Raw genomic sequence first — 72,089 nt, 5'->3', positions numbered from 1 at the left:
GTGTCTGTTACAGCGCATCCACAACCTCTTGATGTTATCTGGGTTGCAGCACGCACACGTCTATTTTAGTTCTGGGTCAATTTTCAGCTTGTTTGCCAGATAATCAGATCTCGCTCTGAATCTTCTCCCTCCCTCTGAAGGTGCGTTACCGTTCGCCGGCACGATGCCAGAGGAAAAAGCTGGAAGGTGCCAGAACAACTCGTCCTGTTCTGACAGCTTGTTGGTGACTTTTTAACCCCGCGCTGCATCATTAATGTGGAACGGCTGTTTGTGGAGAATTCAAAAGAATTTGTGGTGTTTTCTTTAAAATTAAGATCAGATTCAGGAATCATCAGCCGACTTCTTCTGAAGCAAATGGCTCAGAGTTTATGATGTATCTCCTCTTAGATCAGGACACAGTTTTTGACTTTGTCCTTTTAGAATTGTAAATGTTTTAAATGGTGTAAATGACCAAAGGTTTCAATGTGAATGTAAACCTTCAGACGGCAGGCTGAAGGGTAATAAAATGGATTCCTTCTAAAGAAGGCTCTTTTCTAAACTACTGCAGCTTAACTGTACCGTCCAAACTGAGGTTGTTCATGCAGATAAGATACTGACTGCTCACACTGTCTAATTGGAACCACTGTTCAAGAAAACAGACACATCATAAACTGTGCCTGAATGTGAGCATGTTGACGTATGCAGGCAGGTTATTTTTGCATAAAATCTTCTCAAACTCTGATAAATTTTAAACCATTCATAGGCTGGACTACACCGGATCAAAAATATTTATGGGCTGCTGTTTATAGAATTACAAAAATTAACAGAAATAATTTGGGTTAATTTGGGTTTCAAAATCATGTTTTTACCATGTTATTCATACATTCATAAATGTCACAGTTTTAAGCTAAATTCTTAGTAAGCTAAATATTGAGCTCCAAACTAAATATCTAGTAAGAAAACTAACTTTAATTTGGAGCTCAATATTTATCTAGCAAGCTGAATACTTAGGTTTAAACTAAGGATTTTGTTAGCAAACTATTCAGCTAACTATAATTTGGACCCCAATATTTAGTTAGCAAACGATTTCAGTTTAGTTAGCAAACTAAGTAATTAGCTCCATGCTACGTCTCTAGGTGGAAAACTATTGAACTAACATTAGTTTGGAGCTAAATGTTTAGTTAGCAAGCTAGATGTTTTAGTTAGCAAATTATTTAACTAAAGTTCAATAATTAGCTTTTTTACACTTGAGGTGAGAAATGTAGATCTTTGTACTCTAGAACCTGATTATGTAATAAATCCTAAACTGTCAGGATTATTATATATTATTGGTGATTTCAGAGGAGAACGCCATCACGTTAAACGGCGTCGTCACAGTGACATCACCGCCGCCACATGCCGTCCTTCCAAACATTTTGTCTCTCCCAGACTCCGGCTGTCTTTATTTTTAATTTCCTTCCATCTGGTTCGAGTTTCCCTCAAAGCCCGGTGTGATAAAAACAGGCTTTGCTCTGAAACGTGCAGGGACGCAGGACATGGATAAATTCACGGGAAGCGGCGTTCCTCGACGCTTGTGGGGCAAAGCATTCTGGGATCAGGCTGGACGGCACTGATGGCGGGAGGAAGAGCGACTCACGTCTTGTTTTCTGAACTGGATTCAACAGGAAGTTCTGACATGTGGCTGACATCCTTATTATGACCTGGAGGCCTGCTTTACTGGCATGGCCGTTCATAAATGTTACGTTGGATTACAGCCTGTTTCATATGTTTTGATGACAGATGAAGCTGTTAGATAATTGAAGTCAGAGGAAGAAATTCCTCTGGGGATGCTTTAATCTTTACTACACTAACTTCAAACACACTTTTAATTTTAAAATCCACTCTTGTTGACTGGAATTAAAATATAAATCCTCTTTCCATATACAGTACACGACTGTTTGAAAATTACATTTGAAATTCTGTAAAATATGGTGCAACTCAGTGGGGCAGCAGCCTGAACTCTTTATTTTCAGTTTCCTGAAGTTATTTACTGAAAGCCGAACTCCAGTCATCTGATAGAGGGTTTCTGTGGAAGGTGACTTTAAATTATTACTGGGGAATTTAATCTAAAGTATTTTAAAGAAAATGCAGCTTTGGAAGCTGAAGTACATAGAGGCAACGCTGCTGGGCACATTACTGACTGGTTTCTGCAAAGCAGCCAATCCAGAAGCGCCATTCAGTTTCCTTGGCACTGATTGGCTGAACTCTCAGGAGCGGAGCTAAGGAGGATGTGCATTCACTCCGGTCTGGTTTAATCCACTTCAGCTAAACTCCAGTCCGTTTGTGTAGAAAGTCTGGTCCGTTTGTGAAGGAGTGAATGAACCATAAAAAGTGAACTCTGGAGTGGGTTGAATGTGAACGCCAAGGAGACCAAAGAAGCAGGAAGTGGATTATGGCGGAGGGAATTCTGGGTAAATACACCCGAAACAAAAGTGCAACTCTAGTGATAGTGGGAGAAAAGACAGTTGGTTTTTTACCAAAGACAAAAGAGAAATCCTACAGCCACTAAAATCTGATGCCACTTCATTTTTGTTCACATTTGGTGATGAAGGAAGTTCCGCTCAGTGTCTTCTTCAGATATTGTTTTCTTCAGTGGTTCTTGGTGCAGCGCCGCCACAGGCGAGGAGGGGAACGGGTTTTGGGTTTGTTTGACTAAGTGCAGCGTGAAAGAGAACCACAGCAGCTGAAATTTAACTAGTGTTGCAACTTTTGTTCCCAAATCAAACCAAATCTACCGGATTATCAGGTGGAAAGACACCCATAGAGTCTGGAAACTAAGATATTTTATTTTTGAGGAACAGAAACTTCTACCATCCCAGCACAGTGACTCCAACTAACTTTCAAAGTTGTGGTGCTCAGAGAGTTTTTGGTATCTGGTAAGATGATGACTCCCTATATCTTCATGATGGAACATTTCTTTAACTATTCTGTGTTTTATTAGTTTTAAAACAAGCGGGCTTGGAAGAAAACCTTCCATCTGACTCAGATGATTGCTTTTCCTCCTCAGCCGGCCATCAAGAGCTGGAGAAAACTTTTAATTCCCCATTTTACTGAAGACCAGAACTGACAAACACTGGTTTAGATTTACTAGGCCATTCTAACGCATGACTAAGCAGTCATGCGTTAGAATGGCCTAGTAAAAGTTTGGATCTATCTATATCCACTGGAGAGAAGACTTAAAATCAAATTGTCACCGACCTTTTCTGTCTGAGCGGCTCCGTAATGAAGAATGAGGAAATATTCCTGTCATCCACTTTGTGTGGGCTGTCACACAAAATTCCAACAAAATTTAATACATTATGTGGTTGCAAAATGTGAAAAAAGTTCAAGGCTTATAAAAACTGAAGGTCATTTTGACATAGACTTCACAACGTTGGAAACAAACAAATTTAATTCGCTGGAATTTCTGTCTTTTCAAAAACCACAAAAAATGCACCATGTTTGTTTGCAACATCATGCGTCGTTTTCCTTGTATTTCTCAGCTGCTTGGTTTTTCTATCACATAAACCCAGTAAAGTACACTCAGAGAAAATGTTTTATGTTGTTTAAATTCGTTTCTACAGGCACTCTAAGAGTAAAAGTCATGCTAAAAATGTCAGTTTGTTGAGATTTATAAGGAGATTCTGACCCAGCGTCTCATTCTTCTGGTTTCTTGAGCATTAAGTTTGGACCGGACTCAGTCCAGAACCTTGTGAATACCTGAGATTGGCTTCCAGGTGCATTTCTTCACAAACAAACAAGGCGACGTGCTCTCGGCCAATCTCATGTTCCCCCAGGTCTTCAGATGTTCTGCTACCCGATGCCACGATCGTATTTGTCTTGGACATTGTTCCAGCTTTGATCACAGATTGGGGTAATTACTCCGGGCCTTATCCTTCCCTCTGGAAACAATGAGTGCAACAGAAGAAGCAGGAGCATTAGCATCAGCTGCAGAGGCCAACAGCCTGTGGGAACGAGGGAGAGAGGACATACATGCACTGAGATTGAAAAATTACATTTTCAAAAATCAGAAGCAGGTACTTTTTTTGTTTTGGTTCCATCTGAGTCAGCTGATTCTAAAATCCCGGCTGAAACCAGGCCTGATTTCCTCAACTTCAAAAATGTTGTTAAATCCCCGGCCAGCAGGGAAAAAAAAAAATGGCGTCCACATACCGTGATAACATTTTCCAATTAGGATTCCTGTCCAACATCACGGTAACTTCCTGGAAGCACTTGGGCCTCCGACTCCTGGAATCACACATCCGGTCGTGATGGAATCTCAGTGCGGTTTTCCAGAGATACGGCGCCAAAAATTCCAAAAATAATTATCCTCTTATCATCATCATAAAAAAAACCTTGAATGTTGTGAGATCTAATCCTTCCTGTGGCCGGCTGCAGCTCCTGGGAATGTGTCACCAGGAAACACCAGTTTACAGTCTAATTAAATCAAACTGATTTACTGTTTTTATTTTAGCTTTTACAACTGAGGCTTTTACTTTAATTTAGTTTCTGCATTTTGGTCAATTCCAAAACCAGAAACATAATAATACCAAAGTGCTGATATCGATTATAAATCAGTCTGAATGACTGAAAAACCATTGATTGATTCACTTCCTCTTTATTTGTGACCCTAAAATCTACAAACATGTTTTTAAAGGGATTATTTTATGTTTTTTACCGTTTGAGATGCTCTCAGATAATCAAAATTAACTCCTGAAACCGAATCGCATCTGGAAGTTAAGACTGAAAATTTTCAAAAACCACAAATCTCTGAGTATTTAATAGGATTTTATATGATGAATACTAAAGCAAGGCATGATTGTGAAGTGGATGGAAAATTATGCATGCTTTTCAAAATGCTATAAAAATCTGCAAACTGTTGTGTGGTTTGTATTAAGGCCCCTCTGTCAATAGAGGAATGTAATTTAAAGAGCTTTACATTATTAAAAAGAAAACAAAAATAAGAAAAGTAATAAAAGTTTTAATCCACATTAGAATTAACTGAGCTTCCAGTTATTATTAATTAAAGATTTTAAACAAATGGGTTTTTAGTCTTTGTTTACAGCAGCTCAGTGTCAGTGTTTCAGCAGTTTTGCAGTTTTCTGCAGTTCGCATGGATGAGTTTAGTCCTTTAATCCTGGAAATGTTCTTCAGGTGACAGAAGGCTGACTTTGTAACTGTCTTTATGTGGCTCTGAAGGTTCAGACTCCCAAATTTCAGCTGATCAGATGACAGTTGATTGCAGTTTTATTGCACACTGCACGTCTCATATTTGTTTATGAAAAGCAAACACTTTGTTCTGCTATTTTACGTTTATATATCCCTTATAAAATATGGTGAAATTTGTGGTTGTAACGCATCAAAATGGGAAATCTGGGAATACTTTTCCAAGAGGTTCTGCTTTTTGAGATAAATTACCTGTAAGATTTGCTTTCTTGGACTGATGGCATGCCAAATGACGCTTTGCCAAAAGGAGAAGTTCCAAATAAAACGACTGTCAAGAGTAAATCTCTACCGGTGGAAGCGTGAGCAGCGCCGCAGACCGAAGCCAGCCTCGCCGTTCTTGTGCAACACTTGGAATCTGTTGACATCTTTTATTGGGGAAAAAAACCTCCTAGGAGCAGCGAGAGGAAAGGGAGCGCACACCAACAGTATCGAATGTGTGTCCTGGGGGAGATTCTGGCGTTATGATGCTCTATGTTCAGATGCCAACATGCGATGATCCGCAGCACGATGGCTTGCTCACAGTCTCCTGTAAGTAAACACCATCGTCTCGGCCCAAGCACTTCAAATGCATCCAGGGTCCAAAATGAACCTTTTTACACGCAGATCAGTTTTATCTTCACTGGTTGTTAGAAGAAAATTCAGTTTGTTTACCTCAACCCAAACTTTGATCTTAATTTTTTCTGAAAGTAGGCGACTCCAGGTCTGGTTTCAATGCAGTGTAGCTCCTTGAAGCCTTGAAAAGTTACAAATTAATAGTTTGTCTTGTTGCTTTTAAGTCTTTAAGTAAGACATTCTCTTAACGACAGCCTACTCAGTTCTTCTTCTTCAGTTTTTCTGCTGATTTCATGCTAGTATATTTTTATTCATCTCTCCTCTGTGATGTAAACATCAAATTTAAACAGTTTACAGTCTAATCAGAGGGGTAGCGTTGTTCAGACAGAATATCGCCTGCTGGAAACAACGCTGTGCTGCACACTGCAGCAGCTGGTAGTGAGAAGGTCCTAGGTTCAAATCCCAGCCGGATTTTTCTGCCTGGAGGTGGCATGTGCCTGACTCTCTCTGGGTACTCCAGCTTCCTCCCACCACCCAAAACAGAACCAGGTTTATGAACGATGGGAATACCATCGCTTAAAAGTGCAAGAAAATTACATTTATTCATCAAATAATCAACAGAGTCACAATTAGATAAAATATGTGACTTTAGTTTCTATTACTTGCAGAAAAGCCAGAAGTGAAAACAAAAATATAGCAACTTTTACAGATAGAAAAAACTTTATTTAAAATCTGTCCGTCCGTCCATGGACTTTGACTGGACCTTTGTGACTCATGACCAGTATTTCATCTAAACCAGTAGTGGTTTAGATGAAATAAACCATCTAATTAATTTCACATTTTGCCATTTCCTTCAATCTCTTTTGATCCATCAAACATTGCGAATCATAAAAGTTGATAGAAACACGGCTCTTACATCTCGTAAAATAAACTTGTTTTCACCACAGCTTCCTTCTGTTTATGCGAGAAGCGGCCATGTTGAAACTCAAAGTCAGCCTGACACGTCGTAACTGGGAGTAGTGGTGTTGCTCCCACTTTCCCAGTGGGAAATCCGACTTTCAGAGGGCGTTCCACTGGATTTTTCTGACTGTAGCTGGAAGAAAGTTTTCCTTCACATGTGGTATTCTTGACGTAGTTGTGAAAGTTTAATATTGGTCTCATTTGACCAGAGCCTTCGTCTGGATCTGGGCTTGACTTTAAGCAGGACTTCTTATAGCTTTTCTTCGTTAAAGGCTCCTACTAACCATCAGACTTTGGATCCGGGAGGGCCAGCGTGACTTTCACTGGAATGGCAGAACAGATCTTCACCTCCGCAGCTTTTACTGGAAGCCGGTTATCTGCTTCACATGTGTTTTATGGGTCTGGAGAAAGCTGAAGACGGAGTCCCTCAGGGTATTTGTGAGGAGTGTGTTGGAAAGAAGATGAAGGGTCATGAGGAAGCGCTGTTATATGTTTACTCTCTACCTGCTGTGAGTAAAAGGTCAAGCGTACGATGGCAGGAGGATGTAAACATTTTGCATAATCCCAGACGAGCTGAAACCTGCATCACAGCGTATATTCATGCTTTCACTTTCAGTGTCTACACGTTAAAATCACCCACAGTAATTGGAAAAGAGTTTGTGATTATTGTGAGTATTTAGTATTAAATCAGATACTTTTCACAGATCACTGTTTTGCATGACACCTACAAAATGCACATTTTATCTGTGGGATTCAATGAGATCTGTCGAAGGTTTCTAGTTTCACATTGCCTAAAGCCACTATGTTATGAAAAAATTTCTGGGAAATGATTTGAGTGTCATTTACGTGCAACGACACGGGATATTTTCATTTACATGCAACCAGAAGAGATATTTTGTTCCTTGGTGTTGCCTGAGGAATGGCTCGTCTCTTTGTGCCTGACCACAGACACTTTATTCACTTTCTAAAAGCCACATTCCAGCCAGAGCTATGTGTGCAGTGACTGAAGAACAAAATGCATCCAATATGCATCACATATGCCGTCAACAACTGTCGAAGACAAGAACTGGTCAAAATGTCTCCCAGAAATCCAAGAGCCCTTCAACATTCAAGTGATGTCAAAACCACCGTGACAAATGTGGCTTTGCACGTCAATTATGGCCGAAAGAAATTCGGCCAAATGCTGCAGCGTATTGAAGCGCGATCGGGACGTTTTCTGAGAGTTTCAGCTGATTCTCCACTGAATCAGTCTCACACTCGCTGCCAACTCAACCACTGCCATTTAATTTGGTTTGACTCAGACTTTAGTGTCTTTTCAAGTAGCAGACCTCCGTGAAGAAAACATCTGTTATGTAAATAGTCTGGCTTGACACGAGGGCGCGTCGCATCACTCATCAGGCTGCGTCGTTGTCTCACGGAGACGCTGAGCTGCTTCAGTGTGTTTTACACCAAACTCATATCACTGTCATGTTTCATCGCAGCTGAAGCATCAGGAGGGAAGTTAAGCCCCTCCTGATGGAGCAGCCCAGAGGCCTGTGGAGGAGCTGCAGAGATCTCTGGCTCAGGTGAAAGAATCTGCTGAGATGACGACCATAAATCTGCCCTTTATGGAAGAACGGTTTTGGTTTAACTTGAAGTTTCACCTGCTGCTTTGAAAAGTTCTTAAAGTTGATTTAAAAAGAGACACGATACCCAAACACTTTTTCATTTCTGCTCATAAATCTTGACTTGCAAGTTTTTTTAAAGCTGCAGTTTGTAACTTGTAATAGAAATATGTTTTTTACAACCAATCAGAGCCAGGAGGCGGATCTTAGTGCTGACAATCATCCTCAGCTCACCCTGAACTCTCACTGACCGTTACAGGAATAACGTTTATCTGCTGTCATTGGTGGCTATGTTAACTAGCCTTAGCATTCCTGCTATCAGAAAGAAGCTGTAGCGTAGCAGAGAGCACGCAGGATGCAGGGAGGTGGGATGAGCAACGCGTAGATAAGCTTGATTGACAGCAATAAGACCCTCCTCCTGGATCTGATTGGTTAAGTCTAATTAGCACTAGGAAAGCTAGAATAACAGGACTATTTCAGATTATTTGTCTCATATCACACTGTCACAATATGGTGACAATTTTTATAAAAATATAATTTTTATAAAAGTTAAATACTGCGACTTTAATTTTAAGCTATAATTTTATCTCTATTTTATCTTCTCTGGCTGCCTGGTTCTTTCAGAGTAACTTAAGATTTTACTTCTGGTTTTTAAATCTTTAATGGCCTGGCACCGTCGCCCCTCACTGATCCTCCACATAAACTCAGTCCTTGCAGGTTATTGGGATCTGAAGACCAAATGCTTTTAGCTGTTCCAGGAACTAAACTGGTGAGTAAAACAGATCGAGCTCTTTGGTTGTTGCTCCTAAATTGTGGAGCAATTTCCCACTTTCCACTGGGTCTGCCAGAAGCTCGGGGGATTTTAAACCTCTTCTAAACTAATTTGTTTTTCTTGGCTTTTAATTCTGGGCAGTTGGAGTGTTTGGTCAGTGATTTTGCTATTTGTTTCTGCTTTTATTGCTTATTTTATTCTCTGTCTTTGTATTTTTATTTCACTGTTCTGCCTGTTTTATCTTTGAAGTGCTTTGGACACTTTGTTGTGTGTAATAGTGACATACAAATATAAACTGATTGATAATCTGAACCAATATTTTTATGCTGTGCTAGAAAGACTGCAGAAAAACACATTTCTGTATTATTTTCACTCACATAAAGTTAAAATAATTACTTATTTTAAGTTATCTGATAATGCATTTTAATAAACACCACACTGAACTGTGTTAAAAACATTTGTTTGTGCAGCCAGAGCTGCAGCAAAGCTGCTCCTGTAAACATGGAGAAGCAGCTTTCTGTTTTTAAGCTCCTCTAATCTGAAGAAACTTCCAAAAAGCTGCCAAAATGCTGAAACACTGAGTTCCTTTAAATCAAAGCTACAACCCCAGTTTTTGGAGTTCCCCTTGATTAATAATTACTGGATCATCATAAACTGTGGTCTGGATTTAAATCTGTCATCATCTTCTTAACTTTGCTTCTGCAATGAAATGTTTGGTATTTTATTTTTCTTCTAATCATGTAGAGCATTTTGAGTTGTCCTGTTGCTGAACAAACAGAGGAAACCAGAGGTTTTAGATTTTTATTTCATTTAAAAAAAAAAAAAACATCTTATTTCATCCTTTAGCAGGAAGTTATCGTTTGCATATAATCCCAACAAAATTCACTGAAGTTTGTTGCTATAACTTTACAAATTGGGATAAAAATATATTATAGCCTCCATCCACTCACAGCAGGGCAGCTAACTCCCAGCATCTGTTTCTCAGAGAAAATAACACCAACACCTGCATTAATATATAGTTGCAGCAAATTTTCCATTTCTTACCTTAACTGTAAATGTATATAAATACAGATGGTTCTCAAGTGAATGAATAAAAATACATCTTGATTCAAACACTTTTGTGAATTAAAAATCTCAGGTTTGCTCTCGTCTTAAATGCGTAAAATGCTGTAAATCCTGATGTAAAACAGTCAGTCAGACATTCTCTAAGAGTGGATCATGATTGCTCAATTTATTTCTGGATAAATCCTGCATGTCCAGAACATATTTCAAAATGTGAAACCAAAAAGTATGATGAGTTTTCCCTCGATAACATAAAACAAGCAGCAGTCAGACATCAGCTTACTCCAGCATAGGGGTAAGCTGATGTGTGTGATTTTTCATGTGATGTCTGCTCTGAGGTTTGTGATTAATGCTGCACTAATATGAACATATTCCAAGTTTTCCACAAACAGACATTTCCTCTGTTAGTCACAGCTGGAAGATGAGCAACAGAAGACAAGCCAGTTGCATTGCAAGCGTTGGTCAACCAGCACAAAGGATCCAGTGATCAGATGCGGTCAGGGGATGAAGATGCCCCGGCCTCTCGGTTCAAAGTGTCTTCTCTGAGTAATGGACTCATCCAGAACCCAGACCGAGTCGGCAGTTCTGTGGATCATTTGGAGAAAGGAGTTCTGTCCCCTCATGTTCATAATGATGCATCAGGAGAAACTTTTTTATTAAAAACATCAAACTGTGAAAACTTTGGCACCGTTTAACATTTCCATGCAGAAAACACAAACATGTCTCATTAATATGCAGCACTGCTGAACTCTTTATTCATGATTGTGGATTTAAAACATTTGACTTCAATATCTAAAAATGTTACAGGGGTTGGGATTATATGACTCAGATTATTTTGATTTGAGTCGACCCTGCCGAGTCACATCGCAGTCCTGTATTCATGGATTTTTCTGTGAAACGTTACTCCAAATTATTAGTGAAAAATTTACCTGTTTGCAAATTTTATCAAAAATATTCTAAAGAAAATGCAGTTTAAGAAGCTGAAATACGTGACTCAATGCTAGTTGACACGCTATTGGCCCGTGTTTTCAAAACAGCCAATAAATGAGCGCCTTTCATCTTTCCTGGAAAATGTTTCAAAGAGATTTTGAAACATTAGATCTTTAGATCACAGATCTAAAGTTACAATCAACAGGCATTGTGCCGTTACCTAGCAACCCCAGCAAATCCCAGCTCGTTACCGAGCAACCCAAACTGAGCTCCAGCAGTTTGATCAGCTGGTTTCACCACTGTATGCACTGTACAATGGCTGCTGGAAAAGACAAGAGTTTTGTTGTTGACACTAAAGGCAACAACAGGCAGATGTGATGCGTCATTGCGACTTAAAGACAGAAACCTGCTGGGTCTGGTTTTGATCCTCTGACTTCTGGTTTGGGCTTTTTGGGTCTTAAGCTTCTGTTTCACTGATGAACAGTCTGTTTGAGTTCAAATGTTTAATTATTTCCTGCTCTAAGTTTTGGTTCTTCGTCCTGGTTATGACCCCAGCAACATAAAATGACAACGTTTCTAACTTTTGTTTCCAGATCTTATTTGATGAGCAGGACAGATCTGTGTCAGACTTGTATGTTGTTGCTTTAATATATCATCCTCCATGTTTGTCAGTTTAAATCCATTTCCATCCTGCCTGCCTGCTGCTTTATTTTATTGTTTGAGCTTTGTTGCTTGTCTGCCAGTGGTTGAGATTGGCTTGCAGATTGAACATTCCAGTAAAAATGTATTTAACTTTAATTTAAAATGGGTCATATCCAAAAACCCCTTTAAATCCATTAGCAAAAGGTTAACTTTACCCGAAGAAATCTCGGTTTCCTCTCAATAACTGATTGTTTTTTTAGCGTTCAGTCAGAGTTTAATATCAACGGGATTAAGACTAATCCAGCAGACATAAAAAGATTATTAAAAAACCCAACACTGTGGCTGTTTAATCTGTTCCACATGCAGAGCAGCGATGTTTGTAAATGATTCAACACATCTGAGTCCCTCTGGGTGCCAGACAGCATAAACAGTAGGGCGAAACAGAGCTATTAGCTATTAGCCATTAGCTATTAGCTATTATCCATTAGCTATTACCTATCAGTTATTAGCTATTATCCATTAGCTATTACCTATTAGCTGTCAAGTATGGCATGCTCAGGTCTGGCATGAAAAAGAATCAGGAAAAGCTCAGTGGATGGTGAAAACCAAACTGAACACCTCATTCATGCTATGAAGCATGGTGGTGGCAGCATCATGGACTGAAGGTAAATGTGGAGACTTTAACTGAGACTGGAGTGGAGTTTCACCTTCTGACAGGTCGACGACTCTAAGCATGTAGCCAGAGCTACAACGGGTCAGTTTCGAAACATGTTCATGTCATAGAATGGCCTAGTCAAAGTCCAGAAGTAAACCCAATACTTTGAGAAATGATTGCTTGCTGGAGGGGTGGACTCTGTTGAAGTTTAAACAATTGGTTGCTAATGCTTGCCCGTGACTTACGTAATACGCTCGCTCGATTAAAGATGGCTCCTGATATTTTTGCCAACAATTAAAATGTCGTAAACATTCCTGTTGCTCCGACTTTGATTCCTCAATATTTAGATGCCAACATGGACTGAACTACAGGTAGAAAATAAATCTAACACAAAGCAGAAAATCTGTGTAACGCCTTTCATGTCAACTGGAGAAATCCAGCTCAATGGGAGAAATCCCAGATCAGTGAAGGGAGATGAGAATCAAGATGGCAACTGCCAGATTCTGAGATGGGAGAAGTTTTACTACCCTGCGTTTAATTTTACTCTAAACATATTATGAAGTATTGCTCTTCTGACTTGGGTATAATTTTTGGATACTCACTGCGATTAACTTCACTGAATGAAGAATAAACTAATTTTAACTAAAGATAAACCAGAGACAGAAACAACATAAGATTTGTGTTAAAGTGAGACCTCCCGTTCGTACACCAGCTTTGTTGTTCTGTTGTTTTCCATCTGCTGAACCTGAAGTGGCATCAATTAAAGTAAACAGCATAAATATCACCACTGGAGGTATTTCTGATATATTACATAGATTACCTACTGTAAGGATTTATTCATAAGTTTTATGTTAAAAAATTATTTGGTAAATTATTTCTTCTGTCTGAACTTGTTACTTTTAATCATGTTATGTACTTTTCTGTTTCTGTCATGATGAGGTTGTGGAGGTGGTTAGGAAGACACTCGTAGGCCCAGGCAGACATTTGAAGATGTTTAATGATAAGTCCAAAAATAACAGAATCCTGTAAAAAGTGACACAGGGAGAAACGAGGAACAAGACGTGCTGTAACAGACAGACGAACCATAGACGAGGACCCGGCAAGGAACAAAGACAACAGGAGGACTTAAATACACAGGGAGGGTAATCAGGGAACTAGACACAGCTGGGATCAATCAACAGGGAGGACAGGACATCACAGAGACTCACAGGGGAACAGGACACAGAAAAACCAAGAAATAAATACACAGAAACACAGATCACCACAGTTTCAGTCCTTAAAATGCCAGAATTTTCAAATATATTTGTCTGACATTTCAGAACATTAAATGAAATGTCCTGTTCAGTTCCTCAGGACTTTAGTTAAATTTTTTATTAAATATTGTTGGAATCCTGGGAAATTTCTTGGACGAATGCTTTTTAGTGTTACTTGAGTGAAAATATGTTGAAGTAGCGCGAATGTTACGCTGATGACAGACAACTCTTTGCATCCTCTTCGTCAGACTTTCATACAACAATAAAATCTGCAGTCAGAGGCTTCTAGAAATTCTCTGCATTACAGACTGCTACAGGAGATCCTTTTTGCTGGCAGCCAGCAGCGTCTACAACAAATTTAAACAGGAGTTAGAACTTTTGCTTTCTTTCTGAGATTTATAAAGTATTTTTTTAACTTAATTAGAATTTGAACTGAAATAGAAAACATAATTTTCCTTCTTTTTTTGCTCTACCTTCAGATTTATTTTTATTTTCTTAGTGAGGCAAAAGGTTAACACTACCTCCTGCAAACATCTGGTCTAATCCCACTAAAAACCACTAGGAGCTCACAGACCCTGGAGAAAAAGTGCAGTAAAGAGGAGTTTTTCTGTGATTTATGGACGCTGGACGCCTCAGTGTGGCTGAGGGAGGCAGCAGGTTTGTGAAGCGGCTCAGCTCCTGACCCTCCGGGATATTATCGATACCAGCCGGGTATGAAATGTTGTGGCAGTCTGAGAAACTCACAGCTGGGCAGGATTATTTTATTAAGAGAAGTGGGTGTCCTGAGCGAGATAACAGTTCTTTCTCTGGGTCATAACTCAAAGTTGCGCAGCAGCACATGTGAAGCAACACATGTGTCCAGACACGGTGGATTTATCTCCTCCTGTTCTCACAGGCTGGACCTAAAACGCTTTCCTGACATTTATTAACTCAGATGACAAATTTAGCACAATGTGCCCCTTTCATCATTAGTTTGTAAATATAATAAAGTTTCGACTCGCTACATTACCACTAAAATCTCAGTCTGCTGTTATGTTGAGTATGAAAGCTGAGAGTATAAAAGTTTTCCTCACGGTTTTCTCGACATAACAAATTCATTTCCAGACTTTTTTTTAAGAGATGATGAACTAATTTCCCATTTTCCACACATATTTTTACAAATGGCTTTCTTGAGATAAGAACTTAATTTCCTGATGGTTTTCTCGACATAACGAGTTAATTTCCAGATGATATAGACAAGATAAGGAGCTAATTACCCATTTTCCACATATATAGTAGTTTTCTCAAGACAATCGGTTCATTTTCCATTTTTCTCATATTTTTTCCTGAGTTGTTGAGGATAATGTTTAGCTGTAGAATAAATGTCGCTCAAGTACGGAAGCCAAGAGCTGACATTTTCCACTTCTTCCTGATGGTTTTGTTGATTTAACGACTTAATCTGAAGACAACAAACTTTGTTTCCTTGAGATCATGAGGAGACTCTTCAGATGCATTTGACGGATACAGTCTGGTTGAACACACACGGCAATCATCTTGCCATCTCGAGAAAACAAACTGTTTTACAATCGATTACAGCTTTTCCTCATCACATCTGTTTAACTATCAACATCCGGTCCATATTCCCAAACTTGAGGTCCGGCAGACAGCAGTATTTCAGAGATTTAGGACTCTAGCATCTGAAACACATGTCTTCATGTCATTAAGCAGGAAACTGCAGCCAAAAGATGCTTTAGCATAGTTTCCCTTTTAAACGTGGTCAGCTTGTGTGAAGCTCCATCCCATTGTTGACCAGGAATCTTGGCTTTCCTGAGATAATTGATCACTTTGTGGTGCAAAGGTCGGATAGTTTGGCTCTGACTAATTAACTCAGAAATGTTCCTGCTCTGACCAACACATCTGTGACCGATCCATAAAACTGTCCGTCAGTAAGCGGAGCTTGTGGTATAATGGCGGTATTGTTTTCAGAATAAAAAATTCTTCAGCTTTATTTTCTGGCAACTCTTGTGTCCGCTTCCATGGATGTGTGAGGATCCTATCCACACGGTTTCACATATCAATAAAAGATAATCAGAGCCTCTTTACCTTCCAGGAATGAATTCTGCTGTAAACAGATCAACATTCAAATCTGGGTTTACTTCTCTGTGTTTCTGTGGTGAACTGGTTCTGTACCTGTTGAGAATTCAATTATTTAACAACAAGCTGCTTCTTTGTGGAAATCGTTCAGCAGGTTTTCTGTCTTTGCCTCAGTCTCCACCGCCTCACATGATCTCACTTGTTTCTGACAACATAAAAGCCCGTTTGGTATTCGGCTAAAACGGCGTTTATAAAGTTCCACAGTCACAAATGATCAGAAATAATTTGGGTTATTTATTATGTCATAAGAAAGAGAAACAAAAGAGATTCATTTTTCACCATGTTATTCATTCAGGTTATAAATGTTACAGCTTCAAACTAAATATTTAGCTTGTGCCCCACATATTTAGTTGACCAGCTAAATATTTAGCTATTTAGCACTGAGCCAGCTAAGTAGCTTTGAGCTAAATAGTTTGCTAGCCATTTAGTTAACTAGCTCAGAGCTAACTAAATATTTAGTTTGTGAACTAATAAAATGTTTAGTTGTGTTAGAGCTCACTAAGCTTTTAGTGAGCTCTAACACTAAAGCTGGCACATTTAGCTCGATCAGAGCTAAAATGCAAATTCCCTTGCTGATAAGTGGAAGTGGACTATCAAAATAAAAGCTATCCAGGCTTATTGGCAAGTTAATTTACACAACAACTAAATATTTAGATCAAATATAACTTCAAACTAAATATTTAGCTTCAACTTAGATATTGAATATTTAGTTTCAAATTAAATAATTTGCTAATAATATTTAGATTAAAGCTAATTCTTTAGCTGGTAAGCTAAACTATTTAGCTAGCTAATTAAATATTAAGTATGAAGCTTTGATATTTATGAATTAATTAATAACACAGTGAAAATATTACTTAGTTTTTCTTATGACAGGCTAAATAACTCCATTGTTAACAGCAGCAATCAGCACCTTCTTCACCAGGCTGCAGTAAGGCCGTCATGAGAAATGTCTAAGATGAAGATGAAAACCGTCCCTGCAGTGGAACCCATCCTAAACTATCAAACACAAATCCGACGTGTGCAGACAGACCGACCTGCAGAGATAAAATGAGTGTGAGCTGAAAGGAGGGCGTGTTCGTCCTGCAAGGAGCCCATCTGAGTGACTTTACTACCACAGGTCTGGGGACAATGGAGCATTGTGCTAAAGTTATTTAATCCACTCCTTCGCTGTAACACTGATAGTTAGCAATCCCAGAAAAGTGATGTCACCACAGCTGCTTGCAGAAAATAAAACAAAGAAGGGCCTTTTAGGATGGGAAAACCTGAAACTAGATTAAAGCCAGAGGGAAATTTAGAGCTTAAAAGGTGATAAATGCATCACACACAAACACACACCGATTACTCGGCTGAGTTTGTTTCAGAAAAACAACAACCTCGGTCAAAGTTCAAAACTTTTTGAAGTTTAAGCAGCAGATTAGAAATGAACTGAATCTCTGAGGAGAGATCAAGTGTGAAGATTTTGTACTGGAGCAAAATGAAAATATTCTAAAATATTCCTGAAATAAAAGTAGCTGTTCAAAAATCTACCTGACTAAAATAGTTGGGATGTCTCTCCTGTGCAGATTAATCTCACTTTAAATGTTTTAATAAACCAAATATCAGTAAAATTACAATTTCAAATAAAACACTACAGTATTTGCTTTATATTTTCAAGTGGGGGACAAATGTTTCTTCACTCCCCAGAACTAAGCTGCACTTTTTTTCCTTTGCAAAAAAGTTCAAAGATTCTTTTCCTTCGAAAATATTAAATTAATTTTAGTTTAAATGTTCTAGCTTTGAAAATAATAATAAAAAACAATAACTTAGTTCTACCTTGTTTGCATCTCTGTGCAAGTAATATTCTGTAGGGCCAACGTGGCACTGTGAGCAGAAAAGGTTGCTGACCCACATGGAGCTCTGCAGAACCGGCTTGTTTTCCTGTTTACTGTCAGGAACGTCAACATGCAGAAACGCACGTCATTAACCGTAAATTCCTTCTGGAGAATCCCCCAGCGGGAGACGAGCTGCACCGAACCGTCCCTGATCTGGTTGTTTTTCTCTCCTGTTGCTGACAGACGACAAACAGACGACGGCTGATCCGTCATCCTGCAGCAGTGCAGCAATATTCTTCAAAGAATCAATACTTTTAAGTCTTTTTCTAATTTTCAATGGACCTAAACATTTAACATGCTGACGTCTATTGAGTCTCAGATGAAACTCCTGGGTTTTTTTGTCACTTCTGTTAGAGAAGTTTGAGTTTTTTCAAACTTCCCGGATTTGTTGTCTTAAATGTTGTGTGTTTTTAATTATCTCTGCAGAAAGACGGAGCAAGAAGTGCTAAATTGAAGGATTTTTAATGACAAACAGACTTTAAGTGCTGTTATGATGGGAACAGGACAGGGAACTGGTGTAAAAGAATAATCCAGCAATGAAGTATGAAAATCCAGGAGTTTAAAGACTGAGGCAGGGGAGGAAAATGACGAAATAACCAGATGAGCTAATCAGAGGAGACGTGGAGCAGCTGTGCCAGGAAGCTGAACTGAGACTGAAAAGGAAGAACAACCAAGGAGAAAAGACACAACAATCATGGAAGAGAAATAAATTAAAATGTACAAACAACAGAACTCAAGAATAAACCAATAATCTCAACATAAAGGAATGAATTTATATGGTAACACCTTTCTAGCACTTTGGCATCAACTTCCACTAAATACCATGCTGCTGTAACGCTTTAGCGTTAGTGGATCTAATGTTTATGATTATTGCTGTAGGCTTAGCAGAACTAATATTTGTAACTAGAACTTTAGTTCTGGTGGATCTAATATTTGTGATTAGTGCTTTAGGGTTAGCACCGCTAACTTTCAGGTAGCTATGCCCACCACTGCCTGAAGCAGAGATCTAAACAAAGAGCAAAACAACCAGAATCATTCTGGGCTTTTTTCATCCTAAAGGTAACATGCTTAACATTTTCTCTAATTCTTGTCATAAAATTTCTTGATGTGCTGAAACAACTGTGGGCTGTACCCACAAACCCAGAAAACATTATTACAGGGCGTTCACAGACAGGTCTGCGAGCAACAGGCCAGAGAGTATGCAACTTTAATGACTGCAGACATTTTAAAGCAGCACTTTGAGGTAAACTGCTGAAAGCACGCTACTACAGACACAGCTTATGTACCACAATGCTCACATGCATGTGGCCAAGGCTGGCTTCAATTAAAACTCTATTACTGTCAAAACCAATCAACACTGCTTGTAGGGATCTCAGCAGCAATAATTAAGCTTGCATTTATCTCTGCTGTCCACGCACGTTGAGGTTCTGCCATGCAATTAAAGTCCCACAGACGATATTATCTAATTTTCTGGTTTACAGTATTGATTCAGTTGAATATTTCTGAAATCACAGTTTATCATGAGAACAAAGTATTTATAGCCTTTGCTGGTCAAGCACATCATAAATCTAATTGGAGCCGTTGGCCACAGGCTGCCAGACTCTGGCGGCTCTGCTGGATCCGTACCTGGAGCTGGTTATTCATGGTTCGTCTCAGTCATGGGCCAGAATCTCTGAACTGACGGCCTCAGCAGAAACAACTATATTTAATCTTCCTGCCTTTCCCATGTCAAGTTGAAGTGATGCTGGTATCAGTTTTGAGCGTAACTGTGAGCAAGTTTATTATTATTTCTAGCTTTTTAAAAATGATGACTATGAACTGAGCAAGAAATAACTCTCAAAAGTAAAAACATCACTGTCATCCTGTGGTGAGCAAAGGCTTCACACAGCAGGCAAATGCGAACCAAATCTGATTGTTTTGCCCATATATAACCCATATCATAGCAGCCTGAACTGTCCACTTCCAGCTTTTCACACCTCCAAAAAGTTCTGATTTGTTCCACTTTCATATGTGGAACTGAACTGGATTTTTTCAAAGCGTCTGCAGTCTGAACAGTCATGTTACATTTCTGCTTATCGACAAGTAAATTAGCAAATTAGCTAAATTTTTACCTCTGAGTTGAATATTTAGTTAGCAAATTAAACACATAGTTTCAAACTAAATTAAGTTAAATATTTAGCTCACTGTTACAAATGTGATAAATATGCAAATTAGCTAACTAAATATTCAACATCCATCTAAATTTTTTGCTGTAGGCTAAATATTTGGTTAGCAAGCTAAATATTTAGCTCAGCACTGAAAATGTAGCTACTTTGCAAAACAGCTAACTAGATATTCCTTTTCAACTTGCTAAATATGCTCTTTGCTATTTATCTTCAAGCTCAATATTTAGTTAAAAAGCTAATTATTTATCTCAGAAAAAAGTTAATATTCAAATTAGCTAACTAAATATAGCTTCAAACTAAATATTTTTGCTTCAGGCTAAATATTCAGTTAGCAAGCTAAATACTTAGCTAGGAGCTAAAAATGTGCAAATATGCAAATTAGCTTGTAAAACATTCAGCTTCTGACTAAATAGCAATCTAAAGATCTGGCTCCAAACCAAATATTTAGCTTGCTAGCTAAATGTTATAGCCTCAAATAAAACTATTTATCTTGCTAATTAGATTTTTAGTTTGAAATTGATACATTTATAAATGAATGACTAACATGGTGATAGTATGACTTTGAAAAATGAACCCCCACGTTTTTATCTTGTAACGGTAAAATAACCCAAATTATTCTGTTAATTTTTGACTGTTATTTCACCCCGCATAAAAAGAAACCAACGCAGCCCATTCCTCCTAAGAGGACCTGGATTTCTCGTTCTCACTGCCCTTGTGTGAACCGCTGCCCCCACAGCCTGAGGCAGACTGGGCACATTTTGATTTAGAGGCAGTAATGGCCTTATGCGTCCTCAAATGCCACAGCGCTTCATGCTTTCATGTGGTCAGCATTCTGCCAGGGCAGGGTCACTGTTATCGATTAAATAATCTGAGTCAGTTGAAGTCAGTGACAGGGTGCATTCATGTTCCTGAACGAAGACCCGGATCTTCACAGACGGCCTAATCCATCTTCCAGGGAAATGAGAGGAGAGAGACAATTATCTCCTGAGCAACATGTCCGTCTTTAAACAAAGCCGAGCCGGCTGGCCGTTCGCTGCCGTCTTCAGTTGATCTGCCTGGAATGTGAAGCTCAAGGAAGTCCTGCAAGCAAAGCTCAACTTTTGATTAAAGTGATCTGACTGGCAATCCTGGTGAAAGAAGTTGGCCCAGTTTGAAGGAACAGTCAGAGATTCATTCATTTCACTTTTACCAGCATAAACATACAAACTAGATCTGGAAACGTCTTTAGAAAATTATTTTATGGACTTGTACACAAAAATCCAGCTTGATATTAAGAAGATCTGGATGTGGAGAGCCACATTATTAAGCTGGAACTGATGTAAAAGAATTACTCCGCCCCAACAAATGTTGAAAAAATGCCACAAAGTGGGCGGAGCCAAGTGACAGTTAGGGGCGTGGCCAGGTGAGGGAGAGTGGAGCATGGTCAGTGGAAATGGACTTTATTGCTATGTTTAGGAACTTTTTAGACCCTGTTGGGTTTTTTTTCTCAAATAAGAAAATAGCAACAAATCTAGTGACTTTTTTCTGTTTTTGGAGACTTCTGTGGCGACAACATGTGAAAGCAGAAATCAGAAGAGAAAGAGAAGTTGCCACTGGTAAAAGAAGAAACATCTAAAACTGTCATTCTGAAGTGCATAAAAGCATTTTAATATACACTTTTCTATGTAATATCTTCCTCTGTGACTTTTCTTGAGAAACATTTGCTGGGTGAATTTATGGAAAACTGTGAAACCTCCAACATTAAGGCGGCTTCGCTTTTCCGACAATAAAAGTGTCTGTGTGATGAAATGTATAGGAAACTCAGAGAACCTTTAACATGCATGCAACTGGTTCACTCAAGTTGTCAGTTCATGCCAGAAATCTTTCCAGGGTTTGTTGGCTACTAGATCATGATCTGAGATCTGAGATTACCACACCTGATAGAACACCTGATGCTTTAGTAGTTCATATTTTAAAATCAGTAAAAATGGCAACATTGTGTAAATGACGGCTAATTAAAATGTCACAGATTTGCAGTAAGTTGCTCTCTGTGTGACTGGAACCTTTTCCTGTAGAAATCATCACTGCTGGGTGGGAACACTTCCACTGATAGAAGAGCTAATTTTTCATTTAGCTCTTTAGCATTTTTGCTAACGTTGAAAATGTTTAGCGAACTTAGCTTCCCCTAACTTAATTCTTCCAGATAAATCCTAAGGTGCTCATTTATGTAGCAGTTTTGTACATTTTAAGCTGAATAATTAAACAAATGAACACTTTTATTTTGACACAAAAAGTAGTCCATACCATTTAGAAATAAATTAATAAACAAAATAAAGTTTGACATCTTTTAATTGACTGAAGGCCTGCAGACCGTTCAATTGTGTGATAATAAGTTTTGCCTTCTTGAGTTTGATGTTCTATGTTGTGTCATTTACATATTGTTGGTGGCAACAAGGCTGAATTTAGCGCTTTAGCATTAGCTTCCACAGACGTTAGCATTAGCAGAATAATAGTCTGTTTAGGTAGCGGTTCCAACCAGCTGGAAATCATATTCAGTTGACACCTTGTGAAGCATGAACAGAAACTTCTGCTTCGATTTCGGCACCTGGAGAATCTTCATCTGAAGCTCCAGAACGTTCTTCCTCTTCCTCCTCCTCCGTTAGCAGATGTTGCTCTGTCGTTTCTCATCTGCTCCACTTCTTTAGATGTTTCCACTCTCATCAGCACCAAGCAGATTGTTTTCCTCTCTGTATTTTCAGCAGTTTTTCATTTGTGTAGAAAGTGATGAATGGGCCTGAAAAGCCTCAGATGCTCTGAAATCCTTGTGAGACATCACTGTTTTTCCTTTTCAGCTGTTTCATTTCTGTACTGAGGACAGACAGAATCCAGCTGGGCCCCGCCCGGCACTGACGGAAAAAATTAGCATTTTTTCATTCGTTTTGTTTTAAATCTGTGCAACTTAATCCCCATTTCACCACCTAGAAAGTTTTTATAAACATGTCAAAATGAAAACTTCGGATTTCTCTGCATTTTCCTTTCAGGCATCTAAACATAGTTTGCTTAAAGATGTTTGCAGCTCCAGTTTTAGGCTTCCTGAGTTTTGATTTGGACTTTGGTTAATTTTTTTCTGTTTATTCCTTTCATCTGATCCTGACAGAGGGCTTTGAAGTGTCTGTTAAAATGTGAAAACTAGAAAACAAAAGAAGTTTCAGGCCTAAACCAACATTACTCCAGCTGATGATAATTATCTGGAAGTCATGTTTTCATGGGGAAAGTCCACAAAAGTTCTGCACAGGACCTAAGAGATGTTTTCTCCTTCTATTAACAGTTTTCTGCAATGTTGTCCCAAATTCTCCTTTTTGAAAACTCAAACTAAAAGCTGCAATGATCAAGGATTCAAATTATTGGTGATTTAAAATGACATAAAATGCTGTTTATCCAGAGTGAACAGAATTATTCAAACAAAGTCAAAGTTCTTGTTTTTCTCCACAGGTTTTTCAAATAAAGCTGATTTCGACTGAGGCGTTTTACAGTTTTGATCAGTGTCTTTATGAACATTTTTTTTGCGGTGTTTGTTTGGACTTTAGCTGCTTTTTCACTCACTTTGCTCCTCTCCTTGTTTCTGGCCATGTCAGCTGCACTTTGTTCTTAAAATTAAAGACAAAAGAAGAAAACAAGAAACTGCACCAGATGGTCAACACCTCCAGAAAGCCTAAAATCTGAGTCACTGGAATCAAAATCCACAGGAGTGACTGTCGGGTTGTCCTCCGTGTAAAAACCTCCTTTCCAGATGTAAAGTTCTCTGAAAACAGATGAAGCTCTTTCTTTTCTTTTTTCTTGAATTCTGTTAAAGGCATCTGTCAGACGGGAGTCTTTCATGGTAAAAAATTGCGTGCTCAGGTGACAACGACGGCTAAACCGGTGTCACCTTGGAGCGTCTTCGGTTACATCAGACAAGTCCAATACTTCCTCCCACTCCCCAGTTCAGTTGGTCTCCCTTTGTCTCCCACAAAAGAACGTGACACTTTGAATTGCAGGATGTGATGGATCGCCCTGGAGGTCAGAAGCCTTTACCGGTGTACTGGTTTCATCCCAGCACAGCCGAGCTCCCAGCCTTGAATAGGCGCTGCGGACCTGTGTGTGTGAAGCATTATGAGGTGGGGAGTCACTGAGGCATTGTGGGAAGGATGCCTCTGTTTCTGCACCGAGAGGGCGGCCTGATTGGCTCCGTTCACATGCAGTCGATCTTATTTACTTCAGATTTTCCACCTTAATGTAGGATATCATAACATCTTATTCTTCATAGCAACAAAATAATTATTTTTTAAAACTCATTAGAGAAATTATGCGAAAATGAGCAGAAAGTGAATTAGTTTCCTGAAACTGATTTAAAAATGTGAATAAAATCATGTTGATGGGAAAATCAGTGATTTACAAAAGTATTCAAACGCCATCAGGAGTCAAAATTCAAAATAGTTGATTAATTCATTGATTTTTACTCTCATCTTGAGTTAATTTGTGAATTTGTGTTTTGTTTTATTCGTGCCACTCAGAAGAAGAAAAGGGGGAAAAATTTGTAAGAAAAAATTATAAATGAAGTTATATAAATAAATATTTAAAGTAGCTGAGGTCAGAGTTCTGTCAAAAGCACATCATACAACTTGTTTCTGGACTTTGACTAGGCCGTTCTAACATATTAATCTAAACCAAAACTCTGAAAACCAAAACTTTGATGTTTTTATTCATGGACGCGATAAGAAATGGAGATTTTCTGAGTTTTTCTGCTAGTTCTTGTGCAAAATCTGCATAAGATAATTAACCAGGTACAAACTCAGCAGCAAATTCTTTCTTTGCTTTCCAAATTTATAGGAAGGCTCACCCCATTTTCTACGGTATTTTTTCTTTTCTTATATATAGGATTCATTTTGTTCTTAAATCTGAAAATAGAAATAAATTTTAGCTTAATTTTTTTATTCTTTGTATTTTATCTAATAAAATAGTTTTTGCAGCTCTTGGTTTTATTTCATAGCAGCGGGGCTAAAACCAACATCTGCAATGGAAAAGTCAGGAACTGAACTTGACCCCACCAGTAAAAGTTTCCTGTCAACAGATTCTTCCACCTGAGCGTTGGCGCTCTGCGGCTCCTCCAGAGTGACCAAGGACAACCTTTATGATCCAAACAGTTCAGGCTTAGAGCTCAAACCGACTTATATTTATGATAATTATGTGCTAAAGGAAATGTTTTCATGATTTTTAAAGAATTACCATTCTAATCTCACTTTTTAGAACTTGAAGTCTTATGTTGCGTTGTTTCGTTTTATTCTGTTGAACTCCAATAAAAACACTGAGTAGATAGAAAAGCATTACACAAATAAAATGTACTATTATAACAGAGATCTTACCAAAACTGACACCATCAGCTTCTATTTACCAATCTCATCTTCATGAGACTGACAGAAATACTGTCTTCAGTCAGAGGCTTCTTCAAACTGCTGTAACACTAACTGGAACAGGAGATCCACAGTCTTCAGAATATCCAACTACTGAACTTAAATAATTTGATTTAATTTCCTGTTGGTGTCAGTAAAGTATTCTTGAATTGATTGGAATTGAATATAAACTGTTTTCTGAAAACATTTGGTTATTCTGGTTTTAAAATCTCTTACAAATATTTGGGGGATATTTGTGAAACATTTTAAAAACTAGACATTATTATCCTCCCACTTTACATTGATGAATCTTTGTTTTGGGCAGAGGTGAGTAGTAACTAGTTACATGTACTTAGTTACATGTAGTTACATTTACTTCAGTAACTTTTTTGAAAACATTTCCTTTTAGGAGTAGCTAGCGCTGCTCTTACTGGAGTAAAATGTCTGGATTCTGTGTCTGCACAACACATGGACAAAACTGCATGTGTTTAACAAAACACATGCAGTTTTGTTAAAGTTTCATAAGATTTTTATTGAAAGATTTGGAAAAATGTTCTTTTGCCTGAATTTATTTATTTTTGTTTCTTATATAAATCATCATCATTTTGGTTCTTAAATGATAAAATATTTCCATCTAACTTTATGTTTCAATCCGTCTGATAATGTGATTTTTTTAAACATTAAATGATTGATAATTTGATCAGTTAGTACTTGAGGAAACTTATTGCCGAATCCTTTTTAACCCTTACTCGAATAATTGGACGGCTACTTTTTACGTTTACTGGAGTAAAAATATGTTGAAGTTTTGCTAATCTTACCTGAATACAACTTTCCGGTTCTCTGATGGTTTTGGGTTATCACATAAAATCCTGATAAAATACACCGAAGTGTTGGACAAAATGTGGAAAAGTTTTAAATCAACCTACAGCAGAGGGAAAATCAGAGTTTTTATTCGACATTATGGAGCCAGAATGTACCGTACATTAGAGTCTCATAAATAAATGAATGACTCTAAAGATGGAAAAGTTTCCTCCTTTCTCATAATGACTCTTTTTAAACCAGCCAAACTCTGACTTTTTCTTTGCCTCCTTTCTTCCCCATCTTACCTCCCAGTAAAAAGGGTCAAGTGCTCCGTTAAAACACACAGTGTATAATTTTATGGGCTTTTCCCGGCGGAGGCTGCTGCAGTCGGCGTGGAGGAGCGGCAGCCGCGGATCAGTTTCAGGCTTTCTCAGATGCTGAATGGGGGCGGAGGAAGAAAACTCATTAGAGTCCTATAAAAAACAGAAAGTATCTGCGATCATAAAGGAGCCTGCAGGAGGACAGAGAGCCACTCAGCCGGTGGAGACCTCCTCACACACTCCTCACACACTCCTTCATCACTCAGCCCGTCAGCGCGCTCGGTGCGTGGCGCACGGACAGAGCCGGGGCGCGCTGCTCACCCAGACATAAACTGTAGCTTGTTCCACAGGATCAAACCTTCTTTTTATGATTATTATTATTATTATCATTACGTTGAAACCGCGGTGTTAACTTAGAGGATGCTCGACTCAGCTTGGAGTAGATGCTGCTTTGTGCTGTTTCTCGTCGCTTCTGTGAGGACGGAGGCATCCCAGGTGTCCGAGGCGCGTCCGAAAGCCAACTCCATCAAGCCCTCTTCCCTGGAGGAGACGCCGACCCAGGCAGCGAACCGGTCCGCCCCGGTCACCAGGAAGCAGCGGCTCCTCCCGCAGGTACGCTCCTCCAATTCCTGACCTGCTAAAAAATGACGTCTGGTGATTTTACGCACAAAAAGGAGTAAGATAAAGTCGCAAATGCTTTTCCTTTTCTGCTCCATTTCTTGTTTCTTTTCTTGCCCAGCTCAAGTTTCGCAGCTTTTAATGAGCCTGAACTGCATTTGATCCGCTGAGGATCAGAATCTAAAGCGCTTTGCCTCAAATACGGACTAGATTGTTCAATATTGATTATGTACTGATCGATTGGTTTTGGTGAAACATTTACTCTGCGTTTGCTCAAACGACCAAAAAAGTTTAATTTCACTGCTTTTACGGACTTAAGGCGACATTTGATGGGGTTAATCTTCAAACACTTAGAGCACTTTAAACAATATCGGTGATTTGAAACCAGAATCATTAAATGCTTGATTTCTCCAAATTTTGCTGGTTTTACATTAGACAACATTTAAAAAGTGCTTTATGCCTAAAAATCTTTGAAATAGTCAGTAATTTTGTGTTTTCACAAGTAGAACTGGAAACTTAGGCATCAAACTCTGTTTCTAAGATTCTTTGATTGTAGAATAATGCAGATTATTGTGGTTTTTGTTCTTTAAAGTGATCTACAACAGCACAAATAACCTGTTTCTGTGTTTCGCAAAAAGTGTAAAAGCTTCAAAATGTTCAACCCTAAGTTTAATTGATGAGAGTTAAACCTGTAGTTCAAGTTTAAATGTCAGAGTGTTGCAGTTTTTATGCTAGACACCATTAAAATACTCTAAAAGTCCTAAAATGTGTCTGAGTTTCACATGGAGAAGAAAAGATTGCCAAGGAATTACTTTGTAGCTGCTTTTATCATTTTTATCCACTTTTATAAAGCAAAGGTTTTACTCACCGTTGATGTTCTGAAAGCACTGAAATGACTCCTTTTCTTGCGGTTTTGCAGAAAGAATAAAGGTGTCATAAATCACAGAGTTTACTGTTACAGATTGCTCTTTATAGTGGATAATTAGGCACTATAATTAGGTTGCAGTGGTCTGAGAGCAGCAGTCTGTCTAAAATGAGTTTAATGCTCCCAAAACATCTGAGAAGCTGTTTTATTATCTTCCACATAAAAAGTAAAAGTTTTACTTCCCAATAATTACGATTCTTTGATAATATTCAGGTTATGCTAGTATAAATACTGTGGTTTTTAATCTAGACACCACTTAAGCCACTGCAATAGACATTTTTGAGTATATTGATAAATATAATAAGCATTTCTGAGACCATAAGCTGAAGTATAATCCAGTTTAGGTCTAAATATTCCAGTTTTTATATTTTGTTCCCTTTGAAGTGATCTATGGCGAAGAGAACCCATGAAAATGACACATTTTTGTCATTTAAAATGAATTAAATGATGGTTTAAGACGTCACAAACTTTATCATAAAGGTTATTTGATTAGAGTAGAATGTTACTTTCCATGTGTTAAAGGATCAAATGCAGTCCAAGCTCTCTAAAAACGGCGGAATTGCCCTTTACTTAAATGCCCAAATTGGAATTTATGATTCAGGATTGAACTCCAAAAATCACAGAATAAAACCTGAAACAAGCTCTTCCTGTCATGTGTGGATCGTTAGTGGAATTTGGAGCGTCGGACCCCTCGTAAACCCCTAATTGCCTTTTCCAACCTGACGCCGCTGGCGGGAGCTGCTAGCATCCACAGTAAATCATTAATGCAGCAGAAATGTGAGAAAAAGTTAACACTTGAGGTAATTTTCTGTCTGGGTCTTAGTGCTGTTAAAGTGGTCCAGACGCTTGCTGGGATTATGGGGCCCTTACGGGGCGTCTGGGGGCTCCGCTAACGCCGCTCAGACTGTGGTCAGCTCAGGTTTTCATCTCACACTAAACACACAAACGCTTTTTAACTTCTAATCTAACTGTTAGGACTTAAAGTCAAAGTCCAGGTCGTTAAATCCGCCTCTCTGAGCAGCTTTCCAACTCAGTTTGAAGACTGATATCTGCTCTTGTCCGTCATATTCACCTTTCCTGTTACATCATTTTGCTGTTGCGGTGAAGCCCTTTAATACCTGCTAAGTGCTGCCGGCCGGCTCAGACGCAGGAATCGCTGGAAAAGCCGCTCTCTCTCCTCTGCGGAGTGTGGAAAAGCAACCTCAAGCAGCGCTGCCAAACCGCAGATTGAACGGCTGCTCTACCGGTGCCACTGCCGCAGTGTTTGGTGGTTTCGGGGGAGCAGACAGTGGGGGGAACCATCTGCATGTGCAGAGACCACCACAATGCCACGGCGGCTTTCCACAGCATCAGGATGCCACAGGGCAGGTTAAAGGTCCGGGCTGCATCTCTTCATCACACTGCAAAAACACAAAATCTTACTGTAATTTTGTTTCTATCGCAAATATCTTAACACACTTGAAATAAGAAAAAAAATAATTTACAAGTAACTTTTCATAAAGAAATAGCTCCTTTTAAGTCAATAATTCCTTAATATTGATGAAAAAGTATTTGTTTCATTGGCGGATTATTTTGCCACAAATCTCTTGTTAGACGTGAAATAATCTGCCAATGGAACTAGAACTTTTTCATCAATATTAAGGAATTACTGACTTAAGCTCCTATTTCTTTATGAAAAGTTGCCCAGGAGTTAGTTTTGTCTTATTTCAAGTGTACTAAGATATTTGCACTAGAAATTAGACTAGAAATACTTGGTATGATTTTGTGTTTTCTCAGTGCATGAGGTTTTACTTATAGGTAGTAATTCCAGTTTTAGTTTTGAACTAACAACTGCAGGATTTTCTTTCCAAAGTTTGTCACAGTGGAAGTTTAAACATCTTCTCTCTGTCGTTTGTGAGGCTAATTACTGTGATTAAAGCAGCTGGGTGCAGATTTGGAAGAGTTTGCTTAAACTGTGAATCAGTGGGTTACGTATTATCACTCCTCTGCACTACGGCTCACCGCCCAGGGTGCCAACATCTGAAGGCCAAAAGGTTTTCAAATCAATCAGTTTTCTATTGTTTGTTTGAATCACCAGTCGAAGGGTTTGGGGATCATCTTTGTGGTTCTGAGAAGTTTGGCTACGTTCCCACAGCAGGAAAACCCAAATCTGACTTTTCCAAGCCAGTCTGAACGGCCCGGTTCTGATCTTTTCATTTCCCCCAAAATCCAGTTCTTGCCACTTCCTTATGTGGATCTAAAATGGTTTTCAAAGAGTCTGCGGTTTGAACTTTCCTGTCGCATTTTATCCGACTTTTATGTCTTTGTCGTGAGACATGCATTGCGATTCTGCACCACAAGAAGCCAGATCTGCTCGTAAATAATGACTGAAAATTATAACTATGAATTTCAGGAAGGGGTGAAGTCGGAGAAGCATCACCTTACAGTTCCACCTCTCACAGTTCAGACTCCACAAACAAACAGATTCCTCTGCAGACGTTGTAGTCAATGCTCCAGTAATCTCTGTTGCTTGTGCTTTCATTTGATCGGCGTCCGTTATTACTTTCATAAACAGTGCGCTGCTGTGTGATGTCTGCGTTCTTGTTTGGGATTGTGAACCGTTCATATAGAAGTCATCATTCAGTAATATGAACGACCACATAAAAGAAAAAAATAATCAAAGAATTGGAACTGAGCATGAAGACCCGCTGTGTGAACGCAGCCTTAGAAGAGACTTCATCAGGCATGTGTGTATAAACCAGGCAGGAAGCATCAGATCTGACCAGTTACTTTATTCAGTGAAAATAAAGATTAACTTTATTGAGCAATCTGGGCAGCAGATGTCCATTTAGGATTCCTCTGTCTCCAGAAGGCGACTGTTAAGGAAAAGGACAGGAAGTAGAAAGTTTATCATTTTGATGTGAGAACAGACACTGCTGGGGTCTGATTGCTGCTCTTTGACTGCGCCGTATTAGAACTAGAAATGCATAGAAATACCAGTTTACTTGTAAAAAAGGAGAAAGTTTGAGTATTTTTTTTAGGATGATGGCAGTAGGCAGCATGAGGTGGCGGAGGGGCCACACTGCTTTGCTCCATTCTGCAGGAATCTTCCTTTGGCTTCTCATTTAAGATTAATAAAAACCTCTAGCTGTTAAACTACCACACCACATAGAACTCAGTTTATTCTTCAGAGGTTTTCAGGTTGTTTCCTTCAGTGGTTCTTGGTGCAGCGCCCCCACAGGTGAGGAGGGGAACAGCTTTTCTAAAAAGGTTAAGATCGTTTGACTCAGTGTAATATGAACATAAACCACAGCAGCTGAAAATGTAACAAATGTTGTAACTTTAGTTCCCAATAAAACTTAGTCTACCCGACTGTGTGAAAACAACCTAAGAAACTTTCTATTTCTTTAGATTTCCAGTTCAATATTCCAGTTCCAGCCTCAATATTATTTTTTTATGCCACAATGTCAATTATTTACAGATTAAGAAGCCATTTAGAGAATTTACAACAATATTTCTGTGAGTGAAGAGGAGGAACAGACACCCAAACATGTTAGTATTTCCCTGCTCCAGACAGGAAAATGCTAGCACTGGCTATGCTAGCCAATGCTAATGTTTCCCTCCTTCATTTGGCTCAGGCACAGAAAAACAGCAAGTCGATAATAAATCACATTATTGAATGAACCTGCAGGAGTGAGCATCTCTGATCTGAAACACATCAAACATATTTCTGAGTTATCTGGTGAATTTCGTTCTGCATCAGATTACAGGTGGGTGATACTTAAAGTTTTATTGCAATATTGTTTGCTAATATTTTGATAAAAGTGATGATAAAATCTATTTATCACTTTTTTATGTAACTGTCTGGCTGTGACAGCAATCAGAACCAAACAAACACAAATCCTGCATTTACATTATTAATGTGTCACATAAAGAAGTGTGACTAAAAAGCACACAGTATTTCATCATATTTGTTAAACTTATTGATATTTATTGATACTCTCAAAAACAATTAGTGGAGAAAATAGTAAAAGTAGAGTTTTTGCAACATTTGGTTTATGCCAAGTGTCCCAGTCAAAGTAACAATCTGATGGAAAAGTGTTGTGTTTTAAAAAAATAAACAACTTTGTGAGAATTTCTCCCAATTCAATTCAATTCAATTCAGTCCACTTTATTGTGTCCCTGAAGGACAATCCATTTGCAACGAGTAGTGCTGACAGCCAACACATTCACGTAAACATGACAATTAATAAAACAAAGATAAGAAGATCCATCAGAGACAAATGTCAAAATGTCAAAAATGAAGATCATTCTCAGAGTAAGATACTAACCGCTCAGGACTACTCTGCCCAACCTCACTTCACACAACCTGAAGTACCGCTTCGGGACCCTCATGTGTGGTGTTTCCTCTGATGACAGAGGAGACCTGTGTTTATCTTAAAAGGCAAACAGGCCCGGATTTCCCATGATGCTCTTTGACTCCTCTTCTTTGTGTGGGATCAGCGTGGAGCTGAAGACGCTGCCGTTCCTGGAGTCTCAGAGCGACTTGGCTGTAAACACATGTGTTTTGCGTGATGAAAGCAGCAGCGTTTGAAGGCGGTGTGAGTGACTGGTGCGCCATCATCCCTATGTTACCCGATACTGGCCGTCTTCTGCTTCCAGGGCATGAAGTCTGTTTACTCAGCCACATTGTTTATTTGACTCCTTCAAGCCCGCGGTGCTCATTAACACCATTCATAGCTTCAGGTTTCTGACGCTGCTCCTGCCATCATGAGACAGAGTGAAAAATGACTGAACTGAAGGGGAATCGTGAAAAGTAAAGATTTCACCTTTCCCCGTTTTAGGACTTTGGTCTTTACAGCTGAATTACGGCTCATGTGGGTATTGTGTATTTTCTAGGCACACAGTCCCTTTTATAGCATCAATAACTATATTACCTTCTGTTGTTGATGCAAGTATAACTTTAAAGAATATTGATTTTGTGTCACAATCATATCTGACGCATTGAAATTGGCCTCTGTCTCTTTAAGAACCTTCTGTCCTTTCCAACACTCCCTAACATTCTGGTATTTAATGGCGATTATAAAAATAAAAATTCTTGCAAAGAAATGATATACTGACAACAACAAAAAACTAATTCAGGCAGAAAAAACACTTCTGTAAATCATTTTTCCCCAATATAAAATTTATTAAACTAATATTTACAGTAGGAAATGTTTATAAAATACTTCCTGTGACATCAGAGCAACGAAGCTGGTGTATAAACAAGACGTCTCACTCCAATATGATCTCTTGGTTTGTGTCTGGTCTGATGAATTTTAGGTAAAAAGTTTCATTCAGTGAAGTTACTCACAGTGAGACGAGTGTCAAAAGTTTTACTGACATGATTTGGTTTCGTATATCATAAAACGTTTCGACTGTCATTGATCTGATACTGACTTAGTCTCGATATCTTGGACCGATCCGTTCAGCTCTGCGACCAGCATTCACTTTTTCTTGGACAATCGTTTGCATTGTGTTGTTGGCTTTACAGCAGTCCATCACATTGAGCATGCATGCAGCGACAGTGGAAAGGAAAACTTTCTTTTAACAGGAAGAAACCTGTAGCAGAACCAGAACTGGGCTCATTGTGAGCACAGTGTTGTGGTCAAGACCACCTAACACGAGACAAGACAAGACCAAGACCAGAGTGTATCAAGACCGAGACAAGACCAAGACTTTTAGGGTCTGAGACCAAGTCAAGACCAAGACCAGCGGCTCACGCTACATGATACGACAAAATGTGAAATATGATCAAAATTACTTCTCAAATTGATCTGAAAGACCCATATTCCCATAAAAACACCTAGATATTAAATACTTAATAAATTTAACCAATATTAAAAGCAGTACAAACTCTTGGTTCTGCTATGCTTCCATCTCTGTTCTACGATCTGCTTGCTCTGTTCTGTCAGGTCAGCATACGCTGTCAGATCGTCATACGCTTAGCACAAACTCACGGCTATATCTGTCACACACTCATTACCATATAATTTTATTTAATCAGCAACATAGAATCATTACGTAGATAGTCATACACTTTATTAACAGCTGTATGGCATCCTGACTTAGCGGTTAAGTAGGTTAATGAGTTTTACACAGGCGTGTGTTGTAGTTGACTGCAGCTGCAGCCAGACCTGCTTTAAATACACTTTGAAACCACGACAACGCATGTATATCTATATAGTTATCATTTAAAACAATTTAATGACTTATTTTCGTCATAACTTGTATGTATGCTATTCTGACAGCGTATGGTGATCTAACAGAACGACTCTCAGGACTCCAGTCCTATCTAATAAATAAAGAGATGAGCAGATGAATCGTACTGTTCATGAATGTCGCATCAATATATTGCAGACTTTTGGACACAGCGTTGTCCCATATATGTGACAAGTCAGTCAACATCTCCGCAAAATAATTCAGCACAGTGAGTGATAACATTTTTCATCACAATGCTTATGTGTCTCTGCAGCCAGCTTTGATAACATCACGTTAACGGAGCTTACCTTCTTTGAGCTACTTTTCTAAGTGACGAAAAAAGTTAGACGTTGTCTACCGTCTGTGAAAGCGAAGCGCTGCTGAGTTAGCTGTGGCCATCGGAGGATTTTTTATGATTTATGGAGCGCTATTATATTACTGACGATTAGACAAACATTTTTTGCCGCTGAGAGGAAACCACTGCGCATGTCCTGGAGCGCCACGTGCGAGTGAAAGGTGGGGAGGGGAGGAGGAGGGAGAGTGAAAGGTGAGGAGGGGAGGGGGGAGTAACAGAAACACGTAGTTGCTTGGATTTTAATCGGTGCGTTTTGCATCCACTGAAAACAAAGATGTTAACAAATAAACTATATAGTGTACTGTATGTTTAGTGATATTTTAACAGTTGCGGTCTCGACTGGTCTTGAAATAAAATGCCAAGTTCTCAGCGCCCGAGACCGAGACAAGACCGAGACCAAATGCGGTCGAGTCCGAGACGAGAACGAGACCATCAAAAAAATGGTCTCGAGACCAAGACCGATCTCGAGTACTACAACACTGATCTGCCATGACCGACTGGAGGTTTTTATGACAAAGAAATTAATCCGATTTGACATCATTTAACCTGAAATAAACCTTCGAGATAGCAGCATCATTATCTTCAGAAATAAATGCAGAGAACTGTGAAAGCAGTGAGAACTACATCTGGATTTTCAGTTTCTAATCACCATGATAATCACTGCAGCCAGAGGAGAATTTTTACTAATTAAACTGAAACAGATGGTTCTGTTAGAATGATGTGTTCTTTTGCTGTCATTGTTATATTTTTTAGAGTTTTTATGCAGACTAGACCCGAGAAGAAATTACATTCCTGCTGTTATTTATAAGCATAACGGAAAACTTCCTTGGAAATGACATCATAACTGAGGAATGGGTAGATGGAGGTAAATACGGGAAGGATTGTTCAAAGATCCTGCAGTAAATCCCTTGTAGATTGTTGCTCCCGCACATTTAGTGTTTCTCTTCAAAGCAGCGGGTCTTCACCGACACGAGACCCGCGGTTTCCCATATGGACCTGTGTCTGTTTATCACCAGCATGCAGGGCAGGGCGCAGAGCACGCACCGTGTTTAGATCCAGGGGCCGCGCTTTTATGTGTGAAGGCAAAAATAAGGGAGCAGATATGAGATGGGGACGATGCATCCGAATGTCCCTCAGAAGTGAGACGAGGTGCTTTAAAACGCGACAGGGGAGATTATCAGCTGCGGTTGGAGGTCCCATATCGCTCAGATCTGTCTTTCAGTTTGGTTTTTGATGGAAGAGGTGTCCTCAGGTCTGCGCCAGCCTTTCAGATTCATTGTTGCTGATCTGAAAGTGTAGCTCAGCCGGACGGACAGATCTGAAGTGGCCCAGCATGTGGCTGGCCCCGCTTGTCTCAGTATTTAGATAACAGCACATTTTTCTTGTCAGGGGAGAAAAATTCCAGCTGCAAATTCCCAAACTTCTCCTCATATTTCCAACAAATTCATCTGCTTATGTTTGCCCCAGCAGCCCTCAGGAATGCACGCATCTCTCTTAATAAACAGAGCCCAGCTTTGAAGTTAATGCTTTAATTCAGAAAAACTATTTTCACAAAATTTATGAAGTATTTAATCAGATTAAGGCCGGAATTACGACATATTGTTTTAATTAAGGAGTATGACTATCAGTCTGAGGACCATCTTAATGTTGGTTCATTAGGCAGAGGCTGGAGCCGGAGGTGATTAGACCGACGGCAGACAACCTGGTCCTTTCAAAAAACCAGAGACTCCAAGCCAGATTATTACACGTTTAATCTGTCCTCAGACAGAAATGTTAAATGGCAGTTTGTGCTTTGAGAGTGCTGAAGGTTGTTAAAGATGGCTTTCTAGAGACATTGTTCGGTAAACAGGAAAGATGTGGCCTGTACTCGGTTTTTAATACCTTTAAATCTATCTAGAATTACATCCAGGTGTGCAGCATTATCACCTGCCTTCAGTGACTTGTAATGTATTATGCAACATAGCAGAGCTGCAGTCTATAATGGAACAAAATGCATATAAATTCACTGCATGAATGGGAAACATTTTATATGTTAAATGAAGAACTAAAACCGACAGAATTGTAATAAGATTTCTATATTCTCCAAAAGATTTGAGAAACCTGTTCCCCTCCTCGCCTGTGGGGGCGCTGCACCAAGAACCACTGAAGGAAACGAGATAAAAACCTTTGAAGACACTGAACACAACTTCCTTCTTCAGTAAAATCTGAGTAGCGTCAGATTTTATCGATGCCTGACGACTACGAGTCATTTCTGCTACTAATGCGTTGTTTTGGTTTTATTTACCCAGAATGCCCTGCGTTGTAGTCCACTTCCTGCTTTTGGAGCGGTCTCCCGTCCGTTTGGTGTTCACATGCATTCAGATCTCAACAGAACCAAAACCAGTTTATAGGTGGATCAGAGTTCGTTTTTTGGTCAGCATTAGAGTTTGGTCCACAAAACCCAAAAAGAAAAATAATAACATTAACCTCATCCTGCTGCTTCAATAGGATTTAACAGGAAAAATACAACCTGCTGTTGACCAAATGTTGATAAATAAATTCCTCCGAGTCTGTTTTTTATCACTGGCCACACTGGAATATTTATTTGAATACTTATGAATTCAAATAAATATTCTGTTTATAGATATTTATTGATATTTAACTTGTTAGCTAAATATTTAGTTTGGATCCAAACTAAAGTTTAGTTTAGACCGATAAGCCAATATTTAATCCATTTGTTATATCCATTAACTTCCGGGTTAAATATTTAGTTTAAAACTGTGACATTTATGAACAACTGTATAAACATATGAAAATATGAAAAATAACCTTCATAATTTTCTCAGGCAACAGGCTAAATAATTCAAAATATTGACCGTGCAGCTTTACAAACAGCTCCTCGTATCACAGACTGATGATGTCTAATTTATAAATGCTGCAGTTGCTGTTTGTGAAATCCCTGCTGGGGTTTTGTGTTTATAAACTTTGCTGTTGACTGTTTTTAAACACCAACTGGAGATATTAAAAGAGCCAACAGAGTTGATGAACAAATCTTGACATTTATAAATCCAGAGTACAGCAGCTCTCTGCTCAGCTCTTCCTCTGCTTTCCATGTTGAAGCTTTTTATTTTTAGTGTTTTGTTTTGAAATAAAACACACAGTAAAAGTGACACAAACTCATAACATTAAACTGTGGCACTCAGGACATTTTAATTGGTGTCTGTGAGCCAGCAAGTTTGTTAAACTCCAAACCAGCTGCTGTGGCGGGAGAAATGGCAAAGCTTTCACTGAACAGAATCAAATCCAAGTCATTATTATTTTTATGGAATATTGTTTTTAGTCAAAGTTTATGCCATTTTAATCCATGCAAAAAGATTTAATTATGTGAAAATATATCTAATAATGAGGTACAGAGACATGGGTGAAAGGATAAGCTTTAATAAAAAGCTGTTTCCCTCTTTTTCCCTTTTATTATAGTACATAAAGCCTTTCTAACAACCACCTTTAAGAAGCATTAGAGAAAATCTATAAAACACCATGGCTCTGTTACTTCCATCAACACGTTAAGTGTTTGATTTCTTGGAATCTGACATGATGATGGATGAGCATTCAGCTTGAATTCAAGCTAATTTCTCTTTGGCTCTGTCAGCGACTCCATCTGTTTTCAAAGAGTCAGACTGGCAACCGTCCAGAAAGCTCCAATCATCTTAATTTTCCAAAGCTGAAGCACAGAAGAAAGAAATTATAACATACTGGAATATTAATGCTGTTGATTTAAACATTTTTGTCTGAACTGATCCCCGTTTTGTTTAGTTTTTTTTCCCTGTTTTTTGTTTGGCGCGACCACCCATCCTTACGGACGCTGATACGCTGAACCCAGGTTCTTTTTCTCTAAGAGTGTGGATGTAATTATTTCACCCAGACTCAGTTGGGTCATGTCATGCGCAGTCCCGAGTTGAATAGTTGATGTTTGTCAGTGGTGAGCCGCAGTAAATCAGGTCTGTCAGCGCAGTGCCAGCTGAATGTGGATGCGGTGCAGCAGCCCAACGCGCTCGCCTGAAACTCAACGCCGTTCATGTCGGTTCCTCCCCCGCCTCGCTGTTAGCATGTTTTTGGTGTTAATCTGGTGGGAAAACTTTACACCTTTGATCATCTCTCAAACTTTTAAAGGTAAATATGTGGTGAATAATAATAATAATAATAATAATAATAATAATAATAATAATAATAATAATAATAATAATAATAATAATTATTATTATTATTATTATTGTTATTAATAATAGGACGTGAATGTCAGCGTGTTTCACCTCAGAGTTTTCACATCTTTATTTCTCTATTAACTCGGTGCAAATTTCATCACTTTATTTCATACATCTACAAAGTTTATTTGATTTGTGGTGCATTTTACACCAAGCGCCTTTGCTTCCGCTCCAAGTCCAAGAACAAAAGGACTTGCATGTGAAAGGAAAGATACTGGTTCCAATAAAACTTCTCTCTGTATGTGGAAAATGTGGATGCTGTAACTGCTAAGGTGTGTCTTTTTGTTTTTCTAATGATTTCAGTTCCTTATATCCGCTGCTGCACTTTGTAGTCTATTTACTCTTTCTGAAAAAACCAAAGTCGAATTTCAGCTAAATGAACTATGAAGGAAAATGATTGCCTGCTAAAATTCCCTTCAGTTCCAGCTCATTAAAACTCTGAACACTTTGTGAGGCCTGAGTGAAAGGGAAGCATTCCTAATCACATTTATTTTCAGTTGCAGGCAACAGTTTAGGGAAAGAACAATTCCAATCAAGATTATTTTGATGTAAAAAAGAAACGTTGGGAACTTAAAGCAAGTATAAAAATACTCAAAAACAGTGAGAGTCTGGTGCAGTTATCTCTAATAAATCATGAAGAAACACAGATGGTTGTGTTTGGCTAAGATTTACTTTGGTACAAAGCCTTATGTAGGAGCACAGCCTTGTTGTCCAGTTTAACCAGTTATTTTAGGTTTAGTTTAATGGTTGTTTTATATTGAAGCTATCAGAGCAACTTTTCATTTTGGTTCCACTTTTGTTCTGGAAGGATGAAGTCAAAGCAGCGATGCTACAGTATTTATTTTATTCGGTGTATTTCTACTGTTTGAGCTCTTTAGATTACACAGAAAACGCTTCATTTTTTATTTTAATCAAATAGCTTGAAGCTAGTTTAATCGCCATCAGGGTCAGGTGAAAATGAGTCCTTCACATCTCAGAGGAGGAATTTTGGCTCTCTCTTTTTTGCAGAATTGTTTTCAGGCACAAACAACTTGTTTAAGGTAATTTTACAGCATCACAGTAGATGCAAGTCAAGACTTTGACTAGACCACTGTAAATCTCCATTTGGTTTTACTTTTGAGCCATTAGTTGGTCATTAATTTGTTTTCTGGGAATGTCTGCTTCACATGGAAAGATAGTTATTCAGATTTTTGACACCATTTTCCGACAATCTTGAGGATGCTGCGATTATGGTGACGGCTCTAAAGATATTCCTGCCGTGTGTTCAGAGTGATTTGGACCGTTCTGATCGGGGATATTCACCATGTCGGGTTGTCTTGGCCCTCAGCGTGTGTGGTGTTTTCCCGCCGACAAACGAGAACGCAGCCTGGTGAATGTGACGCGTAGCCAATCAGAGAGCAAAGTGGCAGAAACAACATTCAGGAATCCAAAATGCAGAAGACCAAACATCTTCCAGGGGGGACCAGACGTGGTTTTGAGTCGTTTTTCTCCGTTAAAAATAATCCACAAACTGTCGCCATTGCTTCTTCCCGGTAGGCCATGTTTGTTTACTCTGAAGTCACGTTTGGTCTCGAGAGATTTTGAGAGATTTCCATTTTTTCATCTGAATGTTGGTGAGTGAAATCGGTTCCTCTGTGGCGTGTTGTCTTAGGTTTTGAATTTTGCAGTGTGACCCAGGCATTAGACTCATCTTTGTGTTCTTTTTGGGTTGAATCATGACCTCTGACCCCAGCGAGGATAATCAAAGTCTGCAGAGATTAAATGTCCATGTTTTCACCATTTTAGATGATGCTTCTCTCTGCAGCTCACTGGAATCTTAAAGCTTCAGAAATCACTGTCACCTTTTCTTAATTGCTGTCTGACTTTGTTTCTCATCTGTTGTTAAATTTGTTCAGCTCATGTCATCATGTGTTGCTTTTTGAGGTTTTTTTAGCCTACTTCATGTCGGATGGGTTCTGTTTATGATGATTTATTGATTCTGAACCCAAAGAAATCCATTTTGCTTTCACTCAGGATCAGTTCAGCTTGATTGGATTCCCTCTTCAACAAGTTAATTAGCAATAATGTTTTGTATTTGTGGTCAGTCTGATATTAAACTGAATTTGTGACAAATTAAAGTGCAACGTTTCACAGCACTGCAGGTTCGATGAGGACAGAGTTGGTGCTTTCAGCGCTGGGAACGGAGGAACATGTGCTGAGCAAACTCTGGATGCAGTTTGGTTATTTTTAGTGTTTTCACAGGTTAGACGTATTAACCTTGTTAAGTGGACATGATGCCTTGAATTCAGTTTATTTATGAAATGAACCAAATCCAGATGATTATCTCAGGGTTTCATGGAAGGCTTTGGCATTCTGAAAATTGATTTAGATTCTGATTATTGAGGGTACAATAAATGAAAGACTTTCAGTTCTTATGGAGATAAAGGTGTACTATTCAGTTCAGATTAATTTTTCAATACAAAAACAGTATTTATTTATTTATTTATTTATTTATTTATGTTTAAACTGAAGTATTGCCTTTTCTTTTACATCACAGTTTCATGTCACCTTTATGTTGATTATATTCTTTTAGCTCATTATTTGAATTCATCAAAAAAATTTAAATAAAATAAGAAAATTATTTAAAAAATAAAAATTTCAAACATTAATTTCTTGGGGAGTATTTCCAGTTAACATTTCTTATACTGAAATTTAATGTTAAAATGTTTATACTTAATTTTACTTTGTAATTTGAAACTTCTGATTTTTCTTTCGCTCAATAAAACAACAATCTAGTTTTACTGACTTTTTTTGCTGATGTTTAATTTTTATTTTAAAGTCTTACTTATTTATCGAGTTCTTTTCAGTACAACTCAAACTTCACCTCAGTGTTTTTCTTTGGTTTTAATGTGAAACCCACAGGTTTAATATTCAAATAGAAGAATTTCCTAACATTTCATTTGCCATGTTTCACTAAAATAAAATTATTTTTTAAAGAGTTGAAGATTTCATAAACAAAATGTAAATATTTACAGTTTTGTGTTTTTGTGCCATACAAAGTTTAATAACAGTTTTGTTTGTGTGTGCAGCAGGTGTATCCGTGCAGCAATGACAAGGAGTGCAGCGTCGGCAGCTACTGCCACAGCCAACAGCAGGCCTCGTCGCGCTGCCTGTCCTGCCGCCGCAGGAAGAAGCGCTGCCACCGGGACGCCATGTGCTGCCCTGGGAACCGCTGCAGTAACTGTGAGCACGCACACTTGCTTCTCATTTCATTTTAATTATGCAGAAGTTCAACACTGAATTCAATAACTGGATTTCTTTTCTTTGAGGCGTTTTACCACCAAACTGATTTAGACTGGAAACTCTGTTTGTTTTGGATCAGATATGAGTCTAGTTTATTTATTAAGCACGTTCAAAAAACAAGTTTACAAAAACTTTACAAAAATAAGATAAATAAAAGACATAAAGCAAGTATTAAAACTCGGGCCGGAACCTTAAAATGTTAACTTTGATGAATTAATTACATAGATTTTGAGTCAATCACTTTTTTTTTTTTTTACATTCAAACGTTTTGAGCTGGAACCTTTGTATTCAGTTGTTTCTGGTACTCCTGTAAAGCTGATGCACAATAAACAGCAATAGACAGCAAAGCCAAAGCTGCTTCTTAGCACCGGGGTTCATTTCTGTTTAAAAACCAATCTGATTGGACACTGGGCTACTGTTGTGTTCAAGTTGTTCTAAATTGAGTTAACCTATTAGCTAAGCTACTCAATGGTAAAGATGTAGCAGCATTGCAGAAGTCGCCACTGTTAGCGTTAGCGTCCACAGAAATTTCATAAGTTATCATGAATGAAATAAGTATTTATTCAATAATTTAGCAGCAAAAATATTTTTTTGAATTGAAAATGTTGCTTTTGTTTGTCCATATATAGTTTTCAATTAAAATCCAATTAATCAATTACAGTTATCTGTAATTCATTACAGATAACTCAATTTAAAATGATAATTGAGTCTCACCTCTGTTTAAAACATTAATAAAAATTTGTTCTTGTTTATTTTCCTGTTGATTCAGTGACAAATCGAACTGTCCTCATAAACAAATGAAGCCGAGGAGTGAAGTGTTAAAAATCAATTATCTACACACCATCTGTGAAGTGATGAAAGACTTGCACTTAGCATTTAGCCTGCCTTGCTGTGCAAATCTTCATTAGTGCAAACCGAGAACCCGCATAGCATAGCATGAGATTAAGAAAAGTTAATATCAAGTCCTTGTTTTTGTGCATCACTTACATAATGTATTTTAGCAACGTTTCGTCTTTGTGGTTTGAGTTGCTAAAACAATCCTCAGCAGCCTGGCTTCGCTAGAAATCCTATTATGTTTGCTACAGATTCAGACGTGTAGAAAGGCAATAATGAAACATAATTTACTTAAAACTACACATTTTCATGCACCAAAGAAATTTGCTGGCAAGATGAAATAGTGTGGAGTCTTTGCCTCACTTTCAGTCTGACAAAAAAAAAATCAACAATTTCTGTATTCCTAAATACTGGGTTAGCTGTAGAATAACAAAATATTTCTGATCTTCTTGCTGTTTCTTGTGATATCACTCAACAGTTACGAGTGAAGGAAGTGCATAGAGTTGCATTCAAAGCCTCTATTTACAGCTGAATTTATAAACACTGTTAGATCTTTACATATCACCAGCTGGTGTTTATAAATCCTGAGTTAAACTTTGTGTATAACTCCTGTTTTTATTGGTAATAATAAATAATGTCCATAAACAATGACTGTTTAAAGTATTGTAAAGGGATTTATGTGTTTCCTGCAGACACTCGGAGGACAGGAAGTTAAAATGTTTGAGATTTAAAACCTCACACAGTGACTGAGTATTGTCCTGATTTAAATGCTGCTGCAGTAAGTACGTTAAAATCAAAAGCCTGACTGAGTCAAACCTTAACTGGTGAATGTTTCAGCCTTTGTTGTAAAGCAGTGTTCGTACAGAAACCGTCCTGTAGCTCACACACTCACAAAGATTTATTATTTTCAGTGAATCAATAGATTTATACATCATACTCTTCCCAACCATGTTGGAAAACAGTTCAATATTTCTGTATTTTATCTTAAACATGGTAATAAACCTCACTCCATATTCAAGTCAATTTACAAAAAAACTTTTAATTTTAATCAAAGATACAATCAAACAGATCCTAGTTATCAAACGGCATTAGTTTATTATTTAAATTAGTTTAAAGAGATCAGAACAATAAAACTTCTCTTTTACATTCTCACACATTACTTGCTGTGTAAAACTCTTTCTGGGTGACGAAGCTGCCCAGAAGCCCTAAAACCATGTTTTTCACTTAGTGAGAAATTTTAAATTTAAGAATAAATTTTAAAATACAAAGTTCTGGGTAAAAGTCGTTCATGTTAGTCCAATATTTAAGGTGGACACATTTCTGTTTTCACACACATTGCCACCCAAGAATGCTGCTTTATTGAAAAATTAGGTAGAAGAAATTAGAAAAGCAGAAAAAATTAGCAAAAGACTGTTGGCATGGCAACAGTGATAAATAATCGATAAAGGTGGAGCACCAAACCTTTAACATTTTGGTTTTAAGTGTTATGAATGATATCCTGAGTGTTTCTGTCGACCTTAACAAGTTTAGAGTTGAGCTAAAATTTCTTCTCCTATCAGTGAAACTTCTCTGTGGGCTGGTTGGATGTAAACCAGAGAAGATGGAGCGATGTTTCTGAGAGCCATCTAAACAAATCAGCGAATGAACCAAACAGAAATAAACTAGACACTGCAAGACTGCACAAGATTGAGTTACAGAAAGAAAGTATTAACATGCATGCACATTAGAAAATAAACACCAATCTATAATGATGTTTAGGCTCAATCAAACGAGAAAAAACAGAAAACTAATCAAAGGCACATTCTCTCTGTGTTACTCAACAGACTGATCCATTTTATCTGATAAGATCTAATTAAACCAAAACTCCAGGTTAGAAATCAGCAGTGAGTTCTGGTGTCTCTAATTCTGTATTTTCTATAAATATACATAAAAGACATTTGGAGGTGGCTCAACTTGAAAATGACGGTTAATCTGCTGCTGTGAAAATTAACATAAGAAATTAAAGTTCATCAAATTGATTTAACATGAAACAAGCTGTCTAAACATTGTTTTTAAGTTCTGATAGCTCATTATTCTTAAATTGAGTTATTATAACTTAATACGGTAATTTAAACTAAGTGATTATTTCACATTATGTAGGAAAACTGTCCTCACCAGTTGAACAAGCACATTTTTATATTGTTTTCAATAACATTATCAAGTTAAAGTAACTACTTATCTTAAGTTAGAAGATTTTAAATTCTTGATTCAACTTGAATAAACTGCTCTTGTGCTTTAGTACAGCTACCAAAAAGCATGCAAAATGCATTTTGTTCTCCAATTTTTCTGTCTTATACATGTTTGTTCCAGTTTCATGAAACAACAGGAAAATAAAACTCCAGCTTTTAACACACATCAGAAAATTTCACGACCAGCTCAGTCACACACATTTGCAGCACTGCTACAGAATCTATGCAACAATAACAAGATGGTCTAGTTTTATCCAGATACTTCACTCACTTCTGCATGCTGGATGCTTGAAACTGAAATTAATACTCAGAAAACGATTCTTTGACCACTTGGGGCCTTCATATATTTGATCAATGAATATCAGAATGAATAAAATGCAGCTGAACACTGTGGTTTCCACACGTTTCACCCCAATACAGATACTCTATTCAAACCATGGCTGCATCAGAAACCAATATACTTCAAAGATGTGACATCTGACATGTGTCCTGAAAATCTTCTTAAGTTCAGTGTCTTTACACCCACATAATGGGTGTTTTTAATACAGCAGCAGCTGGAAAGAGAGGAAAAAGGTTCAGGATTCCTTCTCTGATATTCTACTGAAAGTTTTCTGTTCAGTTCCCAAAGTGCTCAGCATTCCCGAAAGTCGTGTGTCTCAGGCCTGCAGTACATTCTGGTCTTTTGAAGAGTCTTTCTAAGAATCTCTATTGTTTCCATGAAAAGGTCTGCAAAACAAAAATCATGTGATCTAAATAAACTCCAACAAATCTGCGATTTGTTAAACAGCCAAAGACGGCAGGCAGATTAAAACCTCTTCTGTTTTTAATGACCTTGATGTCTATTCTTTTCTTTCTCGCTGCAGATATTTGCGTCTCCATCTCTGAGAGCGTGCTGTCGCCTCACATCTCTGCAATAGATAACCCCAGTGTGTTGTCCACCAAAGACCACAGCTGGAGGAAGAAAGGGAGGGGCCAGCCTAAGCATGTGCTAAAGGGTAAGATTTCAGCCTGAAGGGGTCTGAATCTGTCTGTTGTTCCCCTTCTGGAGGTCTGTAAGTATTCATGGACGCTGCCAGTCCACAAACTATGTTGATAATTGGCTTTCTGCTCTTGTGTCAGCAATGGTGTACCCGAAGCATAACATTACAAAACCACAAAGCTTTAGCTGTTTCTGCACCTAGTTGGAGCCGTGACGGCAGTTTCACAGGGAGCAGCACACTTTATGTGAAACATAAGAACAACCACAGAATGGGGGTTAGCTTCTATATTGCTAATAAGTCACTGAGACTCCAGGTTACCACTCATGTCACCTGATTTATGTTAATGTGAGACTCACATCTGAACACACAACGCACCAAGCTGAAAAGAAACAGTGCAAAAGTTTTAAACCAACTTTTACATTTGTAATACTGACTTTCATGTGCACTGTTAAACATGTGAAAGTGGCTCAACTTGAAAATGAAGGTTCACCTGCTGCTTTTAATATGTCAGAAAAAGTATCTAAAAAATAGAATAAGGAAGCATTTGTTATCAAATCACTATAACTACTTTAAGTTAAAAGAATTAAAATTCATGTTTCAACTTGCATAAACAAAATATCTGATAATACTTTTGATGGAACATCACACTGAATTCTCAGAAAAATTTATTTTGAACGGGATTTAAACAATGTGAGAAGATCTTGTACTCAACCATAGCAAACTGACGTTTATATTAAAATGAGCATTTGCCTTAATAACACACCAGAGGCAAGTCAATGTAGTACACAAGATACAAAAACCTGCCGCTAAGCACCCTGGGAAAAAGTTCCCACTGCCGTTAGCAACACAACTTACTGCTCTGTTTCTCTTTCACAAACTCAAACATGTAAGTTAAAAATCTATATCTTGCAAAATTTGTTTGACTTAACCCTCTAAAACCAATGCCTGCTCTGGAGAGTGTGTGCAGACCCAAGACCTTAGAGGGTTAAAGAGTAGAAGTTAGTTGATACAACAAAATGCAGCTCAAATGTTTTACAGTGTGAAAGTGTTTAATTCTTCTACGGACGTTTTTAGATTTTCTTCAGACTTCTGCTACAGTCTCATAATAACAAACCCCAAACACCTACAGCTGTGAATGAAAGATGGCTCTCTAAAGTACAGGAGTCTGAATGCACATGCACTCCACACTTTTCAGTTCACAAAATCCAAAACGGTTTTGGGCCAGTGAGTACTTTTTGTTGTTTTGCTGTTGGCTGCTTTTTGACTCATCATTTCCTGTTCTCCTCTCTAAGGTCATGAGGGCGACTCCTGCCTGCGCTCGTCCGACTGTTCGGACGGCTACTGCTGCGCCCGCCACTTCTGGACCAAAATCTGCAAGCCGGTGCTGCGGCAGGGAGAAGTGTGCACCAAGCAGAGAAAGAAAGGCTCCCACGGCCTGGAGATCTTCCAGCGCTGCGACTGCGCCAAGGGCCTCTCCTGCAAGGTGTGGAAAGATGCCACCTCCTCGTCCAAGTCCAGGCTGCATATGTGCCAGAAGATCTGAAGCGGAGGCAGCTGCCATGGGCGCGGCGGACGCCTCTGTCTCCGTCTGCCACGGAAAGTTTTAAGGGAGAGAATGGCTTGTGGCTGCACTGAGAGGGAGCAAAACACAGAGACTAACAAGATACAGAACAGGCTGCTGCTGCGTGGGTTTCAAACCCTGCAAGCGGACAGCGATTGGAAACGCTCTGATGTGTTCGCCGTGAGCCGCCGCCACCGCTCTCACGCTCAGGCACGCATCTTTCAGACACACAGGGATGGAAGAGCTTTTCACCCTGCTTCAAAATAAAACACATGTTCAGCGAGCCACAGAGAGAGCCGACGGATGCTGTGATGGATGTGGACTTTGTCAAGGTGGAGGCAACTGATGTAGCAAACTTCTTTTTTTAAGCTAAAATACATTAAAACAAATATTCATTACAAGCCTTTCAAATCAATATTTTAAAGTCATTATTCTAATATTTCTTAAAGGGGCATTATTATGTAAAATTAAGTTTTAAAATGTTATTCCCTCATCAAAAACCAACCTGGAGTGTTGTTTTACATGTTTGAGAAATCCTTGAATCTCCATGGCAACCATTCAGTTGAGTGAACTACCTGGGTGGATCTAGTCACACCTACCAGATGCAGCTCCTCCCCCACTCAGATCCTTCAGACTAGCCAGCAGGAATTAGCATTCACCTGGTGGAACGGCTGGGCTCATTATAGGAGCTCCTTCTCAGTGAAATACTGGTAAAAACGTGTTAAAGGTAATGTAATCATTTCATAAAGGGTTAATAGAGGAGCCATGTTGGGATGACTTTCTGAGGGCGGAGTTTCAGAAAGAGCAGGAGTTTTTAAAGAGACAGAGGCCCAATTTCAAGGCGCAAAATTAGGAAGCAAAATTTTTTTAAAGTCAAATTTGATACATTTTTATAGCATAATTTACTTAATTATGCTATAAAATCACACTGTGTGTCTGAAAAACACATAATACTGCCCCTTTAAGGTTTATCTTTGGAAACTGTTGTTTGCATCCTTCGAACGGCTTTAGCTGCTTTCATCCAACGCCAAATACGCCTAAACCAAAGAATACAGAACATTCCCAGTGCAGTTAACGAGTTTCATCTGCTGCATGAGAGATAAAGCATAATTGTGTTGGCTTTGGAAGCCCTCATTGATCTGTCAGATCCAGCTGCGATCCGCCGGGATGACAGTCGTGTATGAGGTGGAGCGCCGCTGCAGACTCAGCGGTACCGGTACCAGACGGAAAGCCGCTCTGCTTTCCCAATCACATTAACGAGACTGGAGGACATGAGGAACTTAGGGTTTTTTTTTTTTCCATTTGCGAAGCCCCTAGGAATGGAGACGTGGGAGATTGATTACATAAAGCTGATGTGTTCAAAGGGAATCTGCCGTTTGATTTCTTTGTTTTGTGGGTGGTTCACAGCCTGGTTTGTTGTTCAGCCCTTAAATATGACTGCATACTTTCTTCTCATGACATATTGTAGAACTTAAATTTTGTTCTGGATGTTTTTTAAACAGCTCTAACCCTAAAACTCATAGTATCACTTTAAAACATACGTCTTGTAATCGTTTGAAATATCAATAAGCTCTTTTATGTAAATAGACTGGAAGCAATGTATTTAAGAATGGATGTATATCGTGTACATATTAATCCTGAGCACTAAAGCCGAAACGATCGGGTAGAGAGGAGATACGGAGGAAGAGGAGGGCAGAGAGGAAAAGGTTTGACTGGTTTACAGACTGGCTGCAGCTTGTTACAGGCAGAACAATAAATCCCAAAATATTTTGTGTAAATGGTGTGTAAATGGTGTGAAGATGTATATCCCACTAAAATGATTTGTGTGAATATTGTACGTTGATTTGTTTGTGTTTATAAAATGATAATGGAAGAATAAAAGGAATGTATTTTGTATCAGTGATGAAACAGGATACTTTTTATTACACTTACTTAAAAATCTCCGTTTAAATAAATCGATTTTTAATGAACAGCAAAAACATTTTAGGTTACAATAAAAATCCTGTGAACACAAAACGATGCCCTTAATGAGATTCAGCAGATTAATGAAATATGCAACACAGTTCAGAACAATATGTTACAGAAATATAATACAATATATCATGATTTTATAAAAAATGGTAAAATAGATGCAGCAGAAAATGATACACAGCAAAACAATAGGACACAATGTAATTACATGTAATACTACACAATACGGTATTTTACTAAACACATAAAATGGTTCTATGAATAAAAATGACAATTTTAAAAATATTTTGTGCAACTGGTGTGAAGATGTGCAGTATGAACCAGTAAAAATGATCAATGCGAATATTTTACATCGATTTAATTTGTATTTTTAAAATGGTGAAAAATATGATAAAATGCAACAATTTGATACGATACGATACATTATGATATGACATGATATAATACAATACAATACATTTGACAAAATTCAGCAGTAAATGTATTAAATACAATATGATGCATTCTGATACTGGATGTTGCAATTTAACAAGCTACACTACAATATGATTAAATATAATAATATATAATACAATTAAGTATTATTTTACCTATAACACAATATGAAGGGGAACATAGTGATTCAATATTACTGGTGGAATACAAAATGTTTTATATGACAGTACATTTTATTTGTATGTTATTTTACCACACGGTAAAATAACATACATTATAAGAATTTACTCTATGAATTATTGAAAATAAGAATTTGTATTTTATAACTCGTTAGTCAAATAAAGGTTAAATAAATGAATAAAAATAAAAAATATGGTCTCCAAGGGAAAATAACTTGTTGACTGTTTGTATCGCAGAGGCCATAAAAATGCATTTATTGCTGTTGGAAAGTTTTACCAAGAAAGAGTTTCAGACACCCCATAAACACACTACTTACTAGTTGAAAGTCTATCTGTTTTTTAAATCATTGCTATCACTACACTGTAAAATCCTTAGTAAAGGCAGCACTCTAACATTTAAAACGATCCTTGTGTTTTTTGTTATTCTTCACAGCAGCCAAATTTCATCTGAAGTCAGTTTGGTCAGCAACTTTCTGGCATTTCTGAGAGTTTTTTCATTTTAGTTGTTTAGACTTTGGTTGATTTTTCACTCATTTTTAGAACAATGTGCTCCTTTCGCATCGCCTTGTCTGATTTTTCTAAGCACGTATTTCACAAATTAAGTGTGAAAACAACAACTACAAAATCAAAAGACAAACTAGGAAATTTCCCATGAAATCCTTGAGATCACAAGAAAGTCCTTTTGCATGGAAGGAAATGTTCAGCAAATATCCAGGGCTACTAGGTATTCCTTAATTTTTAATAAACATATAAGAATCAAAGGTAAATGACATTAGGGATTAAACTGACTAAAAGGATGAGATTTATTGGTGTAGACTATGACAAGCAAATCTGATCTCATGTAAAAAAAGCAAACCCTAATTTGTTTGTTTTTCAAATTAAATAGAAACAAAAGAGGAGAGTGAAAAGGCTTGCTGGATAATCGTACCATGTCAGTAGACGTTTTTGTCCTTATAAAGGCAAGGTTCATCAAAGCCCAAGTGACAGAGTCAGCAGCTGAGATGTTTTCATGAGTACAAACAAAACCTCATGAAAGCCAAAATGAGCTGATGCTTTGCAGATGTCATCCAGTCAGAATTCCTCAACATCCCACGAACAATGTGCAGGGCACTTTGTGGTTCTGTACAAATCTGTATATTACATGTTGTCAGTCTAACAACACATGACGGAAATTAAAGACATTTTATTGACTCAATTGTGTGGTTGTCTTTGAATACCCAGTTATACCAACATCAGTCCAACCGATTCTGACTGCCTGTCAGGCGCTCGGGGCTCCGCCTGATGAGACCACAGCTGGCGGTTACACCTGGCTGGCTCTGCCTGATCAGACTGATCACAGCCTCACCTCTGACCTGCACAACGTTTCTGAAATGGAAAACTTTGTCCTGGTGTTGAACAGTTTAAATAGAATAAGTTTTCATCGCAGAGTTCCAGGGTTCATCTCCAACCTGGGAATCTTTGATACTCTCCCCGCTTCCTGTCTGATTAATGTGAGTAAAGGCCACAAGCAACACAAAAATCACAACAATATTTAAAGATTTCAATCAGGCTGAGGTTCAGACTTCAACATTTGCAAGACCGTAATGTTCCTGCTCTGTTTGGGATTACTGTCCGGTCCATGACCCAGTTTGGGTCAACTTTCCCGTTCAGCTAGAGAACTTTCTGTTACACAGACCGTCTGCAAGGTGCTGCAGAGCAAGCCCAAATCACAGGAGTTCAGTAACTGTGCTTCACAGGTGGTGCATAGCGATTGAACTTAATGCTGTGTATTAAATGCTGTGTGGATCATTGATGTCTAATTTTGTCAGAGCACTTCGCTCTCAGACTGCAGGGTTATTGCTGGTTACTAAAGTAAAACGAGAGACTGTATTTCTCAGGCAGACACCGTGTCTGACAATTAAACTGGTTTCTGTTATCCTGAGCTATTTCTGTAGTTTTGCTGTTATAGTTTTTGGCAACTGGAGGACAAGATGATCAATTTTCCTCAATTTCTTCTTCTACTTTTCTCCAGTTTGTGTTATTTTTATTGTTAACTTTATATCTTTTCTTCATCGAAGTGCGGTCTGGTCTGGTGTTCTGGTTTGGAGGAGGGCATCAGGTGAAATAATGCTGCCAGCAACTAATCGCTCTCACTCTCCTGCTGCTGACCTTTTAGTTTTCACTTACCCAGAAACTGCTCCTGGATCAGCTCATCTGTTTCTTTCTGCTCTGTCTTCTCAAACCTACGGTCACTCGTGGCAGATGACCCAGGTTCTGGTTCTGCTGGAGGTTTCTTCTTCTTAGGGGAGTTTTTTCTCTCCACTGTCGCCACATGCTTGCCTGGTATGAGGCTGTAAAATCAACGACAAAATGCAGCGATTATCGCAGGAGGAGTGAAGGCTGCAGGTCGGTGACTCCATGCAGCATGAGAGTTTCCTTAGACAGAAGGAAACTTTTTAAACTAATTTGATGTATTGATGTACTGATTGATAACTATAGTCGGTTGTAATGTATGTGATTGAACTGAAATGGATTTTTTAACGTGACATTTCGCTACAGAAATGAACAGTTTTATCCTTCAGACCTGAACATTTTTACAGAGGTTGCTGCTTTTACAATAATCAATCAGTCAAGTGCACCTGGTTCTTACTTTCCTTATTAAATCCTATAAAAGCAGAAAGCCATGTTCTTTTCCCCTTGACTGCAGAACTAAATCATTTTTTCTCATTCTTTGACCAAACTGGTGGTACACTTTGTGAGGTTGCGCTATCCCAACACATTCTTCCCTCAGATGGTCTTTTGATTAAAAGTAATAACTTCACCAAACCTTCAGCTAGGATTTGGTCCACATTTGGTAAAGCATTGAATGCTTTTGTGTAATCTCCACAGATACTAGAAACATTGCATTCAGAGTGACTAGAGAGTCCAGGTCTCCATGGAAAGAAGAGATCGGAGCAGAAAGAAAGCACTTTTCTCCTCTCGTCTCGTTCCAGGCCACCCACAGCTTCTCAGCCTCCATCAAAAGCTGCTAATGAGCAAACGACTGTCGCCGTGTCTGCAGCATGTGTCAGCAGAAAATACAAATGAATACGAATGAGGGGGTTCAGACATGCAGCTCTGACTGCCCATGAAGCTGCCAGCTACATAAATATGCTAAATGATTCAGTGGAAGCTTTGATTTCGTGCCCGCGTTGGCGTTATGTAAATCATAAATGTAATTTGGTTCTGTATGGCTCATATCATTTACTGTGGCAGAGAGGGAAAGTCCTGTCATGATTTTATCCTGTTTTCTCATGTGGCACGGACGCCGGCTCGGACTCAAGCTTCTGCGAGTCGACGAAAATGAAGATGTCATCAGTTTTCCCAGGAGACTTTTATTTGTCTAAAGCTTTTTTCCAGCGTTCATGTCTGCTCTGACCACAAAAACAAATAATTCTGAGCAATGCCAGGCCGAAGAGAGCCCTGCAGAGAAATTTCAATCACAGCCACAACAAACGTGGACCGATGTTTTTGGTCACTGAATAGTTTTAACATACAATCAAATTGCAAAAAATTCAAACTAAATAAAACTTTGACATTTTTGCAAAACACAGCAACTGTTAGATCAGATGCTGCTCAGAGTTGTCTGTCGTCCCACAAGAACAGATCGAGAAAAATCACTGATAAACCTTAGGACAAATACTTAAAGACACTTTTAATACTCAGCTGCTCTGCAGAATTCGCCATCTGTCAGTGATATATTCCATCCAAATCACATCACCCTTTTTTATTGCTGCTGCATCAAAGTGTGAAACATTTACTGTTGTTAGTGGAGCAAATGAAACTGCCTCATATAAAACTGTTGCCTGATATTGAACAGAACATAAACAACTAGAAACATGTGAGAAAGTTGGAGGAGTCCGAGAAATCCAACACAGGGAGAGAGAGCGGCGACGCTAACCTGCTGCACGGCCGACATGTGAGGCAGCGTTAGTGTAATACTGTCCGCCCCGAGGAGCAATAAATCTCCTGAGCTTCACGTTACTTCAGCTCTGCTCACAGCCATGCCAGCTCCTCTCCCCTGCCAGGTTTTGGCAGTTCTGTATTTTCCTCTACAGAACTGCTGAAGGAGGAAAGCTCAATTAAAATGCACTCATTTCCACATTTGTCTCTGAAAAGAGAGAAGGTTAACTCCCTTTCCGTTAACTGTGAAACTTATGCAAACTGAAATTACGAAAATAAATTTGCTCAAAAACTCATGTTTTCCCATAAAACGTTTTCCAGTTGTGTCAAGAGATGTATTTTGTGAAACTGAAATGGAGACATTGTGATGAACAGCAGGATGATACTGCTGGCGAAAACAACGAAGACGACAGGAAGTGTTGGGAGGATGATGGTTTGTTTCTGTTGTTTTCAATGTGTCCACCAGAGCTGTCACTGCATCACAGTCCATAGCAAGTTGTGTCATTGAAACGTGTTGAATCTGCAGCTTTTCTGTAAAATCGCCAACTACAATTTCCCCAAAACGCTGCAAATGTTAATATACGGCACCATGGCTGGCTTATGAATGCATCTCATGTAACTGTTTACATCCACCGCAGCATTAATTTTAATGACTCTGCTAATGTCAGTGTGTGAACAAACTTATTCATGTGTGACTTTAATTGAATTAAAATGACAAATGAGAAATTGTGTTTTTTTTGACATTAGCAGAATATATACAAAGATTTGTGCACATTTGTCATGGAAATGCAGCAACTGAGATGGAAACAAGACGAGTCTCATCTCCTCCAAGAGTTACTTAAAAACACTTTAAGGCTAATTCATGTAGCTGTTTGCATGAACTACTGAAGTTCAATCCAGAGTTTGGATTCTAACACGGTAGAAAGAAGCACAGAGCTGAAACTTAACCTGTCATTCACGAGAGGACCCAAATGTGGGTCCTCTCGCGACAGGGGTGTCAAACTCCAGTCCTCAAGGGCCTCTGTCCTGCAACTTTTAGATGTGCCTCTGCTGCACCACACCTGAAAATAATAATTAGGTCACTAGCAAGGCTCAGGAGAACCGATCTACACAGGGAGGAGGTAATTAAGCCATTTCATTCCACTGTTTTTTACCTGTGGCACATCTAAACACTGCAGGACAGCGGCCCTTGAGGACTGGAGTTTGACACCCCTGTGACATTGTGAATGACAACCTGTGAATGACAGGTTAAGGAGAGTGAGCTCCTGAAGTTGTGTTCACTCTCCATGCAGACATATTTTAAATCAGATATTACACAAAATCTACTGTAAAAATTACAAGTAGGGAAAAATCAAATCTCAAAGATCAGCGCTGTTTGAATCATTTAAATAATGTCTGATTCATCCATGGTACTTTTGATGGAGAAGTAGAAAAAGATCTTCAATAATGTTGTTTAGGTGACAGAAGGCCGGCTTTGTAACCGTCTTTATGTGGCTCTGAAGGTTCAGGTCACAGTTCATCACTACTCCCAGATCTCTAGTTTCCAGCTGTGTGTTGACTCTACATCATTCCTCTTCAGGTCCAAAGATAATCACTTCATTATTTTTGTACCTCAGACATAAATTGCTTTAGTTTTGCATTAAATACCATTACTACTTTTTCAAATTCACCATACAAACCCTGCTGTTGTTAATATTTCATTAGAAGGTGCTTCCCTTTCCAGATGGGAGAAAAACTGCAACCTGATGTGAAATTGGTACAAATCGGTTGCATCTGCTTGAAAGACGCGTTTGCATCTGAAATCTGGTTAGTGACTTCAGATTCGGCAGAAACTTTAGACTTTTATAAAGTGTCATGAGATACAAATTGGCTCTCAGTAGAAGTAAAGCTGAATTTAACTGAAGATAAAGAAATCAACTTGATCTCTGCAGTTCACAAAGACAACTGGAATCCAGAACTAGATCTGTCCAAGGATAAAAATATCTGCAGTGTTGTGTAATATTTTGGGAATCAGTTTTTTGTGAAAGTGTAACTGGAGTTACTTTGGTTACATTGATGTTGCTAAAACACATTTGTATAGTTTTTTACATATCTGTTGCATTTTTAAAATTGAAAGTAACATAATTACAAAAAAGCACAATCTGACTGGAAAATACATAATTCCCCCTGTTTAAAAGTTGAAATAACTGGAAATAATTTAAAATTGGAGAGCAGCAGGAGAATGCAGAGGGTTGTCATCACCTTACAGTCATTTTAGATGTAAAGTTCCAGTTTTCTAAAGACAGCAGGGATCTATGGTCCGTGACCTCTGCTTGCAGCAGCGTGCAGTCCAAGAAAAGAAAACATTTTCATCAACTTTTCTTTAGAGCTGATTCATGAAGATGAAATTTTTGCCAGACCTCGTTCTCTGAATCCCTGCTGGATCGACTCCGACTATTTGTCCCGATTTATCTGAGCTCCAGCATCATTATGCAGAGTATTGTTCTTTAAGTGCATAACTGCAGTCTAGGAACCATAAACACACAAAGCAAGCGAGATGAATGATATCTGACAAGAAAAACACGTTCTAGGTTTCTTTGGCAGCAACTCCTGTGTTTTTAAAAGTTGTCAGTAATTTATAACTCCTGACTAGACAATAAGAAAGAAAGAAAAGCAGGAGGATTAATCACATTTTTAATTTTTTAAAGAGGGAATCATTACCTAAATTAGCTACTGCTTTCATCTCACTGCTTACTTTCTGTTTCTGCCACAGACAGACTTCTGTAAATATTTAATTAGATATGTTTTCTTTCAAAGTCCGTCTGATGAAACGCGAGATTGTATAAACTACTGACACGTTCTTAAAAGCAAATTCAGAGTCAACAAATATGCAAACAGAATGATACAAGATGTTGGGGACTTTTCTTCCCGCCGCTGTGTTTTTTTTCTTCCAGCCGGGGGTTTTGTGTTTCCACGTTGTACTAAATTGTGCATTAGAGTGCGACGCGGCCTGCAAGCTGCTTTTGATCCGACAAATGAGCACTTCTATAAACAAACACAGAAACCCAACGGTAAACCGGACACTTTCTTTAGTAGACATTCGATACAAGGTGTGTCATGACTTTATATCATACTAATATTTGGCTTCATAGAGCTACACCTAAATAAAGCTGCCCTGCTAGTTTTGTGCTGTTTCTAAAGCTGTGCATTAATTTCAGACATTAAGAGCTTCTTTTTCTTGCACAATGCAGCCACAGATCATACGGCTGACAGATCTTTCAGTAAATCACCTTCCTTAAAGCTTGAGCCAGTTTGATATTTGTTTTAGCGTTCATTTAAAAATCCAACAGTTGTGGACCTGGGAAGCATCAAGCAGCCCAGGAAGATAACACAAGAGACGTTTCCCATCAAAAACAGGTTGAGGCGCAGAGGAATGCGGCCCGACGCGCCAAACCCTCAACAGTTCCTTTCTTTGCATATTTATTTTGTTTTTATTTATTTCTGTATTCCTGTATTCCTACAGAAAGGTAATGAGACATCCAAAGCTAACCAGGAACATCAGGGGAACTGTCAGCGTGTATCTACAGATGTGCAGTTCCTGAAGGCATTTACCAGGACTTCCAAATAATAGACGCAGTTAAGTCATAGATAAGGTATGAATTTACAGCGTGTGCTGGAAGGATTCCTGTTTTCCAGCGCCTCGTGTGCATCCAAAGCGGGGAGGTTCTGAAGAGATGAGGCGGATAAATTAACAGAATGTCCTGAACTGTTAGGACACTCTGTTAATGTCCTAATAGGTCTGGAGATCTGGAAGTTTTCTGATTTTACCCACTTCCCCTAAAGAAAGGGTCGCTGCAGATCAAAGTTATTCATAACTTTGATCCTTATTTTAAGATGAAACCTAACAGTCCTTCTGGGAACGGTTTTTACAGTCTGAACCATCCATTAAGTTCAATGAGACGTTAAATTGGACTCTGCAAGCTGCTCTGACTCTTGTTTCAGTGTCAACAGTATTGGAGTAAACAAAGTAAATTTTCCTTACATGTAAAAATGTAAAAGGAGAAGCAGCACCCAGGTGTTGCTAATTAGCTGTACTTTATTAGTTGATCATCGTCATCATCACTGTGAGCAGTTGCTGCTCTGTGAAGGATGGAGAGATATCATTGACCTTAGTTAAACTGCTGCCCATCAGTCTGAGGAAGAGGAAATGAGGTCGTCAACATAAACCATCTGAAGTTCATCTTTCTACTGACAGGAAGATTATTCACAAGCGGAAACATTTCATTTAGCTGATAGTCATCCAAGGAATGCCTGTAGATAAACCTGTCACAATAAGTAATTAAGCAATTAATCACATTATAAAATAAAAAAAGCTCAATAATTTCCATTCTGATGATTAATATTTTTTGAAGAGCGATTTTGTTTACATATACATCATAATCCATTTTTGCATATGGTTTTTCTTTTCTTTTCATTCATTGTTTTTTGTTGTTTTACTTTTTGGATATTTAAAATATCTTCTCGATCCAGCAGAGGCGTTCTGTACAAAATGGTCTATTAGGCTTTCAGAGGGTGAACATCATTATTTTAGTTGAAACTGGACCACTTCCAGTTCTAAGGCACCACTGAGTTAAAAGTTAGTTTTGTTAACCCTAAAACACCAAATCAACATATTATAGTATTATATTAATTAGCAGAAACTAACACTAAAGTGCTAAAAATCAACCATGTTGAGACCGACACATGTCAACGACACAACATGTTAAAACAGAGTAAAATTTGTCCTAACTCACTCAAAGTGTCCTGCACACTTTGTGCTTCAGGAAGTTCTATATTTTTTTAAATTTAGATTTAGTATAACAGAACTCCGTGAGTTTTCGTTAAAAAGCATGCAGGACGTAACTACAAAATATATTCGGAATGAATTTACACATGTTGTAATCCAGCACATGTTGTAAATTCAACATATACATAATAAAAATCATTTGCTGCACCGCATCACCAGTGGAGGTGAGGAAACAGAACTGCAGTGCAAACAGACTTCAAAATAAGAGCATGAATACCAATTCTTAACAGTCAATAGGTAACAAGGAAAACCCGGAGCGGATCTTAGTGGTACGAGTATTTTCCTATCAAGTGGAATGGATTCATTCACAAAGCTGTTGGAAATAATATTTTATTGTAAATGTTGGGTGGTCCAAATCAACATTTTTCAAATGTTTAAGTATTTCCACTTCCTAAGCTGCATTTTCCTTCCCAGGCGAGAAAAAACTACAGATTTTGTTTTCCAGGAAACTCTATGAGAAGGTTAAACTGGTAATACTGAACCACAAGATGGCAGGGATCCACCGGATGATGATCTAATTTACACCTGCTGAGGCTGATTGAACATATAGGTTCAGACTCAGGGTTTAATTCTGGCTTTCCAGTTTGGGAACATCTGGTTGGGCCTCTGCTGACTTTCTGCCCTTGCCAAACTGTGGAGTGTTAAAATATGTTAGACGCCCACTGGGAGCTTGTTGTAGGTATACACACTGATTTTCTATTCCAGAAACCGCACAAGAATGAAAGGGAAAGGAAAGACAGAGTAATGAGAAGACAAAGGGCACACGATGGCAAAAACATTCAGATCAGAGCGCTGGAAGTCAAACGAGACAGAGAACAGAAAACAATCAGAGAAGCGAACAAAACAAGTCAGTTTGATTCAAATAGAACAAGTTTAATGTTAGACACTGTTCCTAATTAGTAATCATGTTTAATTTCAATGCCAAGGATTTGTTTATAGGATATGAATTTGGTTTCTGTTACATTTCACAACAAAGAACAGAAGAGCTTTGCAAGTTTACAAGCTGAGACTGCTTTTGTTTCTGAGTCAGTCTGAGGTCAACTTCTCTACAGTTTCAACACTAAGGGTACTGGTTCTTTATTAAATAATCATTTTACAACCCCAGGCAAAAACATGTAATAATAACTCCCAGAGAAAGTTCAGACGGCTGTTTTAATTTGTACCAAAGGAAAGACAGAAATAACAGCTGTGACACAATCCGGTTGAAATAACAGCTCAACATTCAGACTGTACAACAAACCTCAGAAATATTAAAGAACATTATTGTGATTATGTTATTTTCCAGATCAAGAGGATAAAACATGATATTATCTGGCATGCTTCATTGGATCTGCATTTCTTCTTCCATCTTAAAACCATGTGGATATTAGTTTGTGAAACGACTGAAATGAAGAAATAAAGGAAAGTAAAAACATTGAAGAAATTATGTGTAATTTATTTCATCTGTTGTTTTACATTAATATGTGTGTGGATATGAAGCTCAGCTAAATGAAAATATGAATACATAGATAAGGCAGCGCATTTAGATGTGTGTGTGTGTGTGTGTGCGCGTGCGTGTAGGTGTGTGCGTGTTTGCGTGTGTGTTTGTGTATTTACTTTGGAAATCCAGTCAATCCGTCACTATGGTGGCTGTTTAACACATTAAGATCAATTATCCAAAAGGTTTTTAATTTCTACTTAATGAACTGATTGTTTGATTAACTGAATCTTAATTAAAGACAAATATTAATGTTAATCATTCCTGCTCATTCACCTCACTTTTACTTTTTCATTCTTTCATTTTACTCACTAGTTTAAGTGGATGTTACCAGTTTAGTGAATGTTACCAGTTTAAGTGAATGTTACTAGTTTAGTGGATGTTACCAGTTCAGTGAATGTTACCAGTTCAGTGAATGTTACTAGCTTAAGTGAATGTTACCAGTTCAGTGAATGTTACTAGTTTAAGTGAATGTTACTAGTTTAGTGAATGTTACTAGTTTAGTGAATGTTACTAGTTTAAGTGAATGTTACTAGTTTAAGTGAATGTTACTAGTTTAGTGAATGTTACTAGTTTAAGTGAATGTTACTAGTTTAGTGAATGTTACTAGTTCAGTGGATGTTAATCCAGGTATTTTGTTGGTACATTTTTATGTTTTAGAGGGAAATTGTCTGTTTCTTCTGTGTGCAGTTTTACTGTTTGAGAACTTTAGAGCTGAATTTAATCCTTCATAAGTGACTATTTATAACCAAACCTCACCAGTGGATAATTCACAGGACAATAAACAAGACTGACTGTTTGGATGGTATTTCTTCATAATCAATTGATGCTCCGAATTGGTAGTTTACAAATTATTATAAATTTTGTTAACAGACATTTGTTAAGAGAGAAAGAAAAAAGGAAACAAAAAAAAAACAAAAAATAAAATAAAAAAGGAAGGAAACAGACAAAGTAACTAACTTTTGGCACAGTTTGCTTGACGATCATCTTCCAAGCTTTGCAGCCGCAGCAGCTGTTCAAAGATCAGTAATCGGTGATCGGCCAGAGAACTGCACCCAGTGAATAAATCCTGAGGGAGAATATAAATTCATCCGTCCAACAAGAATATAAACAAACATTGATTTAAAAATTTGAAGGGGTTAGATTTAGTTGTGTGTTTCAGAAAGATGTTTTTCATTGCTTTTTGAGTCACAAGATTAAAACAGTGGACTCAACAGTTTTTGATTGCTGTGGCTGATGCAGGTACGGCTGCAACCTCTGACAACAGCATGACGGCTCTCTGTGAACAGGTGTGTGGTGTAAACAACCCGCCAGAGTAGCTAAATTAATTTCTACTTAAAACAATTCTGCCAAATTAGTGGCTATAATAGGTTTGCTTTCTTCCCCTTCTGAAGAAAATTAATGCTTTGGAAAGTACTTTTTGTGTTCACTCCGGCTGTTATTGATTAACTTTAGAATTTAATCGATGACCCTTTAGTGTAAAAAAAGATACAAAATTCGAAAGAGGAGAAATCATTTCAGAAGGAAGATCAGATTTTCTCCTAAAACGATAAAAATAAGTCAAATTTATTTCCCCCAGACCTTTGATTTCTCTAATTTGCTCTAACAGACTCTAATTGAGGTTTAACTGACAAAACATGTTTGAAATTCACCTTTATCCAACAGGCCATAAAATCTGACATATGTGTGCGCTGAAAATTAAAGTTGTGAGCTTCAGGCAAAGAATGGAGGGGGGGGGGCAACAAACAAGTGCTGCATTTGGAGTCCAGCATGTGAATGTGTTTAGGGAGGAATGCAGCGTATGTCATGTAAGATTCACAGTCACGCTTTGATCAGCACTCACCCTGATTTACAGGCCTGGATTGAAGATTTGTGAGCGGTTTTATTGGTGAAAGTAAGTCAGGGATGGTGGTTCTGCAGTTCAAAGGGTGTGCTTTCGTCAACCGCTGAGAGGCCGCGCTCACTTCGTGGTCAGATTTGTCAAAACAGGTCAGACATTAAATAAAGTGTGCCTGTGTGTGGCGAGGCGCTGCGCTCTAGATGTATTTGTTGACGCCAACCTCCTTAAATCAGCATGTGCGTCAAAAACTGCAGAAAACACAGTGTGAGGTCTGAACCTTCGGATTTTTGTCCATTTTCACAACTACAGCTGTTTATTTACTTCTTTAATAGTTTCTTTTTGAATATGAAAAAAAGGTCAAAATGTTTTGTTTCTAGCAAATCTACTGCCAAAATATCTCTTAACTGTGCAGTAGAGTTGACCTTCCTGAGGTGTCTGTAATTTATGTCTGTATATGTTGGCCCATTGAAAGTGATTGAACACAAACATAAAAGTTCAGGTTTATTTTGCCAGGACTCCTCTGAAAGTCAAAAGCAAAGAGGGTTTTGATTTGTGCGAGGGGAAAGTGGCATCGCTCTTTCAGCTGCTCGGTCACCATGACCACAGACATGCGGCTGGTGGTTTATGTAGCTTCACAACTAGAAGTTTGGGTAATTAAATTAGTGTATAAATTCTTAAATTTTCCAAGTTTATTGATGTTTTACTTTCAAGCAGTCCAGCTTTTCCGTAATCTTTTAAAGTGATCTTGAAAAATTGCTCTCCAAGCCTTCTGAAGGTCCTTTTCCTTTGGCATCTTTTCTACTCAGTTGCAGACTCACCTTCACTTTTAGGGTGTTTTTAAACCTAATAGTCTGGTAGACGCGGTTCAATCGGGGAACAAAATGACAAGATTTGTTACATTTTCAGCTGCTGTGGTTCTTGTTCACACTGAACTGTGTCAAACGATCCAAACCCTTAGAAAATCCTGTTCCCCTCCCCACCTGTGGGGGCGCTGCACCAAGAACCACTGAAGGAAACGACACAAAAAACTCTGAAGAAAATATGTGAAACTTCCTTCTTCACAAAATGTAAGGAAAAAGTTTTTTTTTAAAGGGTTTGGATCGTTTGACGCAGTGCAGTGTGGAAAAAGAACAAACGTTGCAGTTCTGATCCCAAACCAAAGCGAGTCTAACGGACCAACTGGTGTGGAAACAGCTTTAGATTGTTGGAAATGGATTCCCTCACACTTCTTCCTTTGTCCTCCACTTTAAAGTTTCCTGAGATCATATAAGGACATGTTACATAACCTCACCTCTTATCATCAAAGAAAACATAAATTAAAACTAGTTAGAGACAAAAGCTCCTCTGTTTAGAAGTAAACAGGGAAATCTGAGGTGTTTTAATTGAACTTCTGTATAGTGCAGAACGTAAGACAGAGGTATCAGCTGTTATTTATGCTGCAGATTCCAGTTTACATGTTTGGCATTTATCTCCGTCCTCGTCGTAACAGATAAGAGCTCTTACGCTTGCCACGATCGCAGCAGGAGATCCATTTGTCAAACAGGCGAACCCGATCCGGGCCTCATTGTGCTGCTTTCAGCGGCTCCAAGCGGCGACACCGCCCCTCCTACTCCCAGAGGACGGGCCCTGACCCCCCCGCCCCGGCCCCGTCTCTGTCATCCCTCATCCCTAAAAGGAGGCTTTGTCACAATGTTTCACTTTGGCAGTTTAACTTGATAGTTACCATTGAGTGCTTGTGGGTGGCAAAGGGTACAATTTCCTGCAGCAAGATAATAAACTCCAACAATTACTGGAACCTTCCCATGAAGGATCCATGCAGCCTTTCTCTATTTGTCTGTCCGTCTGTCTGTAATCTCCTGCCTCTCTGTCCATGTGTCTCCCTATTGTTTAAAACCTACAGCAATCAGTCAGGGGCTCCTTCCTCCTCTTCCTCCTCCTCGGCAGTGAAGATAGTGGAATATTCCAAGCAATTGCAGAAGCCAGCTGACTCTGTAAGCAATCAGGAAAATGCGATAAACACATGCAAAACCCTAAAGTCATGCAAGCTCTTACTTACTAACTATTTATTTACACCGAGCCATCCCCCGGCCCTCACTCCATGTAGAACTAATTGAGCACAGTGTTGACGCTGCCGCTTGCTGTGAAGCAGAGATGGGAGCTTCTCTGCTCTGCAAATTGGAAAAGGCATGATGGGAATGGAGAGAACTAGCGAGCCCATTTCTGAGCTGATTCCTCCTGAAATGCGAGGCTGTTCTGCATTTAGCGACGGCCGCTCAATGGGTGGCTCGCATCACATCAAGGCTCCGCTGCTCCCTCTCTGCCCGCCTGCTCCAAATTAGTCTGAAGAAAAGCTTTGGGATTCAGATTCCCAGTCTGTGCCTGATCATGCACCGCAGCTAATTTAGGCTATTAATAGAACTGAAGTCCTGTGAGCTAATTCTTGTTTCCGTTGCAACAGCAGCGGCCCAGGTGTTTCTGCACAAGCTCAGTGTGAGTTTGGATGGGTTGAATTTGTGCAGGTTTGCTTATAAAGCTGAGATATTTCCTCCTAATCAAGCTGGAGGTGTCTGCAGGAGAGGAAATGCCAGAGCAGGCTGAAACACAAACCATTCAAATTAAAACTAATACGATGACCTTGCATGGCAAAGTGTACTTCCTTTGCTAATTTAACAATGTTAAATGTTGGAAAGAAAAACAGTTTGGAGACCTGGATGAGATCAAACTAACGTGGAGCTCGGGGTAGGAAGTGGTCAAATTTTATTAGTTCATTAACAACTCATAGCTCAAGTTGCTAATGAAAATCTGAGTTTGTAAACATTTAGGATCCTTCATTTCAGCCGTTTTATTTACAGCTGCGCTTTTGGAGCTACGTCTCCACCAGCTCTGCACACCTACAGACTAAAGTTTGCCCCATTTTTCTTTGTCAGGGTGTGTTGACAGCTGACACATTTGGTCGGATTTAAACAACAGATTTTGTTTTCCTCATTATTCTGGACCTGGTGTGAAAACATTCAAGCAAGCCCTATGTGGACCAAACACCTGGAACAACCTTTGGTTCGGTGCTTCAGAACGAGTTCTGGTTCGCTCCATCATTTTCACCTGCCCACTGCTGCTCAGCATTATGGTAAAGATGAGCTCTTCAGTGTTGCTAACGCTAATGCTACTGTTCAGATTGAAACTGTAACTGTAAGTTCAGATTGAATTGAATTGAAACCGACTTTTTGTGCTGGTATGAAAACACTAAGAGTAAAGTGCAATTAGTCTGAACATTTCAACACATTAATATTACATAATGCATATTAATCCTATGACCTGTTTCGACATGAAAGCCTGTCTCCCACAGAGGGTTGCTTAGTTCACAGCAACGTGTTACGCCGCCTTGTACTGCGGTCAACAATGCAGAGTTGCAAACGCAGCTGAAAAGATGAGCGATGAGTCAGGCTGGTGAGCTCAGCTGAAAATTTCATTAAATTAAAACACCAGATGAAAGTTTGGGTAAAACCATGAAGCACGTAATGAAATGGTGAATTATCCTTCCACCAGAGCTCAGTTAACATTTCTAACTCAACGTTTGAAACAAAATTACTACCTTTAAGCCTTCTTGAATATGAAAACCTTGAACTGAGAATCTTCAACATGTTTGTTTGAGACAATAATATATTTTCTTAAATAACATGCATATTGACATTTCAAGTGTAAAAGTTAAGCCTTGTGATTAAAAGTAATTAATCAGCACTAGATTGTGATTAATCTGATTATGTTTTTTAATTGATTAACACTTTATCATTTTTACCTTCCCACCATTGCTGAGCAGTTTTAAAATCAGGAATATCATATTCTGTGTTGAATGAGCTGCCGCATTTTATTTTGGGGTGTCGGAGTAACACCCCAACAGGGATAAGCTAAGTCCACTTTCTACCTTTCAAACCTTTCTTTGGAAAAATGTAAAAGTCATGTAAGATTTACCTCCTAAGTCACCATATTCACTGCCTTGTGTTGGTCTGTTACATAAAACCTTCATAAAAAGGTTAAAGTTCGTGGTTGTGATGTGACAAAATTAAAAGGTTGAGAAGTTTAAATAGATCTTTTTAGGGCATCAAGTTATTTACAACCCAAACGTTCTTAAAGTAAATCAGCTAAAAGTTACGACAAACAGATTTACTTGTTCTGCAGCAGATTCACAAGTTAAAACAGCAGCCAAAGGGAAAACAGGTGTTCTTAACTAAAAAGTTTAATATTGTATTTTAAGTTTCCAGTCATGAGCAGAAGGTTCTCCTGTCAAAGTGATCAGAATTGCCAAAATTGTTTCCTTCAACTTGACAGATTTTTTTCCAAGTGTAATGTGAGCAATTTGTTTTCATGTGTTCATTCACAAATCCCCGTCCTCCTCCTGTGTCGTCCCACCTGTGGCCCCTCCCACACACACTCAGGCTCCCAGGCGTCCCCGGAGCCCGATCGTTTACCAGGCTTCCCTCACTCTCTGCGAGCGCGGCTCAGCCGGGACCCGGCATGAATGAATGACCTGGAAATCTCACTGTTTCAATTGACGGATGAGCGGAAGTGGAGCTGCGAGGCCGACTCATTATGTTTCCCAAGGTTCATTCATTGGAAGAAAGGGAGAAGAAGAGGAGCTGCTCATGGGGAGAGGGGGGAGCAGAGGCGTGACTCCACCCAGCCAAACTACCTCCCACCCCCACAGCCTGGACTCCACTGACGTGACATCATGTCTCTGTCACAGAGCAGACTTCATTGTTGTCTTCTCTCTCTGCCCCCCTCCCCTCTTGTCCTCTTCCTCTTTTTGTTTTGATTTTAGGAACAACAAAGGGACGCCACAGTCGAGGTTGGAGACATCCTTCTTCTCTCCGCCCATCTAAAAAGACAGCTCGCCCCTTCCCCCCTTTCCTCTGCTCCAACACGCACAATGAATGTTCACTGTCAAATGACAGGCTCAGTTTTATATAGAAAACCATTTACGCACAAAGAGCTGCAACAAATGACTGTAGAGAAAACAAAGCAGCCACACGGAAAAACAGGAGCAGTACAATAACCTTTCATGAACGTTATGTCTTGATGGCTTTGCAAACTTCTTTGTTTGTGTGACGTCATGGGAGACAAAAGAAATCAGCCAATATCAGGAACAGAAGTGATGATCTGCACAAGCTCTTCATCCATGTGTTCAAACTATTATATGGGAGCATAAACGTCACCGAAATGTCCGGTCAGTTTTACCGTACAGGAAGGTTCTGTGTCCCAGACCGTACAGGAAGGTTCTGTGTCCCAGACATGGTGTGTTTTAGTGGAAAATGTGTGAACCAACCCCAGAACCAAACCAAAAGACTCGATGAAAATGATACAAGACTTCAACTAACATGACTGAAACTCAGGGAGGAAGAAGCCAAAGGAAGATTATATGGCTACTCAACACAATCCACTGACTGGAGGACAAAATGTCACAGTTTACGACAAGAATGAGATCTGCTAGTTTGTCACATTTACCGTCGCACAGTGACTTTACGTTTGGTCCCAGTGAGAGTTCAACTGACAGAGAAAACACTCCTGGACATCATAAAACAGCAGCCGAACAGAACCAACCCGGTCTGATCAGGGGAAACGAGACTTTAGTGTCTCAGGAACACTGAGCAGTACCAAACGTTGAATGTTTAGGAAGTAAAGAAGTTTTGGACTCCAGAGTCAGACGTGTCAAAAATCGGTGGAAGCCATCAAATAGGAACCGTTAAATCTGATCAGATACTCTGATGTCACAAAGAAACCACTACTAAACACCAAAGAAAACAAAAAAAAGTCGAATTCAGATGAAATATCAAATCAGGAAAAGACTCAGGATGTGTCTTTGAGGAATATTCCTCTATTTGAAATGAAAAACTGCTCTTTGAACAAACAATCACACATTGGAGACTCTTGTCTCCAGTGTGTGATTATATCGACCTTCAATTTACTTCTTGTGTATGAAATAATCTGCTGTAACATGATTCTTATAACAAAGAATGTTTTATCCTCATGTTTATTTGCCATTAAGGACTCGGTGTATCCTGGAATCTCATGGATGAAAAATCTACACTTAAAACGTTCTGATTATTGTCTCTGTGTTTCATTTCAGCAGCGAGTATCCACAAATAAAACAGCAGACATCAAAGGTAACGCCGGGCAAAGATTAATGGCTGTACATACTCCAGATACAAGTGTACTATGGGATATTTACAATCTGATGATTTCACTCCTCTTTTTGTGTGTGCTATAGTTCTTCTTTTGTTCTCTTTGCTTTTTAGGAAAAATCATCTTGTGTTTTTTCTTTTATCAGAGATCCTGGCAACACTTGAAAAGAAATGATTCCTGTTTATTTGAAACGCCGGCCCCTGGGAGGTCGATTGTGTTTGAGCTAACCACAGTTGTCTGATATGCATGAGTTGTTGCACACATAAAAGCTGCTAATAGGCCTCATTTAGTGGTGCTAACCACCACTTCTGTGAGCTGCCTTGTTGCTAAGACGCATCTTTGCTTTCACTTTTTCCACATGTGCATTAAGGGTAAATCATTCCTTTTCACTTTACAACCTGCTTTTGTCACACAACTCAACATCTATTTAGAAGTTTTCGTTGACATCTTGCAAACCTGAACCAGAAATAACACCGTTCTGTTTATCGAGCGCAGCCAAGTAGGAGGCACCGCTGCACGAGTCGTGTATTACTTGGCTGAAATTTGGATCTTTTATCAGAAACTAGATCCTGCACTGTCAAAACAAATTAACAACTTTGTATACCTCAGGAAATTTACTACATACAGTAAGAGACATGGAGTCTGTAAATGTTGAGAAGACAACGCATGAATGGCGTAAGGTTTTGAAACCAGCGGATGCGGTTTCACAAATCTGCGTTTTGTCTGCATTAGTTGGCGAATGCAACATTTCGAGGCTCTCGGACTGCAAAGCTGAAGCTTTGTTTTCTTTGGAGGGAAAAGATGCTGAGAAGCGTTCTTCATGTGGATGCATCTTTGCACGTTATTAATGAGTTTTTGGCATTTTTTCTGCACATGCAGCCATCACAAATGAGGACTTTCTGTTCCTTTGGCTCAGAAATGCGATTATTGATGAATTAGATACAGAAACATTTATCTGGGAAAATATCTGGTTTTATTTTCCACATATTTGTTCTTTGTCACATAAATAGTGACATAAATAGTGCTTCACAAAGAAACTGGCTGATTTTTTGATTCCTTTTATAATTAATGTACTAATAGAAGATTTTTATTTATAAAATTTTAACCATGTGAAGCTGAAACTACCTCACTGACCTGTGGGGGCGCTCTACCAAGAACTACTGAAGGAAACAACGTAAAAACATCTGAAGAACACATTGAGTAAAACTTCATGAAATGTATGGAATGGAGTGGTGTCAGATTTTAATTGCTTTTATTTTTTATCTTTTGTATTTAACAAAAATCCGCAGCCAGACAGAACTCCAGTCCGTTTGCATTTAAACTCCGCTTCGTTTGTGGAGGTCTGAATGCAATCAAACTGATGCGGACCAAAACAGCAAACTCTGCCTACAAACCTGGGTGATATCTCCCAAAGCAGGAAGTGGACAACAGAGCAGGGCATTCTGGGTAAGTACAACCAAAACAAACGTGCTAGGCTAGCACCAGCGAGAAAAATAGCTTGTTGCCTTTTGCCAAAGACAAAAAAGAAATCATACAACCACTAAAATCTAATGCCATGTTTGTTTCCATTTCGTGAAAAAGAAAGTTGCGCTCATGTCTTCTTCAGGGGGTTTCCATGTTGTTTCCTTCAGTGGTTCTTGGTAGAGCGCCACCACAGGCAAGTGGGGGAAGTTTTGACTTCACCTGGTTCTTTTTAATTCTGTAAAAAAAAAAAAAAAATCCTATTAATTAAAAAAAAGTAGTCAACAGATCATCCCTAGACTGTACTGATGTTAAACATAAAGGCCTGAGCTTTTCACATGTTGATGTTAGAGGTACTTTTAGCTGTAGATGCTTTGCTACAAATGATCCAGTGTTTACTAAAGGAATGCTATGTTGTTGCATCTTAGGCAATACATTTTTTATTTTTTTCTTATTTGCATCTTTTAACATATTTCTTAGGTTGCACAAAAAGATTGAAGTGGTCAAATAAAAAATCTTTGATTTATTGCCAGAATAATCCAAACAATCTTTAGCTGCTGCAGGATGTCATTCTTCTTCCACTGAGAATGACATCCTAAACAATAAACCATCATTCCGGTGAATTCTCCGTCTTCCAAGTGTCTCCACCTTTCACTGTTTCCCACCACAGGGAGCATCAACCTGGTCAAAGACCCTTCGGTCCTGCCGTCTCCTCGGGTCATAACTGACTCCTGAGACCCACCACCCTTTCCCAACTCAAATTATTAGATCGGGTCTCCTGCTCTTTTGTTTCCAGGCTGTTTTGTGTTTGTTTGATAATTATGGGCGTCCGGTCTGCAAAGAAAGGGGAAACAAAGTTGGAAGGGGAGAGAAAATAGAGCAACTACAATGCTTCCACAAAGCTTTTCTCTCCTCCTTTCTCTTACCAATACCTCATGGTGCAACTTGACTCTCCCTCCTTTTAGCTGTGTGTTTATCCAAGCGTCTCCACGGGACCGGCTGATGTCACTCTTTACTGCACATCCTGAATTCCCATGCAATCCATCTTCTCACACAATCACACCTTACACACTCATTCACACAGAAACAGCTGGCGAACACAGAAACACATCTCTAAAAGAAGAGGCGTCTAAAGATTTTACTTGAAACAAAGTAAAAAGAAGCATTACATCAGAGATAGAATGAGGAGAAATAATGAAAAGTTATTCTTAACTGGCTCTAAGCAGGTGGGTTTAAAGAAAGTCAGTGTTTCGGCCGTTTTTCAGTTTTCTGGAAGCTTGTTCCAGATTAGAGAAGCACAGAAGTTGAATGCTGCTTCTCCAAGTTTGGTTCTGGTTCTGGGGATGCAGAACAGAATCAGAAGACCTGAGCGGTCTGGAGGGTTGATACAGCATTACTTAATGTCTAATGTATGTTAATGTATTTTGGTGCTAAGCCATTCAGTGAAGTGAAGCATCATTAAGATACTCAAAGTCTAAGGGTTTACACTTTGGAATGGGATTTAATGCACACAAGTACTAAAACATAAAACTTCAGTGGTTTAATAAGCAGCCATCTTTTCAAAAACTTTCTTTAACAGAGAAAAGAATAAACTATGAAGTCTTAATTCAATTATGTGTCAGTGAATTCAATACTTTAAAAACAGAGGCAAGTGAAAAAATAACAGGACAGAAATCTGGAAAAAAATCAAACCCATCTCTGTTTGTTCTTGGCTTTTTTCACGGCATTTTAGTGGATCTGCTTTAGGTAATGCAGACAGGAACATCCAAGGAACGCATCGCTGCTACGGAACATTTGAGTTTATTGTGTGAGCAAAGCATCAGCTGGGGAGCCGTGATGGAATCGCAATGAGAGGTTTGTCCCGGTGTCGGTGCTTTCTGTCCCAGCGGAGCCCACCCGGCTTGGTGCTGAGTCACGTTTACAGCCGGGGTCCAGAGCAGTTACTCAGCTGGTAACTCAGGTGACGACTGTTATGAGCTGGAAGTTCAGCTTTCAGGCCGACTGGTAGGAAACCCTGAAGTCATTCACACTCAGTGTTTCCATTGTCTGCTGTCTGTTTTTCAGCACTAAGGTTCCCCCACAACATCTGCTCACCAAGACATTAGAAAAGCTGCACAATTATTCACATCTGTGTGAGTTACGCTCTGATAGCTGCTATTCAGGTTTTTCTACTGATATAAATTCAGTGCATCCTCTTAAAACAGGATCAATT

The 72,089-nt window shown here is 38.7% G+C and overlaps 1 protein-coding gene across 2 annotated transcripts; it reads left to right on the top strand.

The window, feature by feature from the left end:
- The first annotated feature begins 26,455 nt into the window (after positions 1 to 26,455).
- Positions 26,456 to 47,684, top strand: dkk2 (dickkopf WNT signaling pathway inhibitor 2). Of its 2 annotated transcripts, none has more exons than XM_015049932.1 (4): positions 26,456 to 26,963; positions 41,781 to 41,931; positions 45,917 to 46,048; positions 47,326 to 47,684. In XM_015049932.1, the coding sequence occupies exons 1-4, from the start codon at positions 26,772 to 26,774 to the stop codon at positions 47,574 to 47,576; spliced, it is 726 nt and encodes a 241-aa protein (XP_014905418.1). In that variant the 5' UTR covers positions 26,456 to 26,771; the 3' UTR covers positions 47,577 to 47,684. The 2 variants fall into 2 exon arrangements, with proteins under 2 accessions (XP_014905418.1, XP_014905417.1); XM_015049931.1 differs by having other exon boundaries at positions 26,462 to 26,963; positions 41,778 to 41,931.
- Positions 47,685 to 72,089: the final 24,405 nt, after the last annotated feature.

The sequence above is a fragment of the Poecilia latipinna genome, unplaced genomic scaffold (assembly GCF_001443285.1).
Source record: "Poecilia latipinna isolate Pla-1442-1.1 unplaced genomic scaffold, P_latipinna-1.0 Scaffold967, whole genome shotgun sequence".
Lineage (NCBI taxonomy): Eukaryota > Metazoa > Chordata > Actinopteri > Cyprinodontiformes > Poeciliidae > Poecilia > Poecilia latipinna.
The sequence above is the reverse complement of the archived record's forward strand: the minus strand, read 5'-3'. Positions and strand labels throughout refer to the sequence as shown.

Bases quoted from the DNA above. Each gene is read 5' to 3' on its own strand.
- dkk2 (XM_015049931.1), top strand. From the start codon at position 26,772: ATGCTCGACTCAGCTTGGAGTAGATGCTGCTTTGTGCTGTTTCTCGTC. The intron at 26,964-41,777 runs GTACGCTCCTCC...TTGTGTGTGCAG, and splicing joins AGCAGCGGCTCCTCCCGCAG to CAGGTGTATCCGTGCAGCAA. The intron at 46,049-47,325 runs GTAAGATTTCAG...CTCCTCTCTAAG, and splicing joins GCCTAAGCATGTGCTAAAGG to GTCATGAGGGCGACTCCTGC.